Genomic DNA, 72089 nt, shown 5'->3' on the forward strand with positions numbered 1-72089 from the left:
AATAAATACTAACTGGACTCAAAAGGGGTAATCTTTGCCCTCTCAAACTTGACCCTCTCTTCTTCAACAGTGAAGGTGCCCAGTATCAGCAGACACTCATCACTTGCCAGTCACAGGCTTCTCTAGTTTTTACTTCCTCTCTGATAGGTGTGACAGACAATCGAATACAACAAGAGAGATTTTGATCTTTATTCACTCTTGCTGATAAAATTTGTACTAATCTGAAAAAAAAATGGTTTTGGCCATGTGGACATGGTATACAAGTGCAAATTTCTTCTCTAAAAAAAGACTGACCCAAGTCCACAGGGTGCTTTGAATGCAATCCTTGGATTAAAGAAATCCTGAGATCCATAGAGAACTCTTAGGTGTTTACCTGATAGTAGAATCATGAAGATCAACAAGCATTAAGAAACAATGAACCATCTAAGCACTATATTAAATTAAGAGGTGAAGAGAGCACAAGATGTGGAATCAGAAGTTCTGTTCCTGAATTTCAGCACTGATTTCAGTTCAAGTGAACTGTGACTTTTGGCAAAACATTGACTTTATCCATAAAGTGGAGAAAATATAGTTAGACCTAATAATAATAGCAATAACATAATTATTATACTTATCTCACAGTATTATTTGGGAATTTAAAAAAGAAAATAATGTGTGTACAATAATTTTTAAATAAAAAGTACTATATAAATGTTACTATTATCATGGTAACACTAAATAATAAATAAGAAGGCATCATGTTGGCCAACCCCACAAATACAGTGTTTCTTCTGAGAATTCTACATACCAGGAAGCTTTCCATGATACAATCCCCAGTGTCCCTATTGCAGGGTTATATTTCAGGGAATGTATATGGTCTAAGACACTCCCCTTAATAGCAAATTCATCATTCTAGGAGGTAGAGGCACGGAGTCCAATATAGTCATGTACAACACCATAATTAGGTAACTTGAAACTGACCTATATCTAGTGCCATTATTTTGCTGGGTTCTTTTAGAACTGTCCCTAATTCATTGTAAATTTTTAAACATGGGATGAAGATAATATGTACCACACACAACTTCTGGGAAATGTAAACCAACAATATGTTTCATTGGCTATGAAGTCTGTTTGGATCACCTCCAAGGACCCAAAGGCAGATAAGCACACACAAGCCTGATCTACATAAATGAAGACTAAATATGAGGGTTACCTGGTGAAATTGTGAACTCCTAGACCGTGAAAGTGTTCAATCAGAAACTAAATAACCCTCTGTAAGAAATATTACAGTCCCATTTTGGTAGATTGGCCTACATAATCTTTAAGGTTTTCAGAGTCAGTCTCTATGACTCAATGACTTAGCTGGTTTGGTTAGTTTGTGTAACTGTACACCGTAACTAATAAAGTGAATAACACTTACGTAAACTTAACTGAAAAATATTCCAAGATTCATCTTCTCAGACCACGTCTATTGACATTTCCATAATCTGAATACAGTTTCTGTGTAAATATTTCCAAAAGGCAATAATTTAAAACTTTTATATACAACATTAAAATATATATAGGATGCAATTATTCTCATCCATTGCTAATTGAAATACAGTGGAGATAAATTAGGAACCTTAAAAAGTAATCATCTCTTTTGGTTCAGTAACTTCAGTAATTCTTCATCTAGGAATTTATCTAAGAAATGATCAAAGATATACACAAAGGTTTATATATAAGGATACTTCTTTGTTTTGCACCAGAAACACTGTAAATCAACTATATGTCAATAAAATTTTTAAAATCATCTAGAAAATGAATTTTTAAAAAAGATAATCAGAGTTATTTATATTAGTTAAAATTTTTAAACAACCTCCAGTTTATGTATATATTCACATGATGCCATATTCTGCAGTCCATTAAAAATCATATTTTATAAAACTTTATTAACCAAAGGAAATGCTTCTGATATATTAAATTTTAAAAACAAGTTTAAAATCAATATAGACCATGTGATCTCAAGTTTCTTTTATATAAATATATATAACAACATTTCATTTTTTTTCTTTGTGTATACACAAACACACATATACAAAGGCCAGAAGAAATATTTTGAAATCCCAATAGTGTTAGCTAGCTCTGGATAACAGAATTATTAATGATTTTTATTTTCTCACTCATGTTTTCTAGAATTTTCCAATTTTTCTACAATGAAATAATACTCTGTAGTCAGGAAAATAATAAATGATATTTTTATTTTAAAACCCTCCAGGAGACTCTGCTCCGCAACGGGAGAGGCCACAACAGTGAGAGGCCCGCGTACCGCAAAAAAAAAAAAAAAAGGCCCTTCAAATAAGTCCTGAATCCCACGGCCATCATTCAATTCAAAAAACATGCTTTGAAGATTAATTTGGGCTAGTGTTTGGAAGTGTTCTTTTACCATACTAACAATTATCATCAAAATAAGGTAGGACTGATAGGGAGTAAAAAGAACTTTTTATTATATACTTTGATTAACTACTTAATTAAATATAATTACTTAAATTATAATTATATATATTATATATATATTATTTATATAATGACTGAGTTGATTTGTTTAATTTATATACACTATTTAAAGATTTATACTATATGACTTAAAATAAGACACGTGATGTCTTGTTTCCCACTGTATTCCATGCTTTGCATATAACAGATCCTCAATACTTCTTAAGGAAAGAATGAAGAATGGGAAAGAGGAAGATAGGAGTAAATGTGGTATTTTTTATTAAAATGGGCATAATTTCATCTTACACCATTTCTATGAAAAACTTAGATTCGACTTCTGTCATTTCAGCTTATGTCATGTTTTTCCAGAATATAACCCATAGGACAAGACATAAACAGAAACTGAAGTGGTTTTCCAAAGCCTCAGAATGGAGCAGTGACAGAAAAAGTTCATAGATATTGTCTCAAACACACCTTGGCTCTACCAGTTCTCCTTGAATAATCCTGTGTGAGATTTAGAAACAGAGGCTGTTTGCGGCATCCTGACTTTTCTCAGAACCACCTTGGGAAAAGGGAAGCACATCAGCAAGGATGTTTTTGAGCTGTTAGTTCTGAGGTCTCCTAGTGGGGTGGCCCATTTCATCCTACAGCCTGGCTTCCTGCATCCCTCCTGCCATGTTCCTTGTCTCTGTGTGTCACTTGACCTGCAGCTGCTAATTACTGGTTACACAAGATTGGCAGTGTGTTCTAGAGAAACAAAATACCAAACTACACAGCGTTAGCAAATGTATGTGGAAAGCAAAAAAGTTTGTTTTCACCAAACAGAGTTTGGTTTAGGCAGTCCTTTGTTGAATAAACTCAGACAAATTTGTTTCAGACAATCATGTACAGAGTTGGAAGGTGTGGGGAAGTGAATCTATGTTTTCAAAAAAGTCCCAGCATGTTCATAAAATTTGCTGAAAAAATTAATTAGGTGGGAACTTTTTTTATATAACAATAGAATGTCCCAAAGAAGTTCCATGACATTTCTGAAGAAATGCCCTGTATTGTGTCTCACTGTTTGGGACCAAGCTAAAAGACACCAGCCAACCTTAATGGAAGTAAAAGACTGGTTAGAGTAATGGTTTGGGGGAAAATATACACCAGGAGTCAACATATTCTGTCTTAGTATGGTTTACCTACATGATCTGAATACTTTCATTAAGAGGCAAGAAGAAACTTAGTATTTGGTTCTTTTTTTCAAGAAGGGGTGGTTTCTATCAGAGATGATAGTAGTTAATGGGATGAAGATAGCATAGAAAATGGGGAAAGTTGGCCTTCTGAATGCACCATTAAAAGTGAAAAGCCTCAGTGCTATATGCAACTGGTTTTAAAATCCTCATGACTGGAAGTCAGAAATGTTGGAAGTTAATATACCGTTCAGGGATGAAATGCACTTCTGATGTTCAGAGAGGATGTTTTCAAGGTGAAACCAAAGCCTATAAACAAATAAAAAAGCTACATCAGCTGTCTTAGAAATCTTATCTATATAAATTCTTTATTGCTTAAAATGACAGACAGAAAGCAAAACCACATGTTGCTTGCTTCACTGCCCGTTGTGGCAGCTTTTAAATCCCTGCCTTCCTAGGAAGTGACCTCATAAGAAAATCTTATAACACTGTCATGTGGGGAAATCCTCATAACATTCAGGTTAATGCGCTTATACTGGAGGAGAGGTCTCCAAGAATATTTAATAACCAGAAAGTCCTGAGGGGACTTGATGCTAGCTGGGTCATAGAAGGATTTCTCTCAGTGCACATCTGGGGCATTTTGTGGCATATTCTGTAGCAGGCCACGTGGCTTAATAGTTAAAATATGGGACTGAAAGTTACAAGAGTTTGGGGATCAGATAGCAACTGAGCTATTGACCAATGAGCTGACCCTAGATGAGTCATGACCTTGTGGTACTTCAGTCAACTTAGCTGTAAAACTGGGCACAAAGGCCAGACTTCACCAAAACCAGATGTTGTTCTTCAGCTCTGTTCTTCAACTAAAATCCTTTTTTAATGTGGCTGTCAAGTCTCAATTTTTTTCATATATGGAGGGCAAAGGCATTCTATAATCTACTTTCCCAGTAAGACTTGGACAAGTAAGGTGCAAGAATGGAAGCCTGACCCAGTCCACACCCTACTGCTCTCCTACCTGGCCAAGCTTATGTCTATCAAAGAAGTTACAACAGCTTATGCACCCAGGGTTTACAGTTCTAATTAGAATCATGTCTATATATCCCTAAGAAAGGTCCCTAGCTCACCACTTTTCTAAGTTGTGGGTCCATCACAGAGAGAGGTGAAAGACACCAGCTTCCTCCTCTTAAATACAACAGAACCCCTTTCAAATGACTTTTCTTTAATCCAACCCCCTCCATTAACCAATGCTCTCCATTTCCTCTGCAAAACGTGCTAAGCAATGCCACTCTGGCTACAGAACACTAGTGTGCCAGCTCCCTTCTCCTCCCATCACAGGAGCTGTTTGGTTATCATGAGTCAGTTGAGTTTGTACCCAAACCCTTTATACTAGTTGCATTTTTAGCTACCTAAATTAAGGAACTATTATTGAAATTGGTAAAGAGTACAAAAAGAGAATTATTGTTTCTATAAAAAATGAAGGTGATTGCTTTGGAATAGCTCAGTAGAGATCAGTCACCTTTTTAAAATAGTCATCAAATTAGGTAAAGCTCCATAAGGAATCTGCCTTCAGGTTGCTCTGCAAGTACCTTCAAGTTCTCACTCCATTTTACAGAAATGGAAAATGACTTGTGGTGGTGCTTTCCAGAAGAAAGACAATAAGGATTCCAATCAGCCAAACAACAATTAAAGAAAAGGCCTTGGACCTGTATCCAAAAATTGGCAAACAAATATATGTGTGTGTGTTTTTAAGTTAAAATAATATATGTGCATAACATTTATTTATATGCATAAATATATATATGTATATAGACAGATATACACACACACAAGCACATACACTTTACATATCAAGTGACTTTGACTGTATTAATTAATCAACAAGAGATCCATCTTAATCTTGTCGTATAAAATCACTTCTGAAATATTTTATTGTTCTCCTAACTACTGTTCTCCAAACCAGTGGAGGAGCAGGTCTGTGTTTTTTTCACTTCCCTTCCATTCAAGTGTCACAAACTGTCAAGGGTCCTTGCAGATCTCATCTGGACTATGGACTTAGCATTTCATGCAGCAGAAGCACTCCCTTCTTCAGCCCTCACTGGAGCCAGATGGCACAGAGACTTTCCCTGGGGCCCTCAGCCAGGCAGAAGGCAGCCCTGCCATGGAGTGAAGCTTCACCTAATACAACAGCTCCCCTCCGTCAATACATACACTGCCCTGGCAAGTGAAAGCCAAGACCCAGTCACGCCAGATCCCTGCTGCGGGGAAGGAAGCCACAGCCCATTCCACCTGGACCCAAACCCCATAATCTCACCTTCACTGACTCAAAGCAATCAAAGGCCAACTGTCACATTCAAAACTGGGTTGTTGGCTCTCCTATTCCTGACAACTGGAACCACAGAGTTCATTAGAAAGTACCGTTGACTCCAAAATCCAAGAGTTATCCATCTGCACTCTCAACCAGAAATATAAGTAAACAAAGGAATCATGCATTTCACTAATCTCTTTGAAAACTGTTGACTCTTGGCTACTGGTGGGTAAATGCTCATTTTTTGTCAATAGTGGCAAAAAATGACAAACAATATTTTTGAACCACAAAACTCAGCCTGAACCATTGTTAGGAAGAAAAGGATTGTCTCCCAACTCTGGTGATTCTGTTGGAACTTCAAAGGCAGTTAAGCATGAGAAGTTAACAGTCTCCTCACAGGCGACCCAAGAGGAAGGAATATTCTGGACAACAACAAAAAAGGAGGCACTTATGTGGTGAAACTACACAGTTCCTGGGCTTTTGCCACTGCTTTGTGAAGAAGCCCTACGGAAACAGAAAACAAGTAACTGCAGGAGTGCTCTCATCAGATACCATCATGCCCACTCCTGAGTGACATTAATGTACCGCACAAAATTTGGAACCAAAGAAAAAAAACACTTATTGAAAAACACTGACATTTACAGGTAGCTACATTTTTAGCGGCTCTTTGAGCATTTGATCATATGCCAGCTGCCTTGAGCAGTTTGCTGCTTCATGGGAAATCTAGACCCAGGCAGCCAAAGGTATTGTAACATAAGCCACAGTAACATTGTCACTGAGAATAGCAGCAACATGGGGTGGTAGGAATAATCGTGCCTGAGAAACTCAAAATTCTCCTTGAAAACAGCTCATTTGTTTTTCTTTAGACATAGTCATTGACTCTTTCCTGCTTTTCTCAAGGTGCAACTTGAGCCCAGGTATTTCTCTTGACGTAAGCTCATTTAACCAGAACCTGGAGCTTCCGCCCAGCAGACGTTGTTTCACCATATGAAGCCATAAAACGGACTTCAGTCCTGTGCTTTACAGGGAAGAACTGGGTTTGATAAATTTTGCTATGCTCCGTTTGAAACCAAGTACACCTTTTAAACTGTCTGGGAGTTTGATCTATTACAGATCTGAGCGGGTTAAACTCTTTTGGCCCATGGTTTTAAAAATATAATTAACAAAAAAACTCTCCAGGACTGGAATCTAAATGTAAGAAATGTAAGGACACTGCATAAATTGTATAGAGAGCTTGAGGCCTCTGGATATCAAGTCTCAGCACAGTTTCCCTGTTTGCTGTCCACCAGGCTGAGACTGAATGCACTGAAGTGGCTCCCTCTGACATGGACTGCCATTACAGCAGGTGAGTCAATACACCTTTACAGTTCACCTTATCCCATGAAACCAATTCTGTATGGACCTCATTTGCACACCTGAAAACCTCCAGGGATTACTGGATAATACCGTATCATTGCACGCTGCATACACCAGCTGTATACAGTTGGGACATTTGATAAACTTCTCAGCCTTGGTTTTCTCTCTACAACAAAAGGGCTTTGGACTGTCAGTCTCTCAAACTTTACAATGAATAAGAATCACCTGGAGAGTTTGATATGCATGCAGATGCGGTAGATCTAGAATTAAGCCCAGATCTCACATGTTTAACAAATCCTTCAGGTGATCCTGACACTGATGGGCTGTAAACCACACCTGTTGAAACAGAGATCAAGGTTCCCAGGAACATCTGGGTTCTAAGCATCCAACACACAAGCCAGTCTCTAGTAAATGGAGCAACTAGCCCTTAAGCTCAGGAAATATCTTCTTGCACCAGAGTAAATGGAGTTAAGCCGACAAATTTCCTGAAAAATCCTTTTTATCAGCAGTATCAATATGATTATGACATTTACTGAGCAAGCTAGGCACATCAGCAAATGCAGACTAAGAATGTCACATGGCACTACTGTTTAAATCTATGAAAATATAAAATACTTGGAGTCATTTATTTTAAAGGGTCAAATTTTCTTAAAACAATTTATGGTAAATACTTCACCCTTTATGTTTTATAAAATCCTTTCTGTAGAAAAGAAGATTATTATGGACCAACCTACCACAGCATTGCCTATTGCCAGTTACTGCATTTCTGTGCTATATTAAGTTGCCCTGGTTGGAGTTCTGTTGATTGCCTTGTGCTATATCCAGTAACAAATTATATGTATCTTATAGGACAGCCAGACTGATGTGAGCTCAGAAGGCACCTGTATGAAACTTTTCAAAAGAACAGTAATAATTTTACTAGATGTGACAAACCTTATAAAAGTTAAGTAATGTCACACTTTTTAAGCATTTCATTTAATACAACTGAACACATGGAGGGCATTGAGGATGAGATTTAATTTTTTCCATATGTGGATTTAATACCACACAAAAGTTTCAGTCCCAGATTGCTAATTTTCCACCATGTGGTAGCCATTTAGTTGAATTTTTTAAAACACTTACCACATTACAGAGTAGGGTTTCAGAGGCAGCAGCTATAAGTAGGCTTAGGGTGCCTGGTGTCCCTCTGGCTTAGTCCCAGGTCTCATGAAGAAGCAGTAAATCTCGACAGTATTTTTATGACAGCGCTTGCTGGTTTTTACAGGAATGAAATGTGAGTTTGCAAAACCACATGCTAATGTACTTCTAAAAATAGATTTTATTATTGTGACTCCTTCCAATTCTGATCATTTTTAGCCACCTATATTGGCTAAAAATGGCCTTTACTATGGAAGTAAAGGCCAGCATCTAAGATTCAGCCCTTTATAGAACATCTATGGATTACAAGGCTTTCAAAGAAATCCTTACCGGCAATTTGAAAAAGTAAGCTGAACAAAGCAGGCTTAACTGCTTGTTTTTGAAAAATGACATCAGGTCAAGCTAGAGGAAAAACACTTCCTAGGACCAATCAAAGCTTATCTTCTATAACCACAGACAGGGAAATTAGATCTTCTAGAGCAGGAAAGGCCAAGGGTCTCTCTACTCATTCATTTTTGTCTTATTCTAAAACAGCTTTGAGTAACTGAATCAACTTTGTGAAGAAATTCTTAGAAAGAGACAAAACACCATTGCAGGGTGTGTGGGTAAGTGAAGACACAAATCATGCACTACCAGCGGCACTATCTAATGTGACAAATGCACATGAAGGCACTGTGAAAACTTGAAAGCTCCAGCCAAATGTTAGTAATTATTATTAACCCAGTGAGACTGACCAGAAACCTGGAACCACTAGTCAGAGTTTTACATCTGGATTCTGTGGTCAGAAACAAAGATACTGCATTGTACACCTATTTGATGATTCATGTCTATCTCGCCCAGAAGAAAAACTACCCTTTCAAAACCATCAACTCCTGGGGAAACATATTTTATCTCCTAGAACCAATTACAGTTAATTCTCCTGAGTTCAAACGGTTTGGGACCAAATCTATTTCACACATAACTGAATACTATGGACAACTTACCCAGGAAAACTCAAAATATATACATGGGACTCTCTGCGGAGCCTCATAACACAGTGTGGGCAACAGGCATAGCAGTCCAATCTTCAGGCTTTCAAAATTAGTGGGAACAGCTATAAGGGCAAATGGAGGCAGGGGGGTTCCCAGTAAGAAAACCTGCCTGCCAGGATTGTGGAATGATCTCTGCCCTCCCTCTGCCAAAGAGTATGTAATGAAATCTAAAATCATACACTTCTACTCAAGCAAAGAAAATGTAGCATTTTCATTTTCTATGACTGAACCTTTCTCGCAAACCTCTATCATACTAGGTTACCATGGGGGAATTGCAGAGAAATGCTTTCAACTTGTCATTTAATGGTGTCTCAATCTCTTACAGCTCAAATAGCAACTCTTAGCAACTGACTCTGTCTTTTGGGGGTAAATGTTCAGTCTTTCAGGTATCCATAGTGATGGCTCATGGAGAGGCAGATATGCAGTTTAAGGAAGCAGATTTGGGTCTGCATGGGTCCTTTGTATCTTTGCTGATTTCTTCTGTAAAGCCACCAGCCTGTCATGCTCCCTGGTCCCTTAGCACGACTTTTTCTAAGATATGCCTGGAGAGGTTGTAACTTACATTGATGACCCTTGGAAGCAAGGCCCTGGCTATCAGCAGAGCGAGTGACCATCTACTTTCCCGTTATGGCAAGCAGGAACCCAAAGTGCTGACTCTAGCTCCCTCTGCCCAACTGTGCTGCTTTTACTCTGTGATGACAGCCCCATGTTATTAAGGGGTTGCCCTGCCCTCCAGTCTCCCTACCAAAGTTCCAAACAGTAAGCAAGATAAAAGTCCTTCTGCCTCTGGCTTTCCCCTCAACTTAGCTAATGACTCTTCTGTGAGATTTCACCCCAGGGCCGGGGAGCCACGATGCTTGTGCCTCACCTCCTGTTTATCCTCCCTCCCTCTCCCTTCACCTGCTGTGACTCCTGGGCCATGAGGTAGAGGCTCTCCACTTTTCCTACAGCAGGAATTTCTCTGACGTCATATTCTGATTCTCTCTGCCCCATAGCTTAAAATAAAACTTTGTGATCTAGTCAAATCACAGATATGTTTATGGAAGCTAAAGAAACTTTAAAAGCTCATTTCTAACTCTCCAATCTCTGGCTTTGGGCTTATGGTAGACTCAGAAATACTATTTTGGATATCAAAAGTTAAAACGTTGCTTCTGTAACAATCTTAACACATGCTGAAGCAAAATAGTTCCTCTGAATGAAAAAGAAAAGCATAGTGATAGATTTCCACATACTATCCCCATTACAGGTAGAAAGCAGAAGATTACAAGAGAAAACACGGCAATCCACTTCATCCTCACACAGAAACACAGGGTACATTGGCAAATTCCTTCCCTCTATCACAGCTCCCTGACATAGGCAGATACACACACACACACACGCGCACGCGCGCGCGCACACACACACACACACACACACACATTCAACTGCTCTCAGCTACATTGTATAACTGCCCTTCAGAAATGGGAGATTCTATTACATATTCCATTCAATACCACTGTATCACTGATAACACGGTTGTGTCATGGTGTCCCTATAACCAATTTCATGACACATCCCTCAGGCATACACTCAGTCCTGATTTGATTCTTATGGTCCCAATTTGTTTACATTCTAATTCTGAACTGTTACATTCCCATTAGTGTTGGACCTTAAGGTTTTTTTCATTCTTTTTTCATAACACACCAAATGCACTGAATCTCAGAATTTTCCAGACAAACAGCATAAAGACAAGCAAATAATTTCAACATGGAGGGAAATTATAGGCGTTTATAGCCAAACCCCTGAGTATTTCTAAAATACCAATAAAGAATGCAGTCAAAATCTTATCTGCACTCAGTAATATAGTTTGTATTCTTAGAATATAGCAAATTTATTAATTATATAACATTTTTCACTACAACTGCTAATAATAAAAGATTCTAGAGAGAAAAAATGAAATTTTTATCCTTAAGACCAGATTTGGGGGTTTAATTATCTAGATGATGTCCTCAAATATGTACCTCATTCTGATACAGTCACTTGAATTTATGGATAATTTTCGGCGTAAAGCAGAAAATTAGTCACTTGTCTTTTGTAAAAATAGATAGATGCCATATTGGCCATAGCTCAAATAAAATTTGGAGTGAAAGGCATTCTAAATCCAGTTTAACTCCATCAAAAATTACCCTCCTATCATACTAGTGCCCAGAGGTCTTTTAAAGGTATTAACCTTTCCCCACTAAAAGAAACCAGGGCTCCTTAAAGAAATGGTTGATTTCAAGGCTAGGGGAGGGTGGATACAAGATGAATATGGAATATCTTGTTATGCAAGAAAGTAAGAAAATGCTTTTTTAAAGTGGGGGTATCACAGGGACACTGGAGACTTCTGGACGACGCTCCCATAATCCTAATCTGGGATAATTTAAATACTAAAATAATTAAGGACAGTAATGAATTATAGACCATTGAAAACACAGAGTTAATAAGCACAAACAAATAATAAATAGATTATAAAAATCAGTGGGGAGGAAAAAGGACTCTTGCTTATAGAATGCTGAGTGTTGACGGATAAATGTGGAGGAAGTGGTGAATGTAGGAAATCATCATTTTGCAGCCATCATACTAAACTTTGGATTAGGCATGAGTCAGCAATAGATGCCCAATCTCAGGGGGAATTTTCATGAGAAGAAGAATATTTGCATGGTCTCCCCGGATAGCTTATTAGTTGCAAATGTAGTGGGGGGAACATTATAGGGATAAATTGGAGAACACCTTAACCAGGTAATCAAAATTAATACCAACATTGAGGGGCAAGTGTACATTGTGTGCCTCTGGAGAAGGACACACATCACTTCTGGCCTGGAATGCATACATGAATGGAAGCTTGAGGAGCCACTGGACACACCCCAAATGAGAAACATTCTCTTTTTTTAAAAGGGACTGTATTCTTCAAAATGTCAATGTCATAAAAGGCAAAAATAGGCTGTGGAAATGTTCCAGATTAAAGAAGACTAGAGACATGACAATGAGTTCCTAAATTGGATCATGTACTTCAGGGGAAAGGGGGGATAGGAAGGATATTATTGGGTCAATTGACAAAATTAGAATATGGATGGTAGATGATAAAATTATTGTAGCAATATTAAATATAGTAAAGTCTATAGCTACTGTATTTAAGAGAATATCCTTATTCTTTGGAAATATACACTCTCAACTTTACTCTCAAATTGCATTCATGCATTTATATTTATATATAAAAGCATGAGCCTTGATGGTATAAGACAAAAAAAGAAAAAAATGATTTAAAATACACACACACACACACACACACACACACACACACACACACAGAAGAAAGGGTGGAGGATAAGAAAACAAGTGAGAAAGCAACAGAACAAAATGTTAACAAAAGGTTAATCTGGATAAAGGGTAGACAGGTGTCCTACGTACTATTCTTATAATGTTTCTAAAACTTGAAACTATTGCTATTTTCAAATAAATAGTTTTAAAATCTTCTCTCCCTCCTTTATATATATTGTACATTTTTTTTGCTGTCTTTATCATGACCTACACTTTCCGAAAAAAAATCAGACTGTTCCATGGATAAATAAGATAGACTTCACAATGCTTTTAAATAATCTTTAACAAGAAATTTTTAAAAATTAAAATTAAGGGGGAAATTAAATTTTTGAAAAACAAACCACAAATTTATATATAAAGCATGAGCCTTGATTTGGTCCAGGAAAAGAAAAAAGCTAAAACATAATGTCAAAAAAGCTAAAATACAACATAAACGTAAAATGTAAAACATACAAAGAGTTAATGGGTAAATAGCTCTTGGATAAAGCTTGTGTTTCTCTGCCACATGGATTAAAACATGAAAGCACTATATTCCTGCTTAAATGATCAAGTTTCCTTTAGAGGTCTGTGACAAAATCTTTTGAGACTTTTTGAAATAAGTCAGCGTTCACTCATTGTCACTTTCACAACCAAAATCATTCTACGAGAACGGGGCAAGTGACTCTCCCTAACCTATAACCTCACCCTTGAGAGCCTTCCCGGCATCCTATCTCCCATTGATTAGCATCAGCCCAGCACACTCCAACTATCCATTTAAAATGCAAAAATCAGGCTTCCCTGGTGGCGCAGTGGTTGAGAGTCCCCCTGCCTATGCAGGGGACACGGGTTTGTGCCCCGGTCCGGGAAGATCCCACATGCCACGGAGCAGCTGGGCCCGTGAGCCATGGCCTCTGAGCCTGCGCGTCCGGAGCCTGTGCTCCGCAACGGGAGAGGCCACAACAGTGAGAGGCCCGCGTACTGCAAAAAAAAAAAAAAAATTTTTTTCAAATTAAAAAAAATAAAATGCAAAAATCTACTTTACTACAGCATGAGGACTATGGAGGCATAAGCGCTCTGCAGGCAGGTAAAGTGCAGGTATACAGAATCCTTACCTGGTGACTGGTTCACTCTAACACTCGGGGTCATGCCCAACCTACAAGGACCTTTCTGGGAATAGAAGAAGGTACCCTTTGGGGTAGAAGCAATCCTGCAGCACCCTTCATGATTCTATAGGTTGTTGGGTTTAGCTGGGTGGGTTTTCCACCACATGTGATAGCAGCTGGGACTACAGTTCATCTGGGGCTTAAGGGTTGGAATACCTAAAGTATCCATATCCACTCACATGGGTGGCATTATTGCTCTGAGCAATACCAGAGCATTTTGATTCTCTTCTACGTGGCCTCTCCATGCAGCTTGGGCTTTGAACAACATGGCGAGTGCTTTCTAAGAGTGAAGGTTTCAAGAGCAAGTATTCCAAGAGGAAGGAAGTGGCAGCCTCTTAAGGCTTGGGCTTAAAAGTACCAGAATGCCATTTTCACCACATTCTGGCAGGTCAAAGCAGTCACAAGGCCAGCTTGAGTTCAAATAGAGGGGATCTTGTTTTGCCTTTTGATGTGAAGAGCAGCAAGCAGATGCAGAAAAGGAGGAATTTTGAGAACCGTCTCGGGAGATTGTCCTGATGCCTGCAAGTCCTGCTAATACCCATTTCTTCAGACACTCTGTCCTTTCTTGCTGGGATCAGAGTGGAATCAGGTTGAGTCCAAAGTCTCCCACATTACCTGATCTTTAACTTTTTTTTTTTTTTTTTTGCAGTCCTGGCATTCTGCACCCGTAAGCCCTAAAGAAGAACCACGGTCTACTTATTCACATTTAAATACATATTTTAAGAATATTTCTTTCCTGATAACTGATCTTTGAATCCATCGCCCTTATACATTTTAGTTGTCCAAGTGCCAATCTCGTCTTTTCCTTAAGGTCTTTACATCTGCCAGTCATTATAAATTAGCATGTCAAAAACTCACACTGGACTTCCCTGGTGGCACAGTGGTTAAGAATCCCCCTATCAATGCAGGGGACACAGGTTTAAGCCCTGGTCCGGGAAGATCCCACATGCTGCAGAGCAACTAAACCCGTGTGCCACAACTACTGAGCCTGCGCTCTAGAGCCCGCAAGCCACAACTACTGAGCCTGAGAGCCACAACTACTGAAGCCCGTGTGCCTAGAGCCCGTGCTCCACAACAAGAGAAGCCACTGAAATGAGAAGCAGGCGCACCACAACAAAGAGTAGGCCCCTGCTTGTGGAGAAAGCCCACGCGCAGCAACGAAGACCCAACATAGCCAAAAATAAATAAATTTATTTTAAAAAAACCTCACATTTATATGGCACAATATCACATCCATAACATAATTTGTGCCTGCAATGAAAGAGTTATACTTCAAAGGCAGACATCATTAGCAAATGGTGGAATTTCATTACACGGCTAAAACTACTTTTTGTCAGTAAAAATAAAACACGTTAATAATACTTCAGAGCTGGTCTTAACCTCATAAAATACAAAAGATAAGGCAGAAAAGGAGGAAAAGATATTTCTAATCTGTGTTAAATCTATTCCCACTATGAGTAAATCACTTTCCTTTAGATTTACGAGCGTTTTCCCATAAATGCATGACACTGCCTTTGAGTAATTGCTGCCAAGTAAATAGCTCTAACTTTCTCCATTTTTTATTAGTGAGGACAAAATCCTCAGCAAATATATTCATTTGTAGATGGTAGTCATTCTTAGCATAAGTCTGTGAGGACATAGCTTGGTACAAGATCAGAACTGAATTAATGTGGCAGGGACCCTATGGGCTGGGCCTGGTCTAGCTCCAGATGATGCACCAAGAAAAGAGAAAACCTCTTATGATGCAACCTTCTCTTCCGGTGAAAGGGATTATCCCCCAGTATAGCCATGCCAGTCACCTAGAGTGCTCCGATGCCCAGAGAAAAATTTGATGTTATTTACTACTTTAAGCAATATCTGCTTGGGACACCAGACACAACAAGCTGTAAAAGGTGATTTAAAAATTCCAGAGTTAAGAGGGTGATAGTAGGAATTCCCTGGCAGTCCACTGGTTAGGACTCCATGCTTCCATTGCAGGGGGCACGGGTTCGATCCCTGGTCAGGGAACTAAGATCTTGCATGTTATGCAGTGTGGCCAAAAAAAAAAAATTTTTTTTTAATAAAAGAGGATGACAGCAACTACAAAAGGGATTTTCTTATCTAGAGACAAAATGTAAAAAGAGTTACACATATACAGAGAGAGAGAAGTTAGAAGAAGACATTATTATGACTAACATACTCTTAAAATAATTTTCAACAACGGAACTGGACATTATGTATATTGACAAGTACTCTTATCTTGTTTAATCCTCGTATATCTCACTCTCTTTAAAATAAGTCTGACTTTGTGTACTAATATTATTTTTTAAGCATTTTCCTCAAGCAGCCCTGAGAGGATATCTGGGCAAGAATTATTAACTTCCTAGAATTAGGCCACTAAAATAAGTTTCTGTTGGAACTTCCCCTTAAAGGACCACATCTAAGCGATTTCAGCAAGAGAGAATTTACACATATACTGAATTTGATTTTTCATTGTTTTATTGTACACTCAAAACCAAATGCAAAAAGATATCTTGGAACAAATTAAAATATATTTGCCTCATGTGGACACTGGGAATTAGATTTAAGATTTAAGAAGAAAATAGTATCTTCTAAAATGAATATAATAATCATTGAAAAGTACAAGGTGTCATCACTACCATTAAAATCCTTCTGTGAAATAAAATGTCCTAACAGACATCAAGAAAGGATTAATTGCCCACTTCTGAGGGATAAGGAAAAAATTACATTTGGTGCTAAGATTAAATGAGGTACTTAATCATTTATTTTATTAAAAATGCTGGCATCACAGTCTGGATAATGTATTTTTACAGGGGGATAATGCACTTTTAATTTCTAAATTAATCTTTACAAAGAACTCAGAGCCCCCTGTGGTGTGCGACTTGGATTTCTACTAATGATATAAAGGACAGCTGGCACCAGCCAAATGCAGGCAAATAGAGAGAAGGAAAGGGATCTGAGGTTATCAGTACGATGCATCTACAGGGTGCCAAAATTGATTGATTTTGCTTGAGTCAAGGCAATCTGAACATATCAGCAGGATCCAGAAATGCTTTAAAATATGGTCTCACTGAAAAGATCCAGTTTTACCAGCAAGGTGGAAATGAATTCATCAAGCTTGTGTTGCTGCCTCCACACAGTAAGAAAACCGAGCCCATACTTAACATCATTTCATGGACTTAACTTTTGTGTTTCCAAGCCCGACTTCTATACACTCTACATAGGCATTTTGTATTTTACTTATCACTCCTTATTCTCTAAAAGCAGGGAAGCAACTTTGTGAAAAGTAGTAAAATTATGAGAATAAACTGGAAGAAATGTTTTGGATAAAATGTTGGTGACATTTAAAGCAAACTGCTCTGGTATAAATTCAGCCCCGTACCAGAGCCATCTCATAGATCACAGAGTAGATGGTCGGTGAAGTTGATGGGATACTGATTGCAGCAGGAAAATAAGAGGCTATAAAGCAAAAGATGATTAACATGAAATCGTTGAGTGAAGCAAAGTCTTAATAGACCGGGAGTTGTTAAATGAAACAGAGAGTGGGTAAAAGAACGGAGCTCTCAGATCACTTACAATGGAATTCCTTTTTATTATATATTAAAATCCTCCTGTGTGTTTTTACTTTCCTGTATATTATCAATCCATATTCACCCAGTGAAAAAACATCTGAAATTAACATGTGGTGAAAAGTAACCAAATCTGAGACACATCATCAATCAGAGAGAAGGCAACTCAGAAAGAAAGCAATGGCAATCAGGGTCTTAAAAACATATAAGTACTGTCAGAAAAATAAAACTTTTCTTTATTTCTTTCACAAAGCCCTACTTATGTTTCACTACTTATACCATGTGCAACTTTTTTTTAATAAATGTTGCTGCAATGCAGTTTAACAACTTGGTTTGTTGCTTAAATTATGTAGTGCTCAACAAACAGATATATTTCTAAAATATTCTTCAAGTAAACTTCCAGAGACAAAAAGTGTTTTCCATCAAAGTCACTCTAGAAAAGAAACGCACACTCATTTCATCCATCCCTCCAGATACGCACACATACCACGATCACTACCACCACGATTCCTGCTAAGATATTATTACCAAAGAAGCTTCCTTTGCCCAGAAAACCAGGCATCCCTGAAACATTAATGGTTTCATTCCATTAAAAAAGAGGACTGGACAGGTGCATGTAAAAGTATGAGATTAGATCACTCCCTAACACTATACACATAATAAGCTCAAAATGGATTAAAGACCTAAATGTAAGGCCAGAAACTATCAAACTCTTAGAGGAAAATATAGGCAGAACACTCTATGACATAAATCACAGCAAGATCCTTTTTGACCCACCTCCTAGAGAAATGGAAATAAAAACAAAAACAAACAAATGGGACCTAATGAAACTTAAAAGCTTTTGCACAGCAAAGGAAACCATAAACAAGACCAAAAGACAACCCTCAGAATAGGTGAAAATATTTGCAAATGAAGCAACTGACAAAGGATTAATCTCCAAAATTTACAAGCAGCTCATGCAGCTCAATAACAAAAAAACAAACAACCCAATCCCCAAATGGGCAGAAGACCTAAATAGACATTTCTCCAAAGAAGATATACAGATTGCCAACAAACACATGAAAGAATGCTCAACATCATTAATCATTAGAGAAATGCAAATCAAAACTACAATGAGATATCATCTCACACCAGTCAGAATGGCCATCATCAAAACAATAAATGCTGGAGAGGGTGTGGAGAAAAGGGAACACTCTTGCACTGCTGGTGGGAATGTGAATTGGTTCAGCCACGATGGAGAACAGTATGGAGGTTCCTTAAAAAACTACAAATAGAACTACCATATGACCCAGCAATCCCACTACTGGGCATATACCCTGAGAAAACCATCATTCAAAAAGAGTCATGTACCAAAATGTTCATTGCAGCTCTATTTACAATAGCCCGGAGATGCAAACAACCTAAGTGTTCATCATCGGATGAATGGATGAAGAAGATGTGGCACATATATACAACGCAATATTACTCAGCCATAAAAAGAAACGAAATTGAGCTATTTGTAATGAGGTGGATAGACCTAGAGTCTGTCATACAGAGTGAAGTAAGTCAGAAAGAGAAAGACAAATACCGTATGCTAACACATATATATGGAATTTAAGAAAAAAAAATGTCATGAAGAACCTAGGGGTAAGACAGGAATAAAGACACAGACCTACTGGAGAACAGACTTGAGGATATGGGGAGGGGAAAGGGTGAGCTGTGACAAAGCGAGAGAGAGGCATGGACATATATACACTACCAAACGTATGGTAGATAGCTAGTGGGAAGCAGCCGCATAGCACAGGGAGATCAGCTCGGTGCTTTGTGATCGCCTGGAGGGGTGGGTTAGGGAGGGTGGGAGGGAGGAAGATGCAAGTGGGAAGAGATATGGGGACATATGTATATGTATAACTGATTCACTTTGTTATAAAGCAGAAACTAACACACCATTGTAAAGCAATTATACCCCAATAAAGATGTTAAAAAAAAAAAAAAAGAGGTAGCTTTTCTGACTCAAAGTGATTAGGGGAATAAGTCCAGAGCTCAGGGTGTCCAGTCAACCACTGAGGATCAGTGGATAAAGGGACAACCTTAGCTCTCTGTGTGCTGCCAGCTTTCAAAAGCAGAAATGCTGATCTTAAATGAATAAGTTCATGTCCTGGCTGACAGAAGGACTTTTTTTCCAGAAGACCTCAAGGGCCCTACAGTACATTCAGATAAAAAGTAAAAACATGAAAACATTAAAACAAGGTTTGCATTGAGGCTCTTGCCTTGGTGGAGCTTCAACTGAACTACTGATAAAGGTAAAATAACCCTGGTAAAGCTTCTAGTCACTTCCACACTACACAAAATATCAATGACTGAGAACACTATTTGATATTAGCAAGATTTGCTGAAAAGACTAATTATACGAGGCAAGTAGATCTAAGCACTCAGTATCGTTGCCCCAAGGTTTCTCTTTTACCCATTTCATTTGAGTTTCCCCTTGGCCGCTGAGCCGGTGGTGTGCAAAAGCAAACTCAGTTCACTCTTTGTACACAAGCCTCTCTGACTTAATTTAGGGCTGCTGGATATAGCAAATAAACATACAGAATGCCTAGATAAATTTGCATTTTAAAAAGCAAGCAATAATATTTAGTATATCTCATGCAATATTTGGTACATACGTAAAAATTTTTAAATTATTCATTGTTTACTTGAAATTCAAATTTAACTACATTCCCATATTCTATCTGGCAACCTTACTCTATATGCCCTTACAATTTACATTTGTTATTTTAGAACTTACTCCATCATTAAAAGGTAATAAGAGAGCTGACAGGGATAGAAAAGCTGGAAAAGTCCCAATTTGTGAATGAGAAAATGTTCACCAAAGCCCTTTATCACTTTATAAAGTGTAATACCAGTAGTTCTCAATGGGTCGTGGCAGGGAAGAGAGAAGAACGAACTGGAATCATTGAGAAATATTTTCCCTAAGATTGAAACCACTACGCTGTATAAATATTATGTAGTACTTTCCTATTTTTATTTTCGTCTTAGAGTCAGTGGTTATAAGCACAAGCACAGTGAGACTGACCTAAGTTTGAACCACAGCTCTATCACTTACCAGCTGTTTGATCCTAGACCAGATACTAAACCTCCCCTAAGCCTCCCCTTTTTCAAATTTAAAATTAAAGCGATGATACCCCCTCATATGGCAAGGGTAAGCATTAAAAGAGTTACATCCTCTTTTTAAAGCACTTTGGACATTACCTGACACACAGGAAGCCCTTCCTTGCTAATTGAATGTTATTATTCTTATCACATTGTGCAAATTGTTTTTACCATACCCATTAACCAAAGATAAAGCTCCCTGGCAATCACAGTCACAAAAGATCTTCTACCCTGGGTTACCTAGAACAGAGTTTGCTGGGGTGTAAGTGAGAAGAGCCAGCAGTCATTTGCAATCTGCAGAATATCTAGCTCTGCATGAACACTGAATATGAAAAAAGTCAGGAGCCCAGGGAAAGTCAAGTTCCTCTCAGAGCCATTTCGCCTTCCTTATGCTGGCTCGTTTTAGAAGCTCTCTGGGCTGAATTCCTCCCCACTCCAATGGACAGAAGCAATGAGAGTCCATCTGGTTTCCAAGTATGGTTGTCCCTTGGTATCCATGGGGGATTGTTTCCAGAAACCCCTCGGATACCAAAATCCAAAGACGCTCAAGTCCCTTATATAAAATGGCACAGTATTTGCATATAACCTATGCAAATCCTCCCATATACTTTAAATCTCCTCTAGACTACTTATAATACCTAATACAATATAAACACTATGTAAATAGTTGTAAATACAATGTAAATGCTATATAAATAGTTGCCAGTGTGTGGCAAATTCAAGTTTTGCTTTTTGGAACTTTCTGGGATTTTTTTCCAAATATTTTCAATCCAAGGTTGGTTTGAATCCAAGGTTGGTTGAATCCACAGATATGGAATCCATGGATACAGAGGGCTGACTGTATAGAGCTTCTTCTATAATTCCATTCTAGAATTTGCTCTCTGTGGTCAGAAATACATATTTTAATATGACATTCCTGCAGATTCTAAAATAGTTCTCTGAAGTCTGGTTCTGTTCTTAGAAGTCAACATTCCTCACACCTGGTCTGCTGGTTTCTTTCTTCCACATAAATATAACAACAGAATTGGCCAGAGACCCCTCTCTACCACAGCGAAGGAGCTGTCTGATTGTGGGGAGGAGTCCTTCCATTGCTCCCAGGCATTCAGTCTGTGTGGGCAAGGCTCTCTAATCACACACCCTGAAGGCTTACGTTGCATTTTTAGGCTTACTACCTTATTAGAGGAAATAGGACAGCTGCTTCCCTGCAAGAAATGATGGGAAAGCCCAATTTGTAAAATGTGCTCCTTTTCAAAGTCTGTGGCTTACAGGCAACAAGGAGTTAGCGGAAGCAATTTATAACACAATTTCAAACTCACCCGAAATCTGGAGTTTCTCTTAGGGATTTCTACCTTTCTAGCATGCTTGAAGAAGTGAAGCACTGCTTGTAAAAGTCTTTGCTTCCTATAGAGACAGCAGATGCCAGCACTGTTAGAAATGATAGAGGCTACAGATGCCTCACTCCCTGGTGCCCTGACACCACATGGATATTTTGCACCTGATCGGTTTTAAACCTTTAACAGAAACCTAGAAATATACCGCTGAATAACAGGAAGATAAGTGTACAGCCTCTTGAGTTTTCTTACAGAAAGAGAAAATGATTTCCTAGGACTCAGGATTCTGTTTTTTCAAAAGCACTCCCATCTGCCAAACCAATTAGCAGAGAACATTCCCATGTGGGCCAGATGCACATCCTTTGTTTGCATTACATTCCTAAGATGTTCTTTCAGACAACATGCTTTCCCCTCAGCTTAGGCTAAGAAGGAGATAAACAACTAGATGGTAGATAAGTCACACCAGGCCTAAATGGTACGTGCCCTGTCATCCTACGCATTCCCCTGGCAAATGCTAAGTCCCTAGGTCTTCCACTAGCCCCATATTCCACAGGATAACTAATGGTGACAGTAATTCTTATCCTCTCAGTTCTATCCTTTTGTCTGTCCTCGATGCATCCAGCAGCCCTGTTCACATCTTAGGGGTATAATCCATCACTCCAAAGTACACACAGTAGGAAATGGATAATAATAAATATATCAATTTATTAATTATCCATTTTTAATTTTTATTATCTTCAAAAATCAAGATCAAAGCTTTTTAATACAAAAATGATTTCAGAATGCTGAGAAGTCAGCCAACAAATGCTGAGTTTCTAGTGTTTTCCAGGCACAATCCTAGCAGTAGGTGTGATCTGCAAGCAAGATGATCAGAGTTCCTGCTCAGAGCCCAGATGTCTGAATTTTCAGAGTGCGCAGATGTTTAAACAAATTAATCAATTTTCAGATAATTAAGATCCAAAAATGCTTCGTATTTTAGAATATTTTGTTACTTCCTTTCATTTAATGTAGCATGCCTTTTATATCAATACTGAAATTTAAGAGGACACTTTCTCACCAGCAATGAGTCATCAGCCATCTTAAATGCTAGAATATTTATGAGATATTCTAGTGATAGAAAATTCCTGAAATTGGCTATGAAAATAATCAGAAGTGACATGAGCAATAGTCCCTAACCTCTCTGATCAGAAATATAGGTCTGGTTTGAAAAAGGGAGGGAGAAGGGAGATGGTAAAATCTCCAGAAAGAAGGCACCCATCTAGGACCGCCTCGTTACAAAGACAGACAGGAGTGCTGTGACGCACACTGTGGGGCCAGGCTCACAATAGGAATTTTAGGCATGGCACAGACACCTAACCTAGGTAGGTAACGATTATCACATGGCTGCCAGGTCTTTGGGCTCTACATCTAATAGTAGTAAAGAAAAATACTCTTCCAAAGATGACATTGTCTAGAAGGTAGATACTTCAGAGCCTCCTCATAGCTGAAGCCTTCAGAGCAAATGAGTTTACCAGCCTATAACACTCTAGCTAACCCAAAGCAAGGAGGCTTCATCCAGGTCTATCAGTAATGGACAACCTGCACCAGGATATCAAAATACAGTGAGCTGGATCACCACACGTAGCCTAGGAGGGAAAATATGGAACCTAGGACCTCAAAGATTAACTTTGATTTTTATCCCCCATTAACAACCCTCATTTTTTTCAGGAAATATTTAAGCCCCTAGCATGTGCCAGGCTGGGCACTGGGAATGCAACATCCAAGAAGACACAAGTGTTCCGGGTCCCTGCCCTGCTTGGTGCACCAAGAATAACGGGAAGGCTGGAGTGGAGAAGTATGACAAATTGTAACTCGGTAGACCCAATCAGTCAGAAAAATAGTTGTTCAATATTGAGCCTGCCTTAAACACTTGCACAGTGGGTAGCGGCTAGATTCATCCATCATTGCTCACATATTACTGAGTGCCTACTAGGTGCCATGTCCTAGGTAATATGATCTGAGGGGCAGCAAGAAGGTCTCCTTGGGTAGCCTGAAACCAGTTAGCTTGCAAATCCCCTGCCCAGCCCCAGCTGCAGGAAGGCCTCTTGCTGCATTTCCCCGCCGTTGGTCTCCATTAGCCACATCTAGCCACATGCCCACCAGCATTCATAGACCCAGCCACCTGCAAATCAGAAAAAATGCTGTTCTCACTCAGTCCCCCTAAAGCAATCTAAAACCATATGCATTTGTCTCCAGCGTCTGCCACAAACAAACTGCTAAGTAGGCAGCACGGATTGTCCTTCTTTATGTTCTCCTTCCTCTACCAGCCTGTTCGGGGTACCTCGCTCCTCCCAAGCTGGCTGCCCGGGGCCCTGCATGTCCGCAGCCCATGCTCTCGCCTTTTTTACTTTTAAGTTCTTTCCCTCACTCATTTCCTTTCTTTCTTCTATTCCCTCAGAAACCTGGCCATCGTAAGAGCTAGTTCATTTAGATGAGATTAAGGAATTATGCTTGGCTTCTTCAGGTCACAAAGTTGCATTTGTCACATGCATTCTCAGCAAGCAAACCTTACACAGGGTTCCATTGGTGTTGCCCATTTTTGCACATCACAGGAAATAAGAATTTTGTATGAGAACTAGAAGAGAAAATATGTGTGGGGCAGAGGCAGTAAGGTTATTGGTTAGGGGCACCCATTCTAGAAGCAGGCAACTGGGGCCAGGATCTCTGCTGACTAGTTTCGCCTATTTATCCTCTCTGGGCTCAGTTTCTCCTCTGGGAACCATAACACCTAACTCAGAGGGTTGCTATAAATATTAAATGTGCTGATATATATGAGAAATTTAAAACAATGTCTGGTACACAGTAAGAATGCAATAAATGTCAGCTATCATGTTACTATCAGCAAGAATGGTGCTATAATTTGTGGGACCTGGTACAAAATGAAAATGCAGTATCCTTGTTCAAAAATTAAGAATTTCAAGACCTCGACAGCAGACCTTTAAATCAAGTGCAGGACCCTTCTGAGCATAGGGTCCTAGGTAAGTGTACAGGGCAGATGCACACTAAGTCAGACCTGACTTAAGTCTAGGTCTAAGGCAAAACCACATTCCTGACCCTTGATCTAGGAACTGTTTTGGGTGATTATTGTGAAAAAGCCTTGGAAACTCATCCTTTGTTTGCCTCTGGGAGAGGGGACACAAGCAAGAAAAAGAGCCAGCACATCAAAAATACAAATAAAGGGCTTCCCTAGTGGCGCAGTGGTTGAGAGTCCGCCTGCCGATGCAGGGAACACGGGTTCGTGTCCCGGTCCTGGAGGATCCCACATGCCGCGGAGCGGCTGGGCCCGTGAGCCATGGCCGCTGGGCCTGCGTGTCTGGAGCTTGTGCTCCGCAATGGGAGAGGCCACAACAGCGAGAGGCCCGCGTACCGCAAAAAAAAACACAAATAAAACATACCAAAAACAGATTTCAAAGATTTTGTAAGTGGCAATCACTTGAACAACTTTGTGATGGTAGATCTGGGGCAAAAAATACTGTCTTCTGATATTTCACTAAAGCTGTTCTTCAGTGGCAAAATCTTACAATAAATCCATGTTGGTCACTCACTATAAACTCCTGCAAACGAAAGCTTTTGCTAAATAAAAGGAACACTGGAACAACAAAGTACGTTGTAAGAAGTTTGGATTTCTACTGAGATTTAAATTCATTTGCTTTTAAAGCCATATCCTTTACTGTTTAATTTTGCAGTTTAAATTGCCTGTCAAACCATAAGAAAATAGAGCCTGTACCCAGAGCTGAATAGGCCAGTTTTACTTTCACACGCAATTATAGTTTTTAAATCTTTTTCACCAGTTCATTCTTAACATCTTCTTATTTTATCACTTGTAATCAATTCTTTGCAATTTACTATACAAATGTTATCAAATGACTTCCATTTATTTTAAAGATCTAAATTCTGGTGAAATAAGACTATACGATCAATGCAGAGAGCATCCTTTACCCACTCTCAGATCCCCGGCTGTAAATCATGATATGACACTATCTATCTGGAGGCCGAATCACCATTACTAGTCCACCTTGTTTAGTACCAGATCAAAAAATCTTCATAAATCATATTCCCTTTTCCTTTTTCTTCCACTTCACATTTCAGTGAAAACACATTCATTTTCCAAACTCATCATTTCCAGCAGTGTTCATTCTCAACCTTAATTTCCTGGCCCATCCATTCATTCAGATACCTTTGTCTGAATATATTGCATTAGGGCCAGAAATTTTTTAAGAGCTCTTCTTATCTGCTGTATAACCTCTGAGAAAAGGTTAATATATCCTTATATATTCTGAAGTTCCAAATCTTTCCCTATTCCAGGAGTTTAAAGTCATATTAAGGTAACTTCAAATCACTTGAACTATGGCTCTCTGCTATGCTCCTTAACTCTCTCCTATTTTAGTTGACAATGATAGTGTTATATTAATTTGTGGGCCCCAGAAATAAAAGTGGCATACTTAAAATTTTTTTTAATATACATTTTTACAATTTCCAAAAGCACACTTTTAAAAGCTTACTTCTGGGGACTTCTCTGGTGGCGCAGTGGTTAAGAATCCACCTGCCAATGCAGGGGACACAGGTTCAAGCCCTGGTCTGGAAAGTCCCACATGCCACGGAGCAACTGAGCCCATACGCCACAACTACTAAGGAGCCCACGTGCCCTGGAGCCCACGTTCTGCAACAAAGAGAAGCCACCGCAATGAGAAGCCCGCACACCACAACGAAGAGTAGCCCCCGCTCACCACAACTAGAGAAAGCCTGCACACAGCAATGAAGACCCAACGTAGCCATAAATAAATAAATAAATAAATAAATAAAAATTTATGAAATAAAAAAAAAATTTTTTAAAAACCTACTTCTGGGAGAAACTTATTTAAAATTTTAATTTTGAAACAAATTTTTATACAATGAGTTAGAAGTTTAATGTCCCATGGTCTTGGAAAATCCTCTTAGGAAGGTATTTTTCTGAATAGACTATTTTAACTAATAATAGGAGGAACACACACACACATTTAACCTCCTGGGCGCTATTCTCTTGGATGGTAAAAGAAATAATAATTAGGAGATGGTTTTTAAATCTTCCCATGTGCACTTTGATTTCCTTGATTTATCCACATAACTTTGAATGGTTTTGACAGAACAGGACTCTGGGGTCCATAAGAAGTGAGACCGACCCCTTACTTACACACAACTCCCCCACTTCCCTTTCATGCAGTGGTATCACAATGGCTGTGAGAGGGTTCATATCCTTGGATTCGAAGCCACAACTAAGAACAAAGTGAATGGTGCCCACAGCCATGCAGTGAGAAACACAAGACGTGGAGGAGTGCTGGCCACATGAGTAACTGAGGAATGGCGACCCACAAAATCGCCTCGCTTTCCCAAATACACAACAAGGACCCTTGAGAAGAGGAGAAAAGATTGTTTGGGGATTAGAGCTGTTGTCTGAACATCCCCACCACACTCCGGACTCGCTGAGAACGAGGACCATGTCTTACTCACCTGCAGTTCCTTCGTAGTGCTGGGCACTACAGCTGCATCCCATAACTTAAGATGCAGTTGATTAGCCCATCTTGTAGAAATGGGAGCTAGCTGACAGCAGTGCCAGGTGAAATGAGACCCTGAAGAGGAAGGTTCTGTTGGCAGGGAAAGATGTGGAAGACAGGCCTGGGTGGGAATGATAGGGGGAGATTGCTGGGGTATGAGAGATAGGTACAGGCGACATGGGAAAGAGAGTAAAGAAGCAGGGTCATTAGAAAGGCACCAAAACCTGATTTCTCCTGCTTTACAGTTTTTACCAGGTATCTCCCTAGGCAGACTCATAGTAACCAAGTTAGAAAGAGACCTGGTTGCTTCCAGCGTTACGAACAGCCATGAAATGTGGAGCATTAAAAGTAAAGAGTCCCAGCCATGGGGGTATTTAACCATCATATATGGGAAGTGCTGGAACATTTTCTGGTGGGGAATCTTTTTTAGTTCAGAACTGACCTTGACCTCTGAACTTCTCACTGTAATCAACAACCCATAGAGCTGCAGCAGACGCTGTCAGAGGATGATTAGAGAGGAGACCAAGCGGACAGCCTTGTTCAACGTATTTTCAAGATAAAATAGTCAGCTGGTATTTTGTATGATATAGTAAATGAAATCATCCTCCTTAGAAATATTTGATAAAATATGTGATATTTTTATGCTGAACAAAAGAAGCCAGACAAATGTGTACATATTGTATGATTACACGCATATGAAGTTTGAGAATAAGCAAAGCTAACCTATAGTGACAGAAAGTAAATCAGTGGTTGCCTGGGGCTGGGAGATGACTGGGGAGGGAGACTGACTGACAAAGGGCAAGAGGGAACTTTGGGGGCGACATAAATGTTCTACATGTTGGTTAGGTCACGTGCACTATCAAAACACATCAAAACTACCTCTAAAATATATACATTTTATTGTATATAAATTATATCTCCACTAAGTTGATAAAAAGAAACTGTCTTTATTTAAATATAAACTTTGAGAACTTTCAGAAAACCATAAAATCTCTACAATTAGTATTCAACACTGGAATACACATAGGCAACCAATCTTACATAGCTCAACCCAGCACAAACAGAAGGTCATCCTGTAACACATAATCTAGATAACAAACTCTCTTTATCAGTTCTGGATCTGATTTTCATGAATTACAAAAAAAAAGAGGGATTCAAAGTTAGCACCATATCCATAATGTAAGTATATTTAGTTGGTTTATTATGAATTTGTTTGTTTCCTGTGTTTAAAAAAGTGTATGTAGTTCTCCTTATGTATGTTAAGTTCATTCATTCTGTCTCAACCAATCCTTCGATTGCCTTTTAAGGTCTGCAGTAAGAACTCCTATTATGAATATCTAGACCAGGTGAACCCACCTGATAATGGCAATAAAGCTCTGGCAGCCAGGCTGGTAGATCTGACCAGCAATACCCCTTAAAGACTGACAGCTCAAGAGGTCTTGCTCCTGTTGGAGGATGATGTACTTGACTTCTAGGACAAACCCAAAGTACCCTAAACCAAAAAGCACTAACAGGACCCACCTGTCTCTGGGTAGAAAAGTGTTTTTGTTGTGTTTATCTTTTTATTTTAAATGGGTCAATTTTTTCCAAGCTATAGGCCAATTTTCAATGAGCGTAGGGTACAAGACATCTTTCAGATGTAGCACAGTTCAGTGCAAAAGCTTTGAGCTGACTGATCATTGGGAGACTTGGGTTCTAATGCTGGTTCACCTTTAACTAGAGGCATTGCTTCAGGCAAAAAAGGAACCTCCTTAGGCCTCATCTCTTAGATGAGGGGAAAGGGATGGACAAAACATAAGGAAAGATCCCTTCTAACTCTAAAAACCTATGATTCTATATGTCAAAGCCAGCAAAGGATTCCAGACATCACCTGGCCTTCTAAATTTCCTACAGATACAGAAGGGAACCAGACCTGTTCAGGTCATATATGGACTCACAACAAGGGACTCCATATTTCTGAATCTCATTTGACAACCACATCAAGCAGGACATCTCTAGAGAAAAAGATACAACACAAATCACACCTACTTATCTGGAAGGAGTTCTTCTGAATGGGTACTTCCTGCTACCATATACATGGCTACCACAACCATTAGTAAACTTTTGACATACCAGCTAAAGGTAGATACACACCTCTACTGTCTTTCAATAGCATATTTTCAAGGTGCAACCCAAACCATTATCATCATTTCTATATTAAAAGCAATAATCAATTTTGTTCAATATAAATTCAGGCCTTAATAACATTTCTAGAATTTGAAGAACATGTAACACTATTAAACCCATATGTCTCCAGGTTTAAGGGCTGGAATAGATCAAGGGGGGATTTCAGCAAAGTGGCATTTCCATATGTGGTTCTCCTATGTGTTTGCTTACGTTTTTCAACAGCCTCAAAATTTACTTACTAACTGAGGCCAGCTAGAGCAGATTGTTCTTTAATGGAGTAGCTGGGGCCAACCATGGTAGTTGTCCCTTCAGTTGTATTTTCTCAGAATTCCTTGGGTCCTAGGGCCACAATTATTTGTGATACATTTCGATTTATAGAATTGTGCCTTCCATAATCTACCTGTCTCAGGGCACAAGTACAGAGAAAACACTCAAGAAATATACATCATTTAAAAGGTGAGTTCACAGCCTGCTGTGAGGGTCAGTAAGCTGGCCTTCTGCCAAACCAAGGCAGGTGAAGAATTCCATCATGTGGGCCTCAAGAGCCACGTTCTAAGAAGAACTTTGAGAATTATTATACAGAAACTCCTCGGTGATCTTAAATATTACCTATAATTAAGCACAAATTGACAAGTTTATAAGAATTTTTTAGAGAAAGCACATGTTTTATACTATCTTCACTGAGTAGTTTCTGCTATCTTGGTATATACAGAGTACTGAGTTTGGACACTGAACCAACTTAGTTTAAATATCTAAATGGTATCTATTCTAAGCAACCAGTGAAAAATACTAATTATACTAATATATGGCATTTCAAATATATTTCAAAATATGACTCTGAGTGAATGCTCAGAGTGGTTGCTCTTTTACTATAATGACATTTATAATTAACCTGTTAGAATAGCTACATAAGTAAAAATGATTGAAACAATTCACCTAATACTCTGGCCCTAATAAAAAAAAATTTGAAAAATGGATGTTTTTCTCTTTGTGCCCACCCATCTAATTGTAAGCTTTAAAATGTGCTTTCATTCATTCAAAAATATTTGTTGCATACCCGTCACTATGCTGGTAGCTAGGGAAATAAAGAAGATTAAAACAGATACAGTTGCTGCCTAATGGAGCATACAGTCTAGTGGGGAAGACAGACATTAAAAAAACAATCATACAAATAACATACATAGTCTAGTCACAATCCATGATAAATGCTAGGAAGCGGGGACATGCACGAGAAGGTATAACTAAGGGACCTAACTCATGTGGCTGATGGAGGAAAAATATTATAGAGGGGGTCTTCGAGGAGTGACATTTCACCAGACATGAATGATGAGTAGTAGTTATCCAAGCAGAACATAGGAGAAAGAGTTTCCTAGGCAGAGAGATCAGCATGTACAAAATCCCTGAGTCAGACAAGAGCTTGGCTTATTCAAGGAACCATAACAGGCCAGTGAAAGCAGCAGAGGCAACGTGAAGCTGGAAAAAGTAAAGCAAGAAAGATCAAAAAGGCATAACAGACCATACTGAGACTCTTTTATTTTACACTAATTACATGAGGAAGAGTTGTTCGTTCTGCAATGTCAAACAGCTTGTTTCCAGGCCTCACTTCTGAAAACACTTGTTTTCAGTTTTCTCCGGTCTGCTCTACTAGTTTTCACTTATTCATCTGTTTACCAGTGTTAGTTTCCTAGGGTGACCAGTACTACCATAAAGTGGGTGGCTTAAAAAAAAAAGAAATTATTTCTCTCACTGTTCTGGAGGCCAGAAGTCTGAAATCAAGTTTATCACATGGTTGCTTCCTACTTAGAGGCTCATAGGGAGAAACTATTCTAAGTCCCTCTTCCAGCTTCCTGTGGCTGCCAGCAATCCTTGGCACTCCCTGGCTTGTGGCAGCATAACTCCAAGCACCACATGGCTTCTCCCTGTGTGTCCGACTCTGTCTTCAAATTTCCCTTTTACTGAAGACACCAGTCGAAGGATTAGGGCCCACACTAATCCAGTATGATCTCATTTTACCTTGATACACCTGCAAAGACCCTATTTCCAAATAAGGTCACAGGCACAGATACTACCAGGAAGGTTCAGCACACAAGAGGAAGCTACTGAGGAATTTTACCAAGGAAGTGACATGATCATTTTGCATTTTTAACATCACATTGCCTATTAGGTACAGAATGGATTGGAAAGAGGCTAAAGCAGAAGGGGGAAACCAGTTAAGAGGGTATTGTGTGTTCCATTTTTAATAATATAGTAGAATAAATGTTCTGGAAAGTTCTCATATAAAACATATAGAAATACTAAAGAATATTTTAAAATTATTTTAAATATATAATTAGCTAGAAATAATAATATAATTAACTTTAAAGGGGGTAGAACTTTTCAAAGGCAGAAACTAAAATGAGGACTTCAGTCCAGAGTGGCAAGCTGTCACTGCAGCAGGGGTGCAATCAGGTATTTTCAACAACGTCTGGACCTGGAAGCTTGAGCTATATGGTTTATAGGAGACAGTAGGCAAAGCAGGATATCAACCCAAAGGAGTAGTTAAAATTAAGATCTACAAACAAAGCCAGGGTCCACACAGTCAATTCAAAAAGTATGTTCAGGGCTTCCCTAGTGGCGCAGAGATTGAGAGTCTGCCTGCCGATGCAGGGGACACAGGTTCGTGCCCTGGTCCGGGAAGATCCCACATGTCGCGGAGCAGCTAGACCCGTGAGCCATGGCCGCTGAGCCTGCGCGTCCGGAGCCTGTGCTCTGCAACGGGAGAGGCCACAACAGTGAGAGGCCCACATACCGCAAAAAAAAAAAAAAAAGTATGTTCACCAACTGACAAAAAGAGATGACAAATAAAAATGTCATTCTTGGCCTAGACTCAGGGTGAATAAAAATAAATAGAAGTTTTCCATGACAATAACCACAGGGTTGACATACTCCAAAACTGGGTTTTAAATGATACTAGCTAGTAGGCCCAAGGAAGCTCAAACAAGAAACTATTTTAAGTAGCCCTGGGTTGGTTATACCTCGGAATGCCCAAGCGACACAAATTCTCTGCAGAAGGATGCACCATCAACATAAACTTTACAAGATTCTTGCACGTAAAGCCAGGCATTTAAACATGAGCTCAATCCAAAACATGAAAACCTGTATTTAAGAGTTAGCAGAAACAATCAACAGTACAATTAAACTACCAAAGACTTCATATACTAGGAATATGGGATATAAAATAAGTATTTTTAATTATTCAAAAAATAAATTGAAATCACAAACTAGGAATAAAATGCTATTTTTAAAAAACAGAATAATTTGAAAAAAACCAAAAAAACCTCTCAAATGAAAAATGCAATCACTAAAGTTAAAAATTCAATAGATCAGATAAACAAACAATTACACAGACTTGAGGAAATAATGAGTTCCAGAATAAAGTTCAGAGACATAATGAAATGTAGAATAAAGAGTAACATGCTAAGGTTTAACGAAGTTCTATTTATGATCCAGAAGGGGAGAAGAGAGAAAATAAGGAAAGCTGAATATTCCAAAGTAGAATAGATAAAAAATTAAAAAAGAAATCCACATCTAGACACATAGTGAAAATGCATCTAATTTAGTATTTTTAGTGTGTTTCCATCATGATTTATTTGAATATTCAGTTAGGACTTTGCTTTTCTACATAAAAACCATAAAGTGTTTTCCTGTGTCATTAACTATCGTGGGGCATTGGGAGGGGATTCTATTCTAGTAGTTCAGATAACAAAGAGATGACAATGATCTGGATTGGGAGGATAGGAGGTGGGATTAAAATAAATGAAGACAGAATTGTTTAGAGACAAAACTGACAAAATAAAGTGATGAATTGGATGTGTACTTTAAAATAACTTTCAAGTTACATTGACATACATTATATTTTGACAAACATTAAGGTCTCATAATGTTATGATAAATCAAGCAAAGAACACAAGCACAATAACACCTTCACTGGAAGTACATGAAAATTTCTTACAAAGTCATAACTTGAAATTTCGAGTTCATGTGCCAGCATATTTACCTAAAGAGTCAAAAGAGTAGGTTTATGGGAATTATATTTTCTAATAATTTTACCCAGCAGTATAAATGTATATGTTCCCTTCTGAGGAAAGAAACAAAAGGCTTTAAAATAATAGAAAAGAAAAAGTCTTGGCCCTTAGCCAGAGACTCCTATGGTATAATTCCATCTTCACGACATACCAGTGAAATCTATTAAAAATCCAAAACTGAAGCAAACTCAACTCCTCATTCTGCTTTAATAATTGTGTTCTGAGGGCCTTTGCTACATACTTGAAACACACTATATTTTCAAACCTAACTGACTGATTTATGAAGAAACACACATGTGTTTTCTGCTTCACAAAAGCAACCAAAAGCACATTTGGATATTATTAAACTGAAAAGATAAAATATTGCACAGGTCTGACAAATTAATTTTAAAATGTTTCTTTAAGATAAACAGTGTATCAACTATATCTTAAATGTCATCACTTTGGATGATCAACTAAGCAGATTTACAGACAACTGCATGGCTAAAAAGGAATTATTTTGGTCTGTCTGTCAAAAGCTATTATGTCCAAAGACATGGGCATCATCTCCATCCACCCTGTAAGCAGTGGAACCCCCAGTGATAACAAGGAAGATATATTCCACATCATGCATAATTCTTCAAAGTATTTTCTCATCTTAAGATCGGCTCAAAAGGGACCTGTTACAGGGGGAAATAAAATCCTAGCGGTCTCACGAAAGAAAGAACTGTCAGCATTCCATTCTTCAGACTGTAAATCAGAGCTGTTACACAAGTCACATGCTGATCTTATCAGAAACCTGCTTTCTTAGCTTTTCTTTACACATTCCAATCTATCTTCACATACTTTGAGTTTTTTGTGATGAAGTAAGAACTCTAAAATATAATCATTGGTTGCTGGTTTATACTTTATTAACCAGGTCTATGGCATGCATTTGATAAGTCTGAGAAAGGCTTCCACACCTGGCCGGCACCCAGTGCAGCTAGTCATGTGATCCTGGGAACAGCCCCTCTGCTGACTGGCATTTCTCTACAAGGTTGATGCAGCCACTCTGAGGCCTTTCAAATTCTCAACTATGGCCCCTTGAAGAGCTGCAGCGTTTGGTAACCTAGGCCACAGAGTTCTGCTCCCTCAGGTACCGAGCCTGGAAGGAGGAGAGGCACGTTTTTCTTAGGATAAAAGAGGACCAAGACATCAGTGCAACTCACTGATAACATTTTTCTCCCCATGTGAAGGTTATTGGAAATCAAGCTCCAACAAACCCACATCCCACAGTTTTTCTTGAGGATTCATTCATTCATTCCACAAATATTTACTGAGGGTCTACTATGTACCAAGCACTATTCTAGCTGTCAGGATAGAACATTGAACAAAAGAGGCAAAAATCTCTTTCCTCATGGAACCTATATCCCACATTTTGGAAGGCCTCCACTGCCAAAAGGGATTTATTCCTGCTTCTTCAGCATCCAAAGAGGCACTGCTGCACCCTTTAAAACAGATAGACCCAGGAGAGAAAATTGGAGCTCCTGATTATAAGTAATAACTAATAAAAAGGCTATAGCAGCTGAAATGTTACATTCCTTCTCCAAAGCTGATTTTCTTTGTCCTTTTGGCCATGCCTAGTGGCTTGCAGGCCCTCAGCAGTGAAAGCTCAGAGTCCTAACCACTGGACCGCCAGGGAATTCCTAGAATTTCTTTAGTCTTCATAAACATATAGCTGTACTTTTCTTAGAAGAACAGAAAGTATATCAGAGGATGAATAATTTGAACCACTTGAAGCTAAGTGTAAACAATCTGGTACTTATACTTAAACTATTCTGTTTCTTAAGAGAAGTTACCTGTGTTCATTACCTTGGGGGGAAAAAATGTGTCACAGATGTTGGGAAAGTATTGTATTAGTAACAGAAAACCACAGTAATGTGAGGAATCATTCTAGAAAGACTTTAAATCCTCTCTCACCTTCTAGCACATGGGAGGCCTAGGGATCTTTAATAATATCTTGGAGGAGAATGGATAATATCTCTTAGCACATTGACTCTCCCAGGAACTCAAGATAAAAGCACGATGCTGAGGCCCCATCTTTCAGCAGTTTCTACTCACTTGTAGGAAAACAGTGCTTCCTTTCTTGTGTAAAGAATAAGCCTTGTATCCACTATGACTGAATTAATCTTGACATCTTATGAGGAATGAAGGCTACAGAGGCAAATTTGAAAGAAACAGTATTTTATTTTATAAGCTTAATTGAGTATAAGCCTTATATTCATGCTAACTGAATCCAAAAATAAGGTTACTCAACCCAAATGTATATAGCAAGGGAGGATCCATTTTTAGTTTTTCCCTAATTATAAGGCTCACCAGGAGAATAATAATAGGAAGAATTCTGTCATGGAACTGGATCCCACAAAACCTAGATATAAAGAAATGTAAAAATTGAAAAATACAATTATTCCAATTCTCCTTTTTTTGAATTCCCTTCTCTTTTTTAACACACCTAGCTGTCTACATTATGTATTCTCACCCTCTAAAAGCGAGCCTTCCTTTTGTGATACGTGTAACTCAAATATTTCTGTTAGGAATTTTTTTCTACATATGCATTGTTTTATATTGATATAATGTTTATTTTTATAGTCTGTAGATCTCAGTAGTTCATTAAATTAAAATTTTAGATGACTCGAGATGGAAAAGAAGTCATTCTTCAACAGGTAAGCAAGCAGATTAAAATAACTTTGCATCCTTGATCAAAGATATCGACATTCAGAAACAAGGCTGATCGGGGAAGCAACGTGGATATTCAGTAACTTGATCACAACCCACAATTTGTGGGCCCAGAGCGGAGCCTTTGAGTAATTCACAGGGCCCTATGTAATGGAGCTTTAATTCCTGTTTACACAGAGTCTACAGGTTCATTCTCAAGCACAACCCTTAACACCCGGAGAATTCCCTGATTTCTTGACCTTGGAATAGAACTGCAACTGAACTATAGGGAACAGAGCATTTGCTTGGACACCCTCAGAGGAGAAATAGGAGAACATTACCTTCCTAGGGTAAAGGACTCAAGAAGCACTTCTCGACTCTCTGTGAACACGGAACTCTCCCCGGAATGTTCAGAGCAAGCGTCCTCCCAAATTCTTTATCAACTCATCCCAGGAGTTTGAGGATGCCTTCTTCTCAGTGTGCACAAGGGTTTCTCACACTCAGCAGCTCTGGCCCACAAGGATCCAGTTCCACACACACCTGCTAGGTATTCCATTCTAGATACACAGTCCAGGATGCAGTAATCACCAATCTCTCAATAAAATAGGTCAAGAGTAGCAGGTCTGTCAATTAAAAATTAAGTATAGGGAGTATATGAAATATATGGAATGGGATTATCTCATGGGGTTGAAAATATATCCAATATTATTTTTTTATTCCTTCATCACTGGAATATAGAAAGGTATCAGCAAATATGTCTTGGTTGATTGGTTTATTCCCAGTGTATCAAACCACATTATGCATAAGATTTGCCCACAGAGTCATAAAACTGGCCCCATGATAAACATACTCACATAAATGAGTGTCCTAAAGGCTTACCCCTTTGAGCTCTAAACATTTCTTGTTTGTTTCAGAGCCAATAAATAAACCACACAAGAAAAGCAAATGCATTGCTTTACAGTTACCCCTCGTTTTGACCCAAGAGAATATGATTCAATCTCATTTACCATTTTATCTACCAGACTTAACTTGATAGATTTTGACTATTTCACTCTCCTCAAAAAACAAACACTCCTTCCCCAATGATATCCAAATTAATGTGTCATAGAGTCCAAAGGCATTTTCAAAAGGAAAGTTCAGAGAATGCTTTGACTAAGAGAACAGTTGGACTAAGTATGTGGCCTCCCAATGTCACACAAACACAGACATCCAAATGGCAAACGATGACCTGGAAAGGTAAAATTAGTGTTTTTATTACTTGACTTACTGCTTGATTTTATATGTATAGGTTACATTCCGGATGTGTAGGAAAAGAACTCATCTTTTACAGACTGTGAAACAGTGAGTACAGATTCTGCTCTCTAAATAACTGTGTAATTATATCACAGTGCCTACTATTTAACTGTTTTCATCTAAATTCTCACATATCAAAATGCAGCACGTCATTTAAAAATTCACCAAAAGTGAATCCTTATGCAATATTCCCAAATTGCTTATATTACTCTGCAACTTTTAAACTAAACCTCCTTCCAGGAAATTGTTAGGGCTTCCCTGGTGGCGCAGTGGTTGAGGGTCCGCCTGCTGATGCAGGGGACATGGGTTCGTGCCCCAGTCTGGGAAGATCCCACATGCCGCGGAGCGGCTGGGGTCATGAGCCATGGCCGCTGAGCCTGCGTATCCGGAGCCTGTGCTCCGCAACAGGAGAGGCCACAATAGTGAGAGGCCCGTGTACCACAAAAATAAATAAATAAATAAATTGTTAGATCAAGATTATCATTCTTCTTATAAGCAAATTAGTTAGCTAAAATTTCCAGAAATGGTTTTCTTTTACAACTATATCCTTACACACTAATTTTTAAAGGAACTTGCTCTGATTTATTTTTTCAGAAGCAAAATCATCATGATATAATACTAAAACCAGACAGATTTCACTGTAAGTCTTTTTTTACTTGAAATGTTTATGAGATAATCATAGAGTCACATCCAGTTATAAGAAATAATAGAGAGAGATGCTCTGTATACTTTTCCCAGTTTGTTCCAATGGTAACATTTTGCAAAACTACAGTACAATACCACAACCAGAAAACTGACGTTGTACAATCCAATAATCTTATTCAGATTCCCCCAGTTGTATTTGTCCTCATTTGTGTGGGTGGGTGTGTTTATTAAGTTTGGTACAATTTTATCACCAGAGTAGGTTTCTGTATCTACCACCACAGTCAATGTACTGGACAGTTCCATTGCCGCAAGAATCCCTTGTAATTTATTATTTTTCACTTGGCACGCAGCTACACTGTGGTAAATGAAAGACACCAAAGTCTTGCCTGGTTTTCATGTATTCAGATTTCACCCAAATGTGATCTTTCACAATAGCTGTCCATTTTTCAAATTCATTTTTCATAATCTGCCATCTCAAAAGGATCCAGATTACAGCTGCAATTTGTTTAAATCAAGCCTATTTTCAGCAGCACATCACTGTCAGAAGAGAGAGGACAGGAACATTTTTAAGATGGCAGAAACCATCATAGTCCCAAGGCTGATAAAAGTTAGAGTCCCCAGCAAAGTGGATAACAAGAGCCCACATGCTCCTTTGCTTTTGGCCCTGTTGCTGTCTCCCTCTCTCTACTTCTATAATCTGTGTTATTCTATTCTCATCCTTGCTTATTTTTTAAGGAGATATTGACAACTAAAGGAAGTAACAGAAAGGAAAATTTTCTATTTTGAACTCCTAATATCAGAAGAATTTGAAGTCAAGACCAGAAGTTGATACAGAGTAGAAGACACAGTTAATCCAAAAGAGCAGAAGACAGGAGGATAGAGAAAGTGCAATGTTATAAATAGCCATTCAAGTAATTCCACCTTCATGGAGCCAGGAAGGTTCTGGCACAGCAGCAAATTTTAAAATAGAGAACATGGGGAAAACAGAACAGAACTGAATAGGTATGGAAAATAGAATTTAAGAACATAAGGACGTTCGTGTGTTGGCGCCCATAGCTAAGATTCTCAAGCTTACAATTGCAGAGGGCTCCGCTTTTATAGGCAAAGCTGAGTCCAGAGAGGGGGCTGCTCTGTCTCTGTACTGAGGGCATTTCTACGAGTTTCAAGGACAGGATAGCCATGTCAGGACAGTTGCACTACCTCGTTTATCTCAGCCAGTGCCCTTACTGGAAGGTAAAGCCATCTTTGAGGATTTCATAATAAATTCTACTGCTGATTTACCAAAAGCACCCATCTAAATGTAGGGTACTTTCTGAAGTTCACTGGAGAGATATACCTATTTCCCTGGTAGGGAAGGGGCTGGCTGGTCCCGCCAGAGACCCCCTGACTTGGACCTCACACAGGATACAATCGTGACGCAGCTCCTACCCCTCAGTCATTAGACATCACCCAAGTGAAGTTTGCCCTGTGATGTAGTCATGCTTCATTGCAGTTTCAACTAATTCTACCCTTTGGCATCTCCTTAATTCTACTCACCAACTAAAGGAAAGTCTGCTAAGTACCTATGGTTGTGCTGTGAAGAGTAATCAGTGAATAATATTCAATAGTATTCTTTCTACAGCTTCCTACTGCATTGCATTTATGCATGTTCTTATCACATTTTTATGAGAATTATATAGTATAGCATATGGGTTTTCAATAGCATTGCTGAAAACTTCCCATATCTCTTCCTCCTTTGGCCTTACAAATTCTTTTTATTTTAACTAATACAACTAAATTATTAGTCAATGCTAACTAACCCAAGTAAATATGTATTCTATGTTGATTCATCCAACTTTTTAATTCCAGTTCCACTGGAACTGCTAACAGTTCCAAACTTGAGATGTGTCTGTTTTCAGTTAGTTCTAAAGAAGGTAGGTGCTCCCTCAATGGGCTTCTACAGCACCTTGAACTTCCTGGGTAAGAGCATCATACTGAAATGGTCTTTCCGCTTGTCAGCTAACCTCAGTATAACACATCCACAAAGTAATGAATATGTCCCTCTTATTCATCATTGCCATCCCAGCATCTGGGGTGGATATTTGGGTATTCAGTTGTTAAATGAATGACCATAGGTCATTTTCTGTTTGCCCTTTCTGCATGTTGTCTGTTCAGACTGCGGACACCAGTATAACTTGAAATAACAAAATAACAAAAATAACAAAATTATCCCCACTGATCTGTTGCAAAGGAACTCAACCATGCCTTAACACACTTTGACCCTTTTCAATATCTTTTCCCAGCTGCTGTTTTCTACTCCTTGAAAGCATAACAAATCAAAGGACTTCTCTTTTTCAGTAAATTCTGAAAAATAATCATCTTACAAATCATGCCAGGTGAATCTCATTAAGCTCTTTTGCTGCAGTTAATACTAATTCATAAAAGAAAATGTCCTAAATCCTGACTTTAACAATGACGAAAGTTCAGGGACTCATCTAATTCAACTCACAAAATTGGGCTACATCCCTTTTGCCATGAGCACAGTGAAAGGGATTCAACTGACTGAAAGAAAACAAAAGGAAAGGTTAAGTAATTGCATATTAAATTTGTTTTGGGGTGGGGGGAGAATTTCTAATGCTATAACACAGGGATTTTTTTTTGAACTGACTTTCCCCATCTTTATTAATGACTTTGGGGAGGAGGAGCAAACAGCATCTTAATAACCACTGCAAGCAAATCACAACATCCATCTGTGCAGTGTTGTTAACATTCAGAGCTGAGAAATGAAACCAAGTAATACAGTCAGATTAGAAATGGAGGCAGGCAGTAAAAATAAGATCCAGCCTATAAGGTAATATCTCTGTGGGGAAAGTTATAAAACACCTTTCTGTAATGGAAGGAAGGTCCTTGTAAAAGTATAATAGTAGAAGAGACATAGAACTGTTATAAGAAACTAAAACAGGATTTACTATGAGTGATGACAGCTGAAAAAAGAACAGTGACTGAGGTGTGGGTGGTACTAACACAGGTATCTTGTCCCACTGAGAAGTGATATGGTTGTCTCAAAAAGGACCTCGTGAATCAACACCACAGTGTTATGCTTAGTTCTCAGGACTTCTGGTGAGAAAAATACAGAAAATTAAAGTAAATTTAGAAAACAGAAAATAGTAAGAATTAAACACCTCAATGAATAATTTATATGAAAAGATTTGAAAGGTCAGATCTGTGTGGTTTGCCTAAATAATGACTTTGGAGAGATACAACTATCTACAGATGTCTATAGAGAGTAAATATTTAAGAAAACATAAAATTACTTAGAAAGCTACAGAAAACTAATGACAATAAAGAGATAGAATGAAACTGAGGGGAAAAATTTATGATGTCTTTACTTGGATGTGGTACTAGTCTTTCAACAGACATCAAGCAAACTCCACCATGGCCAAATCTAAAGTTTTTCATTATGTGATTTGGGGATATTTTATGGTACAAAAGAAAATCATAGATTCTTTGTTTTTCATTAATATCTGAGGGCACATTTTCCCCATCCTTTCTTCTTGGGCTAAACACCTGTGTTACCCAATGTGTGTTGAAAATGTGTGGAAAATATTTAAACCTCCGTTCATACTCTTAAAACGGAATATTCAACACTTCTGCACAAATATTTGTCAGTTGGGACTTACTCAAGTGTTGATGCCAAGGTTGGCGTTGATATTATTACAATCACCTTCCAACAAGCCAGGCGGTTACTCTGTCATATGTAGAATTTACTGTACAGAACAAAGAACACTCAGGCTAGGGGTACAGGTGCTATTTTCCAGGGGTTTTCTTTGAATTCTGTTTTACCCTAACTTTTGGGCCCAAAGCCACACAATGTACAATATGCCCTAATCTTTAACCATTTGTATACACTAACAATATAACTAAAATGGATTCTAATGAAATCAGGTTTAATTTGTAAGTTAAAATCTCATTTTGTACCTAATACAAGTTTAGGACCCAGTCCCCACCCTCAAGAAATTTGTAGTCTTCTTAGAAAGAATGGATATGTACGTAAAAAACAACTCTCCAATACAAGGTAGAAAACAATCATCAAATAAATGGGACAGAGACACAGTAAGTGTCATTAAGAGTCAAGACACAGAGAGACTTGGGGGTATGAAGCTAGCCCAAATATTGAGGGAAAACTTTCAGAAAGGATTTGGGCTCCCTATCATTTGTTTGGGTTTTTTTCCCACAAATAAATATTCAGCACCTAGCCTACTGAAACAACCTTTAAAATAGTTTAACTGTACCTGTTGAATACACACATTCATGCGTGCAGTACTTAACCTGTATGCCTACCATATACCAAGTACTATTTTTAAAACCGGAGATACAGCAAAAAACAAAATTAAAGCCCCTGATCTCATGGGGTTTACATAAGGGAGAGGGGGAGCAACCAGTAAAGAAATTTTTAAATGTGTATATAAAATATGTCAGGTTGTAAGAGGTGCTATGAAGAAGAATAAAGTAAAATAAGGGACTAGAGAATGGTGGGGGGACCATTTTAAATGAAGTGGTCAGAAAAGACTCCTCTAATGATAGGGTAATGTTAAGCTGAGGTTTGGATAAAGAGAGGAAGTGAGTCATGGTGATATTTGGTGGAAGAGCTTCCCGGGCAAAGGGTGTCACAAGTGCAAAGGCCCTGAGGCAGAAGAAGCAACCCTGCCTGACACCTTCGAGGATTACCGTGGAAGAGGGGAACATGTTGGACTTGAGAACAGGAAAGTGTCAGGGAACAAGATGATTTAAGGCCTTGTTCACTGTGGTGAGATAGTGGCTTTTACTTTGATCTGAAAAACGATTGCGAGGTTTTAAGCAGATGAAAACATGACCTGTCTCATGTTTTTAAAGGCTTACTCTGGCTGCTCAGTGAAGAATAAAATGCAGCGGACAAGAGTGAATAAATCAGAAATGAGTTAAGAAGCTGTTTCAATAATCTAGGAAAATGATTACAAAGTGAACTAGAGTGAACTCAATAGATGTGGTGAGAAAAGGTGAGATTCTGAATATAGTTCAACAGTGTTTGCTGGTTGGGGTGTAAGAAACAAAGAGGAGTCGGGGTGAACCTTCTGACCTAGTAACTGGTACAGTGGAGCTGCCACTTACTGAGATCGGGAAGACTGAGGACAGAGCAGGGGTGGGGGCCGAAGAATGGGAGTGAGGGAGCAAGAATTCTCCGTGTTTGTGCGGTTTGAGTTGTCTATTACTATTCCAAGCGGCAAGAATTAGCAGGCAGTTAGAGATACGAGCCTGGAGTTCAGGGTGCAGCTGGAACTAGAGATTCATATTTGTGCAGCTTTAGCACGTAGATGGCATTTAATGCCATTGGGCTTCACCAGGGATGAGCGTAGACAGCAAGAGGGCTAAGGATTGAGACCTGGGATGCTCTTGTGTTAAAAAATGAAGGTTTCTTTTACATTTTGAATCTATAAGAATTATGATACAATAGTCAAATGCTGAAACTCTGCTCAGTTCATAATAAAACAAAATTCCTATTTATCAGGTCACCAAATGGCACTTAAAGTTCAGAATTTTAGCAGGGATCACAAACCTTCTAAGAAAGGTTAAAGTCTAAACTCAGATCACTGGCCAAGACTCTGCCTTCCTTGATCCTCCCATTAGGGAATAACCACATCAATAATAACAAAAAATATATTTATGGATCACAAGGTAATGTCATAATATACTCAAAAACAGATCCATTTCGTCTACTGTACCATTGTCATGGACCTATAGCAACAAAACAGTTTGATTAGAAATACACTGTCACTCTCAAGCCAACAGTAGTTTATAGATTCAAGACAAGGACCGAGATCCAAGGAGGCTAAAAAGTAATTGAGAACAAGTAGATATGAATCTTACAAGTAACACAATCAACCAGAATCAGGCAGATAAGCCAGAGGCAGTACAAGTGGCAGGTGAAGCCAGGTACGAAGACCAAAAACCAGGAGTGTACAAATACCAGAGAACACAACAGATGGGAGGTCCACACAGTTGAGACACCAGTCAGGTATCAGTCAATCAACTGAAGTTTAAACAAGAGGGAGGTAGCCGAGGGGTAGAGGGAAAGGCATGGAGGTCTGCAACAGGAGACAGGAGGGTGCAGGTTATTTGATTACTTTGGAGAATGAGGTGTTGAGAAAATAAGTGGAAGCCAGAACATGGAAGACTATCTAAACATATTAAAGAGTTGGCGCTTGATTCTGTATGTGTTGGGGACCCATGCAAGGTTTCTTAGTGAGGAAATGATGACATCATCACATCACATTTCAGAAAGAATATAAATTCGGGAGGGGTGGGAGGAATTTCTTAAAAATGATAAGGGTCTAAACTCACAGTGGCTGTGGAAATGGAAATAAAGTGGACAAGAGATTTTTAGAAGGCAGAATAAACAGAAACTAGAAGGGGGAATATAGGAGGGGGTGGAGGGTAAGGAGACTCACAGCTTTCTGACCTGAACAAGGTGGAAATAATAGAGACTACAGGAGTAAAAGAAATAGTCCCAGGGGTTGGGGGCAGTGGGGTAGAAGGATATATTAGGTTCCATTTTGAACAGGAGGAGGAGGAGCAAATTCAAGTAATTCATTTTGATTGTTTAAGCCAAAAAAAAGAAAAAAATGAAGCTAAACATTATAGAAGTGTCAAGAATGTTTTATGATGTTGAAGTATAGAAAGCAGGCCCAAGAAAGCAAAACATTTCACGTTTCTCTTCTGGTAAAAAAAAGAAGAAGAATTTTTCTGTTAAGGTTTATGATAACATATTGTTTCAATTAATCAAAGGTAGGCAGCATGAATTTGGATAAAACTAAAAATACAAAAAAATTAGTTGCCTCTCTGGAAAAGGTAAGTCAGTATTTCCTATAGTCTTAAATCATCCTTCAAAATGATGGGACAAATGTGATCCTATTTATTTATCTAGCCTTTTCCTTGATAAATTAAAAATTTATACAAAAATCTTAATACATCTCAAGGACACTAATACACTCCATTGCTAATCTACACTATACTAAAAGTATAAATCAAGGGAATTTAAAAACCAGACATGGTGTTCTAAAGGGAAAGATTATTCCAAAATTCTTCTGCATGCTTTAGACTAATTTCACAATTAAAATCCCTGTACTTTCTAAAATCACCCAACATTTAATAAACCATATCTATAATAATAACAATATTAGAACTTAGTTTATAAAGCACTTTCATTACCTCCCTATATTTAAGAGAACTCTACAACTGGCTCAGTATATTTATGCATATTAGAAAACAACAGTTTTGGAAGACTGCATTTATTAATGCAAATCACAAAGTTTATTTCTGACCCCTGCTATAGGTTTAAGCCCGGGAATTGGTATTGGTTATCATTTGGTCTGTAAATAAATTGCAGAAGGCAGACCATCCCCCCTGGAAGCATTAGGGTAGCAAGGCTCCAGTGCCAGACGTGAGGTTGTAATTTAGTTCAATCATGCATGTGTTATGAGAACTCTGACAAGCTTCAGCTCATCAGAGTAAGCTTGGCAACACAAAGAAATTCTGTGAAAAAATATTGCACAAAAAGAATCGATCCTCTCTTCTTATCCTGAGATATAAAATGTGAGTTTTGTATCTCTAAAAAGCAAATGAAATAGAAATTCCGAACAAGTACAAAAGTAGGACATGTGACTAACAAAATGCCTCTCATATCTGCCTTATAAAATCCTACTCATTCTTCAGGACTAACTCAGTTAGCACCTTCTCCTTGATACCAGCTCTGTTCCTCTCACCAGATACACTTGCTGACTGCGTCCTCTTGCCCAGAACACGAGGTACTGTCTCTGAGGTATTTACCCTTACATGGTAACTGAGTACCTATGGTCAGGGACTTTCCAATTCATTTGTGACTCCCACTACAATTGTCCTGCATCAGGCACACAGAAGACACTCACATTGGTTGAACACTTTGAAACCTTGGAATGCTACACAGTCGTTCCAATATGGGTAATCATTTTTAATAACATTTTGGAAGTTCTTTTGGTGCTGACTTTTTTGATGCCTTAATATTTCCCGTGATAGCAGGTCTTGCCCTTCCAGGTTAGATCTTATTTTATTTTATTTTAGAAACTGTCAAAAGTCATACAAAATCAGGCTTATATCTCTGAACATTCTTTCTTCTTTCCCCCTTGATGCTAAGGAATGGCCTCTTCTTCCCAGGCCAGCTGCTCTAAAAATAAATGTGTTGGATGAATGAACAAGTGAATAAGTGAAGTAAATGGGATATGAAATTGTATAAGGGTTTATTTATTCAAATATGAGGGATATGGGACTTCCCTGGCTGCCCAGTGGTTAAGACTCTGAGCTTCCAATGCAGGGGGCACAGGTCCAATCCCTGGTCAGGGAACTAAGATCCCACATGCCACATGGTACGGCCAAAAAATTTAAAAAATAAATAAATAAAATAAAATTAATGAGATATTTTTTTAAATGAGGGATATGATTGCCAAACTGCTCTAACTAGGCTCTATCCTGACCTTGGCAACCTACAGCTTTGACAATGAAGAGGAAAGAGCCCTGGGTCCCTACCTGCCCCACATGTACTAAGACTTTTCCATTTGCCCAAAGAAGATGCACTTGCAGATGAGAAATAATGGTACAGAGACCTGATCATAAATGTAGGAGGAACTTTGTCCATGAATTTGACTGGGACAGAAGAGATTAAACTGGACTCTGGACTTAAAGCTACTAGACTCTCGACAAGGCAATAACTACCATCCACCTCTTATATCTGCCACGACCTTAGGCTCCAAATAACTCAGCACTAATAATGCCTTGACCAGAGATCCCAGGGACTGCCTAAGGAGCCTGCAGAGCATCATTTCCCACTCTCCTGACCTGCCTCACTTTCCTCCTAGGACCTGCAGGGGCCTCCAGCATCACAGATACCATTCCCTAGTTTCCTAACACCCAAGTCTAGCTCCTCATTTTCTAGCAAGCACCAAGCTTGATTGTGTACCTAACCTCTCAGAAGTCAGACCTCAGCATAAGCCTTGATGGAAAATCAGGGGCAGTTAAAGAGAAGGAGGGAAAGAAGGCACTGTACTGGATTTACACACATGACCACATTTAATCCACATACCAACCCTATGAGGTATGTGTTGTTGTACCCAGAAAATGGAGACTCAAAGAGCTTAAATAATTTGTCTGAAACTTCACATCTCTACTGAGAACAGAGCCTGGATTCTGAACAGTTAAATGTAGCTTAAACCAGTACGACTGACTTCATCACAAGTCTTATCACTAGCTCTGAAGACCAATCCAATAGAAGAATCTTCAAAATGCTTTATCAGCAATGATAGCATCCAGGGTTACTACTTGGGACTCATTTGAGTTTCTTCTCTATACATAAAGTCAGAGTGAGGAAAAAGAATCTAAAGAGGAAGAGGCGGGAAGGGGTGGGGGGTAGGGGCCAATAGGGCTAAGGCTTACACAAGTGAACCCTAACAGATAATTTGGGGATTTTTCTTCCTTTTTTCCAGATAAATCCAATAAAGTTGTCTATATCTACTATCTAAAATCAATTTGAAATGTGCTCCCCCTCCGACCTTAGTGAATTTATAGACAGCACATAATTCAACTTTAGTTCCTATACCAAAGTTATTTCTTTCAATATTTTTGTAGTATCATTCAAAGCAAGTTTTTTACGTTATCCTTGGCAACCACAAGCAGAATGTTAACAATGCTCAACATATTAGCTCTATTAGAGAGAAAACACCATGAAACTCTAAAGACCTTGATTATTGAGGCAATGAAAAATTCATGCCCTGCTCTGCAAAGCTTTGGCAGTGGTAGTGAGACAACGTCAATGTGTACCAATGAAGTTTCCAATCTTCTGTTTCAGATAAATGGTTTTCATTTTACTGTTTGCTTGTATTTGATAAGGTTATTGGATTGATTCAAGTTGTTCACAGTGCCTTGAAGGCAAAGGATGTTATAGCATCCAGTGTCCTCACAGCTCACTAATGCTTTTCTAAGGAAGGTTCTTGTCATAATACCTGAGAGGGCAACAGAAAATACTCTGCTTCTCATCATATATTAACTTTGCTCCGGAGTAAGTAAATGTAACTACCAGAAATGCCCAATGAGAATTTCATGTTGATGCTTATGTGTGTATGCTAACCGGTAGGTAGACCACAGGAAGAGCCATGGTTCCAAGTATCAGACCACAGCAGGACAAGTATCAAAATATCTATTTTCAATATGGAGCTGAGAATGCTAATAAGAATTCTATTTTCTCTATAAGTATTGTTATGGTCTCAATGTTTGTGCCCCCCCAAAAATTCATATGTTGAAAACATAATCCCTAATGTGACGTAATAGTACTTTGAGGTGGGGCCTTTTGGAGACGATTAGGTGGAGCCCTCATGAATGTAATCAGTGTCCTTATGAAAGAGGCCCCAGACAGATCTCTCACCTCTTCCACCACGGGAGGTTACAGTGAGATGGCCATCTCTGAGGAAGCAGGCCCTCACCAGACAGTCTGCCAGCACCATGATCCTGCACTTCCCAGCCTCCAGAATTATGAGAAATAAATATGTATCATTTATAAGCCACCCAGTTTATGGTATTTTTGTTAAAGTAGCCTAAACAGATTAAAACAAGCATGAAGAAAACTATCTTGACATCTTAAAATACAGATCATTGGAAAGTAAATCCCTCTACCCTTCACATAAACAAACTGAAATTTTTGAAGTAAAACTTACCTCTTGTACTATGCAAACAGAGTAAAAGGATCAGAGAACAAATGAGGAGGAAAATGGTTTCTTTCCTTCAGGAACTTATAATCTAGAGTCAGAAGCTAATACAAAATGTTTGAGAATATTCCAAAGAAAGAGCAAAAACAAACATGAGAGAACAGATGAGAAACCAGAACTTGGGCAAATATTTCAACATAGACAAAGCAGTTCTGACTTGGGAGATCTCTGGAGCTTTTCAACATCCTCTAGAAGTTCTACCACTTGGTTCTCCATCACTGGAGAACCCCCCCATGTCATGTCAGTTTCTTTTCCCAAAGTCCTCCACCTAATTCATTTAAACAAATATCTCTATGTGTACATGTGTGTGTGCGTGCGTGTGTGTGTGTATAAAATGCTCACTAGGAGTTAGGCACTGTTATAAGCAATGAAAATGCAACAATGACATAAAACAAAAATATTTACCCTCATTCAGATTACAGTCTAGTGGGTGAAGGCAGACGACCAACAAAATAAACATGTAAAATATATAATATCCTAGCAGGTGATAATGTGTACAGAGAAAAATTAATCAGGGAAGAGAGATTAAGAGTGCTGAGAGAGAATAGGTACAAAGTCAAATAGGATGCTCAAGGAAGGTACAGTGGCAGAATAATGGTCCCCCATGTCCTTATACAGCAAAAGGGCTTTGCAGATGTGATTAAGTAAAGAATCATGAGATGAGGAGATTATCATGTGTTATCCAGGTGGGCTCAATGTAATCGCAAGGGTTCTTAAAAGGGAAAGAGGCAGGTCACAGAGGCAGGGGCAGGGGATGTGAAGATAGAGGTTGGAGTGATACAACCGTTGCCTGGAAGGGGGCCACAGGACACAGAATGCGAGCATCCCCTAGAAGTTGGAAAGGTAAGGAAATAGATTCTTGCTGAGAGAGAATGTATGTTCTTTTAAACCACTGAATTTGTACTAATTGATTACAGCAGTAATAAACTAATATAGATGATCTCACTGAGAAGGTGACATTTGAGCAAAGACTTGAAGGAGGTAAGGAACCAGGTCTACAGATATCTGGGGGAAGGGTGTTCCAGGAAAAAAGGCAAACAGCGGGCAAGGGCCTGATTGGAAACAGGGCTCTCCATGTGGAGAAGCAGAGCAATGCTGGGAGTCAGGCGAATAGGATGAGGCAGGTCAGAGAGTGGGGTGGGTCAGCTCATTTAGGGCTTTATTGGCCACTGAAGGCACTTCGGCTTATTCTGAGTGAGACACGGAGTGTAGGAGGGGCTAGGAATACTTACAGGAATTCTGAATGTTTACAAAAAGAATAAAAGTGGTGTGCTGGTAAACCATTTGTAGCATTTGCTAATTTCCATGGTGTAAATACTCCCACCATGGTTGATTTCAAGCTACCAGGTGTTTAACAACCAACTCACAAAATTCCTGAATATTTAATTATCCACCTGGGCAGGGCATCATGCACGTGATCCCCACTTGACAGTCCCACACCACCTGCCACTTGGACCAAGCAGTTTATGAGTCACCTGGTGGCAAAATATATAAGAAAGGCCTCAATAAGAATCAGTGAGAGATTAGGAACCAAGACGGCGGAGTAGAAGGACACGCTCTCACTCTCTCTTGCGAGAACACCAGAATAACAAATAGCTGCGGGACAATCATCAACAGGAAGACACTGGATACCCACCAAAAAAGATACCGCACATCCGAAGACAAAGGAAAAGCCACAATGAGATGGTAGGAGAGGCGCGATCACAGTAAAATCAAATTCCATAACAGCTGGGTAGATGACTCACAGACTGGGGAACACTTATACCACAGAAGCCCACCCACTGGAGTGAAGGTTCTAAACCCCACGCCAGGCTTCCCAATGTGGGGGTCCGGCAATGGGAGGAGGAATTCCTAGAGAATCAGACTTTGAAGGCTAGCGGGATTTGATTGTAGGATTTCGACAGGACTGGGGGAAACAGAGACTCCACTCTTGGAGGGCACACACAAAGCAGTGTGCACATTGGAACCCAGGGGAAGGAGCAGTGACCCCAGGGGAGACTTAACCAGACCTACCTGCTAGTGTTGGAGCGTCTTCTGCAGAGGCAGGGGGTGGCTGTGGCTCACCGTGGGGACAAGGACACTGGCAGCAGAAGCTCTGGGAAGAACTCCTTGGCGTGATCCCTCCCAGAGGCCACCATTAGCCTCACCAAAGAGCCCAGGTAGGCTCCAGTGCTGGGTTACCTCAGGCCAAACAACCAAAAGGGAGGGAACCCAGCCCCACCCATCAGCAGTCAAGCAGATTAAAGTTTTACTGAGCTCTGCCCACCAGAGCAACAGTCAGCCCTACCCACCACCAGTCCCTCCCATCAGGCAACCTGCACAAGCTTCTTAGATAGCCTCATCCACCAGAGGGCAGACAACAGAAGCAAGAAGAACTACAATCCTGCAGCCTGTGGAAAAGAAAAACATATTCACAGAAAGATAGACAAGATGAAAAGGCAGAGGGCTATGTACCAGATGAAGGAACACATAAAACCCCAGAAAAACAACTAAATGAAGTGGAGATAGGCAACCTTACAGAAAAAGAATTCAGAATAATGATAGTGAACATGATCCAGGACCTCGGAAAAACAAAGGAGGCAAAGATGGAGAAGATGCAAGAAATGTTTAACAAAGACCTAGAAGAATTAAAGAACAAATGAACAGAGATGAATAATACACTAACTGAAATGAAAACTACACTAGAAGGAATCAATAGCAGAATAACTGAGGCAGAAGAATGGATATGTGACCTGGAAGACAGAATGATGGAATTCACTGCTGTGGAAAAAAATAAAGAAAAAAGAAGGAAGAGAAATGAAGACAGCCTAAGAGACCTCTGGGACAACATTAAACGCAACAACATTTGCATTATAGGAGTCCCAGAAGGAGAAGAGAGAGAGAAAGGACCTGAGAAAAAATTTGAAGAGATTATAGTCGAAAACTTCCCTAACATGGGAAAGGAGATAGCCACCCAAGTCCAAGAAGAGCAGAGAGTCCCATACAGGATAAATCCAAGGAGAAACACGCCGAGACACACAGTAATCAAATTGGCCAAAATTAAAGACAAAGAAAAATTATTGAAAGCAGCAAGGGAAAAAACGACAAATAACATACAAGGGAACTCCCATAAGGTTAACAGCTGATTTCGCAGCAGAAACTCTACAAGCCAGAAGGGAGTGAGTGGCATGATATACTTAAAGTGATGAAAGGGAAGAACCTACAACCAAGATTACTCTACCCGGCAAGGATCTCTTTCAGATTCGATGGAGAAATCAAAAGCCTTACAGACAAGCAAAAGCTAAGAGAATTCAGCACCACCAAACCAGCTCTACAGCAAATGCTAAAGGAACTTCTCTAAGTGGGAAACACAAGAGAAGAAAAGGACCTACAAAAACAAACCCATAGCAATTAAGAAAATGGTCACAGGAACATACCTATCAATAACTACCTTAAATGTGAATGGATTAAATGCTCCTACCAAAAGATGCAGGCTCGCTAAATGGATACAAAACAAGACCCATCTATATGCTGTCTACAAGAGACCCACTTCAGACCTAGGGACACATACAGACTGAAAGTGAGGGGATGGAAAAAGATATTCCATGCAAATGGAAATCAAAAGAAAGCTGGAGTAGCTATACTCATATCAGATAAAATAGACTTTAAAATAAAGGATGTTACAAGAGATAATGAAGGACACTACATAATGATCAAGGGATCAATCCAAGAAGAAGATATAACAATTATAAATATATATACACCCAACATAGGACCACCTCAATACATAAGGCAACAGCTAAGAGCTATAAAAGAGGAAATCGACAGTAACACAGTAATACTGGGGGACTTGAACACCTCACTTACACCAATGGACAGATCATCCAAAATGAAAATAAATAAGGAAAGAGAAGCTTTAAATGACACAATAGACCACATAGATTTAATTGATATTTATAGGACATTCCATCCAAAAACAGCAGATTAACACTTTTTTCTCAAGTGAGCACAGAACATTCCCCAGGATAGATCACATCGTGGGTCACAAATCAATCCTCAGTAAATTTAAGAAAATTGAAATCATATCAAGCATGTTTTCTGACCACAACGCTATGAGATTAGAAATGAATTACAGGGAAAAAGACGTACAAAACACAAACACATGGAGGCTAAACAATACGTTACTAAATAACCAAGAGATCACTGAAGAAATCAAAGAGGAAATCAAAAAATACCTAGAGACAAATGACAATGAAAACACGATGATCCAAAACCTATGGGATGCAGAAAAATCTGTTCTAAGAGGGAAGTTTATAGCTATACAAGCCTACCTCAAGAAACAAAAATCTCAAATAAACAATCTAACCTTGCACCTAAAGGAACTAGAGAAAGAAGAACAAACAAAACCCAAAGTTAGCAGAAGGAAAGAAATCATAAAGATCACAGCAGAAATAAATTAAATAGAAACAAAGAAAACAATAGCAAGGATCAATAAAACTAAAAGCTGGTTCTTTGAGAAGATAAACAAAATTGATAAACCATTATTAGCCAGACTCATCAAGTAAAAGAGGAAGAGGATTCAAATCAATAAAATTAGAAATGAAAAAGGAGAAGTTACAACAGACACCACAGAAATACAAAACATCCTAAGAGACTACTACAAGCAACTCTATGCCAATAAAATGGACAACCTGGAAGAAATGGACAAATTCTCAGAAACGTATAACCTTCCAAGACTGAACCAGGAAGAAATAGAAAATATGAACAGACCAGTCACAAGTAATGAAGTTGAAACTGTGATTAAAAATCTTCCAACAAACAAAAGTCCAGGACCAGATGGCTCACAGGTGAATTCTATCAAACATTTAAAGATCAGCTAACACCCATCCTTCTCAAACTCTTCCAAGAAATTGCAGAGGAAGGAACACTCCCAAACTCATTCTATGAGGCCACCATCACCCTGATACCAAAACGAAACAAAGATACTACAAAAAAAGAAAATTACAGACAAATATCACTGGTGACTATAGATGAAAAAATCCTGAACAAAATACTAGCAAACAGAATCCAACAACATACTAAAAGGATCATACACCATGATTAAGTGGGATTTATCCCAGGGATGCAACGACTCTTCAATACACGCAAATCAATCAATGTGATACACCATATTAACAAATGGAAGAATAAAAACCATATGATCATCTCAATAGATGCAGAAAAAGCTTTTGACAAAATTCAACACCGATGTATGATAAAAACTCTCCAGAAAGTGGGCATAGAGGGAACCTACCTCAACATAATAAAGGCCATATGCGACAAACCCACAGCAAACATCATTCTCAATGGTGAAAAACTGAAAGCATTTCCTCTAAGATCAGGAACAAGACAAGGATGTCCACTCTCACCACTATGATTCAACATAGTTTTGGAAGTCCTAGCCACGGCAATCAGAGAAGTAAAAGATATAAAACGAATACAAATTGGAAAAGAAGAAGTAAAACTGTCACTGTTTGCAGATGACATGATACTATACATAGAGTATCCTAATGATGCCACCAGAAAAATACTAGGGCTAATCAATGAATTTGGTAAAGTTGCAGGACACAAAATTAATGCATAGAAATCTCTTGCATTCCTATACACTAATGAAAAATCTGAAAGAGAGATTAAGGAAACAGTCCCATTTACCACTGCAACAAAAAGGATAAAATACCTAGGAATAAACCTACCTCGGGAGACAAAAGACCTGTATGCAGAAAACTATAAGACACTGATGAAAGAAATTAAAGATGATACCAACAGATGGAGAGATATACCATGTTCTTGGATTGGAAGAATCAATATTATGAAAATGACTATACTACCCAAAGCAATCTACAGATTCAGTGCAATCCCTATCAAATTACCAATGGGATTTTCTATGGAACTAGAACAAAAAAATCTTTAAATTTCTTTGGAGACACAAAAGACCCCACATAGCCAAAGAAGTCTTGAAGGAAGAAAACGGAGCTGGAGGAATCAGACTCCCTGACTTCAGACTATACTACTAAGTTACAGTAATCAAGACAATATGGTACTGGCACAAAAACAGAAACATAGATCAATGGAACAAGATAGAAAGCCCAGAGATAAACCCACAAACCTATGGTCAACTAATCTATGACAAAGGAGGCAAGGATATGCAATGGAGAAAAGGCAGTCTCTTCAATAAGTGGTGCTAGGAAAACTGGACAGCTATATGTAAAAGAATGAAATTAGAACACTCCCTAACACCATATACAAAAATAAACTCAAAATGGATTAGAGACCTAAATGTAAGACCAGACACTATAAAACTCTTAGAGGAAAACATAGGAAGAATACTCTTTGACATAAATCACAGCAAGGTCTTTTTTGATCCACCTCCTAGAGTAATGGAAATAAAAACAAAAAGAAACACATGGGACCTAATGAAACTTCAAAGCTTCTGCACAGCAAAGGAAACCATAAACAGGGCGAAAAGACAACCCTCAGAATGGGAGAAAATATTTGCAAACGAATCAATGGACAAAGTATTAATCTCCATAATATATAAACAGCTCATGCAGCTCAACATTAAAAAAACAAACAACCCAATCCATAAATGGGCAGAAGACCTAAATAGACATTTCTCCAAAGAAGACATACAGATGGCCAAGAAGCACATGAAAAGCTGCTCAACATCATTAATTATTAGAGAAATGCAAATCAAAACTACAATGAGGTATCACCTCACACCAGTTAGAATGGGCATCCTCAGAAAATGTACAAACCACAAATACTGGAAAGGGTGTGGAGAAAAGAGAACCCTCTTACACTGTTGGTGGGAATGTAAATTGATACAGCCACTATGGAGAACAGTATGGAGGTTCCTTACAAAACTAAAAATAGAATTACCATATGACCCAGCAATCCCACTACTGGGCATATACCCCGAGAAAACCATCATTCAAAAAGACACATGCACCCCAATGTTCATTGCAGCACTATTTACAATAGCCAGGTCATGGAAGCAACCTAAATGCCCATCGACAGATGAATGGATAAAGAAGATGTGGTACATACATACAATGGAATATCACTCAGCCATAAAAAGGAATAAAATTGGGTCGTTTGTAGAGATGTGGATGCATCTAGAGACTGTCATACAGAGTGAAGTAAGTCAGAAAGAGAAAAACAAATATTGTATATTAGCGCATATATGTGGAACCTAGAAAAATGGTACAGATGAACTAGTTTGCAGAGCAGAAGTTGAGACACAGATGTAGAGAACAAACGTATGGACACCAAGGGGGGAAAGCGGCGAGGGGCGGTGGTGGTGGTGGTGGTGGTGGTGGTGGTGGGATGAATTGGGAGATTGGGATTGACATGTACACACTGATGTGTATAAAATTGATGACTAATAAGAACCTGCTGTATAAAAAAATAAAGTAAAATTCAAAAATTGAAAAAGAAACTGAATGGGTGATGGAAGTCAGAATAGTATTTACCCTTAGAAGAGGGGTGAGATTGTCTAGAAAGAAGCGCAAGCAGGCTTCTGGGGTTCTGGTTACAAAAGTGTATTTATTTTGTGAAAATTCATTGAGTGTTACTTTAAATCTGTGTATTTTTCCATATTTAACAACTCTTACATTTTTAAAACATGAATGGACTGGATTACAATCTTTGATCCTCCAGTTAATAGGAACACTTCAGGTTCCCCATCTTTAAAAAAAAGTGAAAAACAATAATACCTATTTTGTCTGATTATTGTGGCAATTAATAGAGAAAAAAGAGTTAAGCATTCAACATGCCAGGCCTAGTTTAAACACTTAATAATTTTATTAACAATAATAATAATCGATTATCTGGAGAGTTACCTTTTTTTACAGCAACTGTTAAGATATGATTGTTATTATTAGCAATAACAATAGCATGAGTACATTTAAGAAATCAAAATTATTAAGACAGAGCAAAAATATCTACATACTAGATCTTCACTAATGTTTAGAATTACATAGTAACCAAGAGATGCCACTTTAATTTTCTGACAGCAGAAACCGCCCCCTCTGCCCATCCCTTTAAAAAAAAAAAGAATCAGTGAGAAGATACCCAAGTTTGACAAATGCAAGATTTTGGAATCTAATTTCTCTTTACCTGCTCTGCCTCATATTAAACGATGAGTTAAAAAGAAGCACTCTTACTTTCTTATCAGAATGTTGCCATTAAACAAACAGAAGACATACTGAACTATATTCAGTCTTGCCTATTTTTCACAGAAACAGTATCAGAGGCCAGCTTCATAAAAGGAGCTATTGGGTAAAAAAAATAAAAAGTTTTAATATACATTGGATCAAACAGAGGGGAAAAAGTAGATGGAGAGGAAAGAAGAAGGCAGGCTTGGCCAAGCCAGTAAATGAAGCTAGACTTAGGAGGCACCAGGAGAAAAAGTAACTCTGCCATGGAAGTATTCAATCTTAGAGTTTTAAGAGAGCAGAGAGACTGTTTAGTCCAACACGATATTTCACACTAGAGGAAAGTGAAATGTATATCCAGAAGCAAGATCCAAATTCAAGATGGCTTGAATAGACATCATATCTGTATTATGTCCTAGGAAAAACATGATCAATATGGAACGTAGGGACATTTCTGTTATAGAGAAGAGCATTCCGCATTCTTTCTCTGGTGTAAGAAGCCAGTATGGAACTAATCAAGATTCCTGAATTAATGTAATTTAATGCAACTCAGCACCCTCACTTAAACCATGCTCCTTCATTAAAGTGGGTGGAAGGTAGATGACTGAAGTGGAGGATGGTTAAGCATCCGGACCCCAGGGGAAGCTGCAGGGGGCAAAGGGAAGAAACAGAATAGTAGAGGTGGAGAAAGGATGTGAAGCCGTCAATTTCCCTCACTGCTCCTGGCCGCTGGAGTTATGAGCCTGAGATCTTCACTGGGCCTCAGAGTAGCTTCTGGCTCTATTCATTACTCTTTCCCCATCCCCAGCTTTAGCAAAAATAAAGACATTTTTGACATACAAATGCCTGACTGAATGGTGGGATTTTAGGGATCCTCCACTCTCCAGGGAGTCATATGGGTTAATAGCCAATAATCCTGGAGATTATTTGGTATTCTACAGCAAATTTTGATTTTCTCTTAATGCCTAGCTGAGGTAGGTAGAGGGTTGAAGTGAGAAGAGGAAGAAACAGAGCTGGCTTTGATGCGTGGAGCTCTTCAGAAGCAATCAGGCATAAACTGGAAACCAAGAGGGATTTTGGAACAGCTCTGAAAGGACAGCTTGAAAGCAGAAGAAGGTACCTGGGGGACACTGATGCCCAAGACTCAGCTGATAGTGGCGCCCAAGCAATGTGTTAAATTTTATTGTGATAAATATAAATAGCATAAAATTTATCATTTTAACCATTTGTAAGTGAATATTTCGGTGGCATTAAGTGCATTCAAAACGCTTTGCAATCATCACCACTATCCATCTCCAGAACTCTTTCATCGTGCCAAATAGAGACCCTGTACCCATTAAACAATAACTTCCCATTCCCACGTTCCCCCAGTCCCTGGTAACCTTTATTCTACTTTCTGTCTCTATGAATTTACCTATTCTAGGCACCTCATGTAAGTGGAATCATACAATATTTGTCTTTTTGTGTCTGGCTTACTTCACTTAGCATACGTTTTCGTATCCATGTTGTAGCAAGAATCAGAATTTCATTTGTTTTTATGGCTGAATAATATTCCATTATGTGTATATACCACCTTTTGTTTATTCATTTATCCATAAATGGACTTTTAGGTTATTTCCACCTTTTGGAATTTGTGAATAATGCAGTTATGAACATGGATGTACAAGTATCTCTTTGAGTCCCTGCTTTCAGTTATTCTGGATATATACCAATCTATAAGTGGAATCACTGGCTCATATGGTAATTCTGTTTAAATTTTTGAGGAATTGGCATAATGTTTTCCACATCAGCTGTACCGCTTTACATTCCCACCAGCCATTCATAAGGGATCCAATTTCGCCACATCCTTGCCAACACTTTTTTTTTGTTTATAAACTTATTTTATTTATTTATTTTTGGCTGCATTGGGTCTTCATTGTTGCATGAGGGCTTTCTCTAGTTGCTGTGAGCGGGGGCTACTCTTCGTTGCAGTGCATGGGCTTCCCATTGTGGTGGCTTCTCTTGCTGTGAAGCACGGGCTCTAGGCACATGGGCTTCAGTAGTTGTGGCACACAGGCTCCATAGTTGTGGCTCACGGGCTCTAGAGCGCAAGCTCAGTAGCTGTGGCGCACGGGCTTAGTTGCTCCGCGGCATGTGGGATCTTCCCGGTCCAGGGCATGAACCCATGTCCCCTGCACTGGCAGGCAGACTCTTAACCACTGTGCCACGAGGGAAGTCCTCCAACACTTGTTATTTTCCATTTTCTAACAGCCATCCTAATGAGTGTACAATGTGTTTTTTTAATGCCACTCCTATGATTTTAATGTGTAACGGTGGGGTGAGGGGAAAGCATGCATCTGGGGCTCAATTTTTCATTTGGGTAAAATGGAATAAATAAACCTCATCTCAAAGGATGGATGTGATGATTAAATGAGTACCCCATAGAAGGTAATCAACAAATCAACAAATGTTGGTCTCTCTCTCATTCCCTTAGATTTCCACTAAACTTCCTCCTTCAATGTCCAGAAAAACTCTGTGAAGTTTTAAACTATGTAGATTTGGCATAGGGCTGATTTTAACTTCTGCTTTGCTTTACCTATAAATCATGGAACAGATGTCAAATGTGTCCTCCATTACCTCTAAATAGCACTACACCTGCGCCCAGCTTTCCTCTGAAATTAAGTACTCATCAGCTCTATTAAACAAACAAGGAGCAGCTGTAATGCTCGAGGATCTGTGGGATTATACTTTAAAATGACAGCTCTGCCAACACTTTGTTGAATAACTCCAACAAATTGTCTAGTTAAATTAATAAAATACTTTGGCACCATAAAATCCTGAAATACATGTTTGACACCTTAGAAATATTTTCAGAGATAAGTAACAAAGGTGTTTATTTTTAATCAGTGTTTTCTTCCATCTCAGTCACAAACCATGGCTTAGTTCATTGGTTGAACACTCATTGCATGTCCTTTGTAAAGTGCTGCAGATCTGCAATAATGTTATTTTGGGGCTCCTGACAGAATCTATAGAAGGCCCCAGGAACCACAAACCAATCAGTCAACAATGCAATGCCTAAAGTATCTGCATCAAAACACTGAACAATTGCCTTGCAACAAAGCTGGAACCAAACTACCTTAAAGAAAAGGTGTTCTAGCCAGATTTTCTACAATACACAACCATGGATCAATGAAATATTGGAAAACCCAAAGTGATTATGACTCACTGCTGTGCATTTATCCTGTGGTGTCATAACATGGCAAATCAACACAAAACAACTACATAAAGGGATTTCGAGTGGACTCAAAAATCTGTTAAAGCAAACAAAATTTCTTGCAATTTTCTGTTTGCTCAGATCAAATCAGAACTATTCACAGATTTCACATGCTCCTCTGCATAATCCAAAACTTTTGAAAGGTCAGCCTTAGGTAAAATTCTAAAGCGAACAGCTTCTGATTGACAGGCTTCAGCTCCCCAGCCTTCCTGCCTGGTATCTCACTTCTTCTCCCTTCTGGGTGTCACAGATGTGGTGAGTGAATCCATTACTTGGCCCTATTTATATTGGCCATTTGGGAAAGGTCTCTCTAAAGAACTAACAATTAGGCTGAGATCTACAGCCGAGCTTCTCACACTTTAATGTGCACATGAGTCACCTGGGGACTTGGTTAAAGTGTGGATTCTGATTCATTAGGTCTAGGGTAGGGTCTGAGTCCTAACAAGCTCTCAGGGAAGCCCGTGCCACTGGTCTTGGACACCAGTTAGTGTAGTAAGGATACAAGTGAATGCTAGCCAAAGGGAGAGTGAGTACATCCCAGCCCAGGCAGCCTTGACCAGGCCAGCTCACGGATCTGAGAAAAGAGCAAAGTGACTAAGACAGATGAGTACTGGCATGAAAGGTGAGGCCAAAAAGGTAGACGAGAGCAAGGTCAATGTTTTAGAGGCCTACTAGGTACAAGGCACTGGGCTAGGCTCTGGGTAAACAGAAATAAATAAGGCAAGCTTAGTCCCTGCATCCTTAGAGCTTGCAGTCTAGCAGAATTACCTTGTAGGTGGGAAACCATTAAAATTTATAAACAGAGGAGAAATGTGATCCAATTGAAATCTTTAAGGGAACTCTCTGGATGCTCTGTAGAGAATGAATTAGAGGGACACGAAGTTGGAAAGAGGAGTTTTGTTTACACACCAGGTGAGAGATATTGATGGGGATGGAAGGAGATTGCTTTTAGGACATGTTTTTGAAGTAGAATAACAGGACTTGATTGCAAGTGGTTCTAACAGGTGTGGCAAAAAGAAGGAAGCATCAAGGATTACTCCTCATTTCTGGGAGAAGAAAGCAGGCAAATGGAGGTGACTTCTATGAAGAACAAGAAGGTTGGATAAGAAATAAACTAACAGGAAGGAATAGATTTAGGAAGAGGCATAAATTTGGGGATAGAACTCAAAAGTTCTGAGTTCTGATTTTAGGTATGCCTGTGAAAATCCAAGTGGAAACTTCAAAAAAACAGTTGGACATGATGTTTTGGCACTTAGCAGGAGAGGTCTGTAGTACAGATTTACATTTGAGAGTCATAAGCATTTAAATGATATTTAAAGTACAGGAATTATTAAAACCTTATTTAAAGTCTGTATCAAGGGAGAAGAGGACCCAGAACCAAGCCCTGAGGAACTCTAGCATTTAGCGTTTGGAGGTAAGGAAGAAGGAGATGGAGAGGAGGATCTGAGCCAAAGAAAGGGGAAGAAAATCACCCAAGTATAGAATCAAAGGAGCCCCCAAAAAAGTGAGATTCAGAGGAAGAGGTTTACTCTACTGAATATTCCTGATAACGCACTGGACTTAAAAATAGGAAGGCTACTGTTAGAAGAGGACTATATTTTAAAGTTTGATTTTGATTTTATAGTTGTCTTTATTTTCAAAAGAAAATTATTTTTTGTACTGAGAAGTGAAAGCACTGTCAGTTCTAAATCTATTCGTGAGGGGAGTAAGAAGATGGGAAAGACAGGGGGTGCAGTGTGTATAAAATGAATGGATTCTGTAATTGGTAAATAAAACTGTTATTCCTAGAAAAATAAAAAAGAAGGCTGTTGGTAACTGTTACGGTCTCAGTTGTGTTCACCCAAAACGTATATGTTGAAGTCCTAACCCCAATACCTCAGACTGTGTATTTGGAGACAGGGCCTTTTAAAAGGTAATCACGGTTAAATGAGGTCACGCAGGTAGACCCTAATTAATATGACTGGTGTCCTTATAAGAAGAAGAGATTAGGACAAAAATAGAGGGTTGGCCACATGAGGACACCGAGAGAAGGTGCCAAGGACAGAGGCCTCAGAAGAAACCAAATCTGCCAACACTTTGATCTTGGATTTCCAGCCTCCAGAGCTGTGAGAAAATAAACTTCTGTTGTTTACACCACCCAGCCTATGGTATTTTGTTATGGCTGCCCTAGCAAACTACTACAGTGACCTTAGCAAAAGTAGTTTAACGGACTTAATGAACGTGAAAACCAGCTGGCCTAGATAAAGAGTGAAAGGAAAGTGAGGAAGAGGAGATAGTGAATGTGGAATATTCCGGAGGAAAATTTGGCCATGAAGGGAGAGAAGAGAGGGCTTGGTAGCTAGAAAGGCATACAGAGTCAAGGGAAGGGAGCTCTCTAAGATGGAAGATAATATCTTCCATATGAATGAAAGATTTATATATTTTTGTCTTTATGTTTATTCTGTGTGTAATATTGATCCCATTTTTTTCACTTTTTATTTGATGTTGGAGTATAGCCGATTAACAGTGTTGTGATAGTTTCAGGTGCACAGCAAAGCGACTCGGCCATACATATACATGTATCCATTCTCTTCCAGACTCCCCTCCCATCCAGGCTGCCACATAACATTGAGCAGAGTTCCCTGTGCTATACAGTAGGTCCTTGCTGGTTTTCCTTTTAAATATACCAGTGTGTACATGTCAGTCCCAAACTCCCTAACTATCCCTTCCCTCCACCCTTCCCCCCCTGGTAACCATAAGTTCATTCTCTATGATTTATATTTAAATGCTGACAGAAAACATCAAGGAGGAGAAAGACTGAAGATGCAGATGAGAAATGGAAAAGTGATAAACAACAGAATCCCTGAAAGCCAAGGAAAGAAGAGACCCAGGGATCCTGTAGAAATTCCGTAGAGGGTTCTTTTACCAGAAGAGAGACTTCCTCTAGGGTCATAGGATTGCAGAAACTTATAAATTACAGATAATATCGTACCTAATTGTAAAGCTTTATGATTTTCAATAAACCTGGCTACCCATGATCTAATACAGTCACCCTGTGAATTAAGTGGGGCAGACCAGTTATCTACATTTACACATGAAGAAAGGAGCCGCAAGATGAAGTGTTTCGCTTGAGGTCACACAGCGGGTTAGTCCCACTGTCAGCTTTAGGTCACAGGGCTCCTGACACTATTTCACACTGGAAATGTAGACTGAATTAGATAGATACAATGACAGTTACTATACTTTTAAATCTTGAAAATTAGAAGATTCTTAGTAAGATTTTTATTCATTAACAAAGTACAAATCAGGGAGTCAGCACCTCAAAATGTTTTGTTACACAAATCACCAGATACAAGGAGAGGTTCCCTTTGCTGCTTATTTGCAAGAATGAAATAGCTCTGGGTCAAATAGAGAAAACTCAAATAGAGGAAGGTTATTTTGAAGGGATGAAATTAAACCTAGCACAATAGGTGAATGAAGTTCTAATTAAGTGAAAGATGATGAAGTTCAAAATGAAAGGATTTTACTTTCAGGAATCTGAGATTTGGCGGGGGGAGTGGGGTAAACCTAAAGACACAAAATCAGAAGCCTTCTGGGGCAGGGACAGAATATGAGAAACATCAATTAGAAAAGCTTTTCAAATTCAAACAGACTATTAAAACTAGCAAATCCCTAGGACTAAACTCCAATTGGGAAAAACTCTGAAGGAAATATCTCCCACTCCCATGAGATATCAAACATGATTTAGGTAAAAAGCTTTTAGTTTTATGGCTGGGGAGGTAGCAGTAAAGAAAATGAACTTCCTGCCAGTGATTCTTTTTCAAGCCCTGCCAATTCCTGTATCTGGAGAAACGATAAAGAATGTCCAGCCTCACGTTATAAGAGCCGCCGCAGATCTCCAGCTTACCTGCATTCAAGCATCAGAACATCCTAAGTCTGTTTCTCGCCCAGGCTGGAATTGAGAGGAACAGGACCCTTGGCTGTCGTTCACCCTCAACTACACTATCTGTATGTCAGCATAACAGGGCCATCAGCAGTAGGTGTCAGAGAGATACAGATTGCTGGAGTAAACAGCTGATGAAAAGCAGAACCTTTTCTCTTTGGCAGCAGTACCAGTACCATGAAGCACGTCTCTTTTGGAGCTTTCCAAACTACTTCAAAGCAAGTTTTCTGGCATGGATCAAGAAAGCTAGGCCAGTTGCCCCTGAGGGCAGAGCCACCAGCCAAGATGTTGATGAGGGAAGGCAGCTCAGGACCCATGCTCAGGCCATGGAGCAGTCCTTCTCAGAACTCTGTTAGCTCCAGCAAACCCGAGCAACACCTGAAGAAAGCAGAGTTGAGTTCTGTGATCTTTGGCCAATCCAAAGGTGCCCAGTTCCCTAGATGACCAGTGCCACCCTCCCCCAGACCCCGCCTGCTCCCTGACGGGTTCACTAAAGATTTCCAAGCTCAATTCTGCCTTCTTCAAATTGAACCAAGGCCTGTTTTAGGTTGAACAAAACTCTGGGACCTAAGTATGAGATCTGAGTTGGCTTTTTATCTCTCTCTCAGTCCTTTATTTTGTTTTTTTTTTTTTTTAGTGTTTTAGAAATTTTCCTTAATTTAACCTAAAAGAGAGACTTATGACATTTGAACTAATATGGAAAAGCCAACAGGACAGAGAATTTGGAGTCAGTCTTTCAGAGCCCCACAAGGTATTGGGTTGGCCAAAATGTTCATTCGGCTTTTCCGTAAGCTGTTGCAGAAACTTTTGGCCAACCCAATACATGAAGTTTATCAACATAACTCTCCCCTGTGCCTCTCCCCAGGTTCCAAATCTGCACTTTTAGCCACAAAGTTTAAAGTGGCAGCTCCTCCCTGTGAAACCTACAGCTGAGGATTAATTCCTGAAGACTAATGACTTTGAGGAACCAAAGAACTCACTAGTGAAGAGACAGCATAAACGTGGTGGTTCAGAATTAGACTTGCTGCAAATCTCAGCACCATCTCTTCCTAGCTGTGTGATTCTTAGTCTCTCTGACCCTCAGTTTTATCATCTCTAAAATGGGACTAATAACATGTATATCAGAGTATTGTTGTGAGGGTTGAATGTGAAGATATTCAAAATTATTTAATATGTCCAATGTTTAACATAGTGCTAAGCATACAACAGGTACTCAATAAATATGAATAGCCTTCCCAATTCACATCTCCAAATAGTGGAATTTCTGATTGAGACAAGAGATAGTTCCCAGCAGTCCTATGGGAGGCAGTCAAATTTATTGCTAACCAATCAGGAAGTTTGCCTCAGACCAAAACATCACTTTTATGCAAGCCTAGAACTTGGTGAATAAGGGAGAAAACAATCAATGTCCCTAAGAAGACACTAAAGGATTTACCCCATAACATAATTCTCTCACTATACTTGTTCGCTGAATCTCCATTTAGATTTCAGTTCCACACGGTAATACAATTTGCCGTAATGGAAGTGATGAGGATGGTATTTGACCAAGGAACAAATCTCCACATGATGTCCCTAAGATAGATACATATGTACAGAAAACAAAGCACAGGAAAATAACACTTTATTGCTACCTGGAGATTTTCCCCAAACACAGAGAGAGGTCTACTCTGCTGACCTTAAAGCTGGAAGGACTCTGTTACTAACTTGGTCTGGTGCCAAAGCAAGCCAGAGACCCCTCCCGCCTACTTCTCCCAAAGCCCAGGCCCAAGTCTTAGATCTGGACACTCTCTTATGAGAAAGGGACAGAACACCTGTCGGAGAGGAGGATGAGGAAAGCAGCCAGAGAGAGTGTAGTCCCAAGGAAGCCAGGGAAGCTTGCTTAGGTTTTGTTTTAGTTTTTCTTGTTTGTTTTTGGTTGTGCGTTCAGTGAAAGAGAGCGGATATCCTCTACTGCCAAAGGATTAGAATGCAGACTTGTCTTATGCAGCATTTGGGGGAGCAAAGGGGGTCCCCAAAAAAGAAATGACTAGACTTTCTCCCAAAAGGAGTAGTCGCAAGCTAAGTTAGCCCTCCACCTTGCTCATAAATCTTAACCTAGAGTTAGGAAAGTTCTACCTCTAGCTGTGGCTCATAAAAGATCCTTGAATTTGACCAACTATAGAAGTCCATCTTCATGGAGATGAAGTAAAAGGGAAGGTATAATAGAAGCTGTGGGCTTTCTGTCCTCCACAGGCCAACAGAAATGTCTCTACTTCTTACAGAGCTGGTGCACAGAGAGCGTTCAAGTGATGCTTACCCACTGAAAATACCACAGAACTGTTCCTTATCTCACCACAAATATTAAAGATTTCAAAGAATTTTTTGTCTGTATTATGGTACCCTATTCACAGATCAATAAAGCTCCTGTGAGATTTCAAAAAATAAATAAAGTGAGATTTCAAAATAAATAAATAAATAAATAAATAAATAAATAAAGTGAGATTTCAAAAGAAAGAATGTTAGCATTCTCTGGGTCTTAAAAAGCATTGTAGGAGAACGGTAAACAAGTCCTAGAATCAAATAGACTTAGATTCACATTCCAGCTATACCACTTATTAATTGTGTGACCTTGGGCAAGTCTCTCAAATTTAGTTCCTCATGGGCTTCCCTGGTGGTGCAGTGGTTGAGAGTCCGCCTGCTGATGCAGGGGACAGGGGTTCATGCCCCGGTCTGGGAAGATCCCACATGTCGCGGAGCGGCTGGGCCCGCGAGCCATGGCTGCTGAGCCTGTGTGTCCAGAGCCTGTGCTCCGCAACGGGAGAGGCCACAACAGTGAGAGGCCCGCGTACCACAAAAAAAAAAAAAAAAAAAAAAAAAAAAAATTTAGTTCCTTAGCACAATTAGAACAGTAAGAGTAGCCAATAATAGGGTTTTGTGTGGATTTGTTCATAAATTCTACTGTATGATTTCAAAGCACATGCTTTTATCTACAATATTATAAAGCCTCCTATGATAAAGCTATTAGAAGTCTCATGTATGCAACTCTTTAAAAATTCTGTAAATATAATGGATTAAGAATGAATAAATCTTTAGATGAAATAGTAAAGTATGGTTTGTTTTTAAGAAATCCAGACTGACAGTTTGGACAAAAATCAAGTCATAATTTTACGTCTCTTTTACGGACTAGATTTTATTAGCTAAGGTGCTATGGACTACATATTTGTGTCCTCCCCAAATTCATATGTGAAAGCCCTAACCGACAATGGGATGATATTAGGAGATTGGGTTTTAGAAAGGTAATTTAGTTTAGGTGAGGTCATGAGGGTGAGGAACTCATAATGGGATTAATGTTCTTATAAGAAGAGAAAGAGAGCTCTCTCTGCCATATGAGGTTACGAGAAGCTAGCCACTGGCAGATCAGGAAGAGGTCCTGACCAGACATGAGATCTGCCTTAATTTTGGACTTCCCAGCCTCTAGAACTGAGAGAAATAAATGTTTTTTTGTTTATGATAATAGGTTATGCAGCTCAAGCAGACTAAGACATAAGAATTCTCTTTTTGAAAAAATCCAGTTTAACTGCAGTCACCTACCATCCTGAGATGCTGTCTCCTCTCTCCTCCCTTGAAATATAAGCTCTAGGGCTACAGCTCCAAGGAGCCAGACCTCTAACCCAAATCTGAAGAGTTTGTCTCTGCTCCTGAAGGATGTTTCTGTCAAACTTAGACTATCAAAGAATGTTTACTAAGTGGAATGAAACATGTCCATGCTGCTCGCCAGCCAACATCTGCAGAGCACACCTCTGTGGGTTCTGTTGGACCGCTGAGACTACTTAATCCTGCCCATCAGACTGAGGTCTTGGATTCAGCTGGGAAGTCTAGATTCTGGTATCAACTTTGCCCTCAGAATGCACATTAATGCGCTGCTTAGCTTTGAGCACTGAACAGTGAACATTTGGCCATTACCTCTGGCCAGTGGCCTCTCTCCCTGTTTCAATGCCCGTCAGCCTGACTCCCAGTCAGCCTTGGCCTTCACCGAATATCAGGCCTGCTGGGTCCACCTATGACTCCATCAAAGGCAGAACATGATCTGCTGGCTCCCAGTCCAGGGTCTTCCCTCAACTCCATCAGTATATATATTAAACAACCAGGCTTGCTTTATTTTCATTTTCTCATTTTGCCACTTCTTAGAATTCTCTTTTTTGAGAATACTGACCCCCAACATTCCGTAATCCTCTTGAAAGGGACACAGCAAATATGCTGCATGCACAGTGCAAACAGAGGCTGATTTCATTTTTCCATCATCTAAAAAGCACTTTAGGCAATTTCTAAACCAGCAGTAAAATCTATTTATAAAGAATGCTGATTTGTTTTCTGTACTTTCCAACATAGCGGTTCAATTTATTTCCTTACCATAAAAGGAACCATTACTTTTTTAAAACAGAGTTATTACATTTTCGAAATGTTTTGATTTCAAAAAAAAAAAAAAACAACTTGAAAATCAGAGTGTAAATAGCTTTCTCAAAATGGCCCCATTTCAGACCCAGTTTGCTGATTAATGATTTCGCTGTGCTTCAAGGCAGATGATTTCACAGTCATTGGGTGTATAATATAATGATGTTTTTAAGAAGCCGTTAATATCACTAAAAATATAATTATTATAAATGAAATTATAAGGAAAAAAGAGAAATCTTCACTCTAACAATGCCAAATTTTAGACTAACTCATAAATTATGTTTCTATAAGAAAAACCCTACACGTTTCTTCTATGGGACAAACCTAATTGCACCCTGAAAACTTAATAATTATGGAATAGGAACGACAGTAATTTTTTGAGTACCTTGTGTTCTTGGGAGCAGCTGCCTTGTGTTATTAGAAGGGAAACAGCAGCACCTTGTGGACACATAAGAAAGTAGACACCTTTTGTTCAAGTAGCATCAGGTTGTATTAAAAGTATCATTTTTTTAGGTTTCTGTAGTCCTTCCTACATGAGGAATAGTGTCATATTTGTATTTTAAGGACAGCACAGCATTGCTTATAGAGATTTATAAATGATCTCAAAGTGTATTCAGGGAGACACATCATCTAAATACACCTTCAAGGGCACTTTCTAAATTCCAAATTGGGGTGTGGGAAAAAATGAGACAGAAAGCTTCTTTGAATGCACCAAAAACTTAGAAGATGGACAAAATAAGTCTTTAATCAAGCAGTATCAATGATGTCCATTCACACAATTCCTAATTTCTGGCAATACTGTAATCTAAAAAGTAAATTCTAACAAGAGTGTAAAGGAAAATGAAAGGAAAGAAGAGCACAACCTTCATTTCCACACTCCCTAAACCCGCTCTCCCTGCCAGTCAACAAAACCCTCCACAAAGTCTGCTTTCTCATCTGAACTTACCCTCTACTCTGTGCTCACGTGGTCCAGGGGACGCTGGGAGGCCCTGAGTCCCTTTCAGGAAGCCTGCAAGGTCAAAACCCTTTCCGTGACAGTACTTAGGTGTTACTTGCCTCTCCCACCCCCATCTTCTCCCCAGTGTACACTGGAGTCTCCCATAAGCTGCCTGGTATGTGATATCAGAAGAAATTGAATGTGGAAGCAGATAGGAGAACCAAAATCTCTTCTGTTAAGCCAGACACTAAAGATATATATGCAAAAATATAAAACAATGCCACCCTTCTCATCAATTTTAATAAAATGTTATTTATGTTAACACGTAATAGGTCTATTTTCTAATAATTTTAAAAATTTCTCAGTTTTAGTTTTTAGTATGGTAAATATAGATAGATATAATCCATATTTTAAAAAACTTCTATAGGGTCCTCAATAATTTTTAAGAGTATAAACTTTTTGACACCAAAAAGTTTGAGACCTGACGCTTTAAAGCACATACCCTCTGAAGTAGCTTCCACCTACTCCATTTCTTAAGGACAATACTTGATTGATCATCTCCCATCCCCCTCACCCAAGCTGTGTTGCAAAATCCAGAAACTATTTCTCTACTCCAGGCCTCCCTCATATGGGGAAGTGCTCCATATTGTGGTAATTATTTATTAACTTCTCTACAAAGAGCACCCTTCAATGTCATCAACCTATTTGAAACCACTTTCTTCATACCCTCTCTCTCTAAGACATGTATTTTAAATGTTCCTTCTCTCCAGCACAAGTAAATAGGGCTCTGCTTAGTAATGTGTCAACAGAAAAAAAGAAAAAAGAAGATGCTTTGAGGCTTTGATAAGTGAGAAAATAATGATAGAATGTGGTAGAATGTCATATATCTCCTGTCCTGTCATCTTGTACTCTATATATCTTCTGTGTATATTAGCCAATGTTACACGTTGAAGGGGTAAATCCATAGAGTATAGTCCAGAATGTCCCAGCTTAGGTCCTTAGAAGATGTGCTCATGATAGCCTACATAACACTCTTGAAATGTTAAATATTTCTACTGAAAATGATTAAAGACTTAAATATAAGACCTGAAAACATAAAACTCCTAAACAAAAACATAGAGAAAAAGTTCCTCAACATTGGTCATGGAAATAATTTTTTGGATGTGACACCAAAGGCACAAGCAACAAAAGCAAAATAAACAAGTGGGACTACAACAGACCAAAAAGCTTCTGCACAGCAAAAGAAACAATCAAAAAATTAAAAAGGCAATCTACAGAGTGGGAGAAAATATTTGCAAATCATATATGTGATAAGGGATTAATATCCAAAACATATAAGAAATTCATTCATTAGAAAAAAAACCTATTAAAAATGGACAAAGGAACAGAATAGATATTTTTCCAAAGGCCAACAGATATATGAAAAGACACTCAATGTCACTGATCATCAGGGAAATGCAAATCAAAACCACAATGAAATATCACCTCACACCTGTTAGAATGACTATTAGCAGGAAGACGAGATAGTAAGTACTTGCAAAGATGTGGAGAAAAGGGAATCCTTACGCACTGTTGGTAGGAATGTAAATTGGAGCAGCCACTGTAGAAAATAGCATGGAGGTTCCTTAAAAAAGTGAAAATAGGACTTCCATATGATCCAGTAATCCCACTTCTGGGTATATATCCAAAGGAAAGGAAATCAGTATCTCGAAGAGATATCTGCACTTCCATGTTCGATGCAGCCTTATTCACAATAGCAAAGATGGAAACCACCTAAATGTCTGTCTATGAATGAATGGATAAATAAGATGTGGTATATATGTATGTGTGTGTGTGTGTGTGTGTGTGTGTGTGTGTGTGTGTACTGTCTCATAGAAACAGAGAGTAGAACAGTCGATGTTTTCATGTCAGATCTATATGTTTTGCCTCCATTTTCTTTTAGTCCAAACAACAGAACACAATTTTAGTAGTTAGTGAAATTAGTCTGGACCCACTGCTCTCATACTGCAATCACTGTTAAACCTAATCTTTTGCCACAAAAACACTGGAGAAGAATGTACCATATGCACTTGTCAAAATAAATTGTTTTACCTTGCTTTTAAAAACTCAAGGTAAAACAATTCCTTCCAGAAAAATTAAGAAATAAAAACTTGGAAATGTAAAATATGTTGTTAAGTCTTTGCACAAGGATGCTAAT

Source organism: Globicephala melas, chromosome 21 (assembly GCF_963455315.2).
Source record: "Globicephala melas chromosome 21, mGloMel1.2, whole genome shotgun sequence".
Taxonomy (NCBI): Eukaryota; Metazoa; Chordata; class Mammalia; order Artiodactyla; family Delphinidae; genus Globicephala; species Globicephala melas.